The sequence below is a fragment of the Equus caballus genome, chromosome 13, assembly GCF_041296265.1.
Source record: "Equus caballus isolate H_3958 breed thoroughbred chromosome 13, TB-T2T, whole genome shotgun sequence".
Classification (NCBI taxonomy): domain Eukaryota; kingdom Metazoa; phylum Chordata; class Mammalia; order Perissodactyla; family Equidae; genus Equus; species Equus caballus.
In genome coordinates this window covers 9199509-9271597 of record NC_091696.1, presented here as the reverse complement: position 1 = coordinate 9271597, position 72089 = coordinate 9199509, and the positions used below count along the sequence as shown (strand labels likewise).

The 72089-nt window shown below is 43.0% G+C and overlaps 1 protein-coding gene and 2 pseudogenes across 12 annotated transcripts; 2 read left to right on the top strand and 1 right to left on the bottom strand.

Annotated features, from left to right (window-relative positions):
- The first annotated feature begins 11899 nt into the window (after positions 1-11899).
- Positions 11900-59598, top strand: LOC111776188 (paired immunoglobulin-like type 2 receptor beta). 12 transcript variants are annotated; one of them, XR_011424266.1, is made up of 10 exons: positions 11900-12174; positions 12475-12864; positions 29884-30096; positions 33480-33510; positions 34605-34676; positions 52031-52992; positions 58037-58128; positions 58411-58686; positions 59210-59377; positions 59464-59598. XR_011424266.1 is itself a non-coding variant. In XM_023655324.2 (6 exons), the coding sequence occupies exons 1-6, from the start codon at positions 12039-12041 to the stop codon at positions 35106-35108; spliced, it is 825 nt and encodes a 274-aa protein (XP_023511092.1). In that variant the 5' UTR covers positions 11900-12038; the 3' UTR covers positions 35109-35442. The 12 variants fall into 12 exon arrangements, 2 of the variants coding, with proteins under 2 accessions (XP_023511092.1, XP_023511090.1); XR_011424261.1 differs by lacking the exon at positions 34605-34676; XR_011424265.1 differs by lacking the exon at positions 59464-59598 and having other exon boundaries at positions 58411-59450.
- On the top strand, positions 56925-60043 carry LOC102147501 (NXPE family member 3-like; annotated as a pseudogene).
- A 938-nt stretch (positions 60044-60981) lies between these two features.
- On the bottom strand, positions 60982-62444 carry LOC100068805 (cytochrome P450 2G1 pseudogene; annotated as a pseudogene).
- Positions 62445-72089: the final 9645 nt, after the last annotated feature.

Genomic DNA, 72089 nt, shown 5'->3' with positions numbered 1-72089 from the left:
GGCTGGTTCTGGTCGGAAGCAGATGGCTCTCTCAGATGAAGGCAATTGGAAGAGAGCTTAAGAAGGGGAGTACTTCTAGAGGAAGGAGTGGCCAGGGGGCAGGAACACTGTAAGGAAGAGAGTGGTGGCCCAAGGACAGTCCAGCAAGTCTGCAGTTACATCTCCAGGTCACAGTGCACAGAGAAAGAGGGGGAGGGGCAGCAGGGAGGGAGCACACTCTATGCAGAGAGGGCTGCTTGACAGGGGCTGCGACCAGCACTGCCCTTAGAGTCAAGCAAGAAGGACCCCACTCTGACCCCAGGCTCTAGAAGATCTTGGACATAAACACACAAGTGGATTTATAGAAGACACATGAACATCTGGGTCACCTGGTGTACAGCACCCAGTGCTGGCCCAGGGAAACCTGTCACCTATAAGGAAGGATCTCATGACTGACACCCTGCAATACCCAGAGAAGTGCTTCTCCCCACAGTAGCCACATGTCCTGACACAAAGGGGACTGAACAAAAATCCCATAAGGGTCTGGGAGTTGTGACCTTGCTGACATAAAAGACTGTCTTTGCATGGGCCTGTGTGAAGGAAACAAGCAGAGGAGGTACATACGTAACAGAAAAGACAAATTAATTAACTTGTGAAATCTTTTTGTCAGACAACTTGAATGCAGTAGATTTTTTACAACAAATAATTGTCTCCTAGTTGAGTCAAACATTCACTTCTTTCTTCTCTTCATGTTCCAATTCAGGGTTCCAGAATCACTCACAAATTAGCATCCTGTGCATAACAGTTGCAAATGGCAACTGCAGAACATTAAAAAGTCCTTATTACGTATCTACATATATGCATATGTGTGTGTATATATATATATACATCTTATAAGCATATATAATACATACGGGTTTGACATATGCATGAAGCAAGCTACCAATGTTGCTTTAAAAAGTGGTTAAAATCATGATAGAAGTGATAACAATTTAGATCATGAAATTAAAACACTGTGTAATATTTTCTGCAATAATAATATCTTATGATATATGACCCCACTGTGACACATCAATATGTTGTGTAAAATGCGTGACGTTTCCAAATCTAAGGATTCCTTTAAGAATAGAATTGACGGTTCGAGTTGTTGCTGCCTCAACAGAGAGAAGTTTCTCCAAATGAAAATTAATAAAACACAGCTACCTCAGAACTACAATGATTCAAGAAAGCTTGTCTAATTTGACATTACCATCAATAGCAAACAAATTATGTGAAAACATAGATTATAACAATTTAATGATATTTAATGATTACTGATACTGAGATAAGGTAAAAAAATAATTTTTAACAAATAAATATATAATAATTTAAGAATTCATATGTCTTAAAAATCCTCCAAATATCACCAGCCCATTAACAGAATATCCAGTCTCCTGCAACAATATTTAGAAAGAGTTGTCTCTGTTTTGCTAACTTTCATTCGTATAAAAACACATATTTCTCAATTTTGTATTATAAAGGTGTACTTCTCGGGACAGACAGACAAGAGCATCTGATTAACCAGTTTGTGAAGTTGATTGGTAACTTTAAGATGTTTTGGAATAAGGCATGTATACCCCTAGCTGTGTTCTGGCAGGGTCCCACGGGTAGGGCAAGCCTACTGTCCGAAAGGAGGGTGGCCAGCCTGCAGTGACCCCAAGCACAATTCTGCTGTGCACACCCAGGGAAGGAGCCAGGAGACATCCCCTCGGCCACCTCCCCCCTCAACCTTCCTCTGATCAGCAGCCTGCTGGTTCCCATTGTCTGAGCACAATGTGGGGTGCGTCAATCCATCAGCCCCAGTAAGAGCAGGAGGGACAGGCATGCAGGGTGGAGGTGGGAGGGAAGATGGGCTACGTCCAGCACTTCAGGGCCAGCAATGTCATCCTGGGTCCAACAGGGGGACTTGCATCTTGTTTTGCTACAGGAGGCACAACGCTGAGTCATACCCAGTGATTTTGGCATCTTCTCCACCTTTAGAAACAAATCAGTACTGAGGAACATTGTTTTTCGTTTGTACCCAATACTTAATTTTCTACAGAGACCACAGTTTAATAAAGTCCTGTGACAGTTTATGTACAGGGGACAAGGATGGCAGCGGTGCTAACTTACAGTTTGCAGCGATCAGCCCTGGACTTTGGAGAAGACTTTGTCCTCACTCACTCGTCTCAGCAGACACAACCTCCCTCCCTCCGTCCTCTCCTGGTCTCAGTCACCGTCACCTGCATGGTGTTGTCTGCATTTCGGTGTTAACTATTTTCATCATTACTTTTTTTTATTTTTTATTTTTTCCTTTTGCTCCCCAAAGCTCCCCGGTACATAGTTGTTTATTCTTAGTTGTGGGTCCTTCTAGTTGTGGCATGTGGGTGGCTTGATGAGTGGTGCCATGTCTGCGCCCAGGATTCGAACTGACGAAACACTGGGCCGCCTGCAACAGAGCATGCAAACTTAACCACTCGGCCACGGGGCTGGACCCTCATCACGATTTCTATGTACCCTTCAGTGTACCGCCCTAGAGCCCTTGGTCCACTTTTGTGAACTGGGAATATAGTGAAGCCCAGTCGTAACACTAAGAAGTAGACGTGGGAGTGAGTGATGCATCTACAAGCCAAGGGACACCGAGGAGAGCTGCAGCCACCAGAAGCCAGAATAGGCAGGAAGGATCCTCCCCGAGAGCCTTCAGAGGGAGCATGGCCCTGCTGACACTTGACACCTTGATTTTGGACTTCTGAGCTCCAGAATTATGAGAGAATAACTTCTGTTATTTTAAACAAAACATAAATAAATACTGTGGGCCGGTGACAGGCAATGACATGAAGTTCTGTGGCCTGAGATGAGCTCACCTTCACCTCAGGTGAGATCGATTTGCCGGTTCAGGCCCCGTAAGCACATGCTCAGCCTTTCAGAGTGAAAGTTGACTAAAAACATATTACAAAAAAGAAAAGAAAAAGAAGGATTTATGCGTGAAATAATTCATCTTAAATTTGAATTCTGTGAAATGCACATAAACAAAATCATTTCACGGCTTTTCCTTCATAAAGTTGTCAAGCCACCTGAGGAACACTTAGGGGAACCCTAGGGAGAGGGGTGTGCTGGAGCCAATTGTTAAATTTTGTGTAATGTTGTGAACCAATTATTAAACAAAGCCGTTATTAAAAATCTAATAATATGTGCACAACAGTCTGAATATACTAATGCCAATGAACTGTACACTTAAAAATGGTTAAAATGGTAAATTTTATGGTATGTATATTGTACTATAATGAAAAATTTTTTTGATCACAAAGAATTTAAATAATATGTGGTTACAATTAAATAAATCATACAAAAAATGAAGGAAACATCATTTCCTACTTATTTTTCCATGTCTTACTATCATCTGTGACTTGAGGTTGTCATGCTCTTGTGTCTGTGCAGTGGGAACACTAGACAATGGCGTGTGCTGCGCATTTCCGCCAACTCCACATTCAGTGACTTCACACTGGTAGTTACATTAGTCTGCTCGGCTGCCATGACAGAATACCACAGACTGGGTGAGTTAAACAGCAGAAATTTCTTTCTCACAGTTCTAGAGGATGGGAATCCAAGATCAAGGTGCTGCCAGGGTAGATTTCATTCTGAGGTCTCTTCCCTCAACTTATAGGCGGCTGCCATCTTGCTCTGTGTTCACATGGCCTTTCTTCAGCGCCTGTGGGTGAAGAAAGAGAGAGCAGCGCTCTGTGAGATTTCTTATAAGGACATTAATCCTATTGGATCAGCACCACCTCCATGGCCTCATTTAACCTTAATTGTTTCTTTAGAGGCCCCATCTCCAAATGCAGCCACATTGGGGGTCTGGGCTTCAACATATGAATTTGGGGGGGACACAACATTCAGTCTGAACACGAGTCCTATCACTATTGTGGGAGTATTTACACCATGGAAACTGGCAGATCCTACAAATCAGGCCTTCTTTCTGGAGAGCTGTTTGTTGGACATTTGCCAGCACACCACTGCTCTGAGCAGAAGGGAGACAGAGATCTCCTGTTTCCATTCTTTGTGAGTATCCTTTCTCTTCTTTCAGCTGGGGGCTCAGCAAGGTCAGGGATAAGCCTTCCTTCCCAGTTCCCAGGCCTCTGCTCTCATCCCCTAGAAGCTCAGTTGGCATTTGTCAGATAGATCAGGAGCTGAAAGGCAGCCTGGTGGCATGAGAAGGAGGCTGACAGGTGAGGAGGTCTCACTTACATGAGAAATGAAACTTGTGAAGATGACAGAGGCAGAAACCACAGATGGCAGGCACTGGAGTCAGACTGCTGGGGAAATGACTTCCTTTCCCAGAGCCTCAGTTCTCTCATCTATAAACGCGGGATAATGACAGTACTTCCCTGAGAGGTTCTGAGTGAGGATAGAGTGAGGTGACAGAGAAAACACTGCCCACAGCCTGGAAAGCTACATGCATTGCCTTTGCCTGATACGCATCCTTTAAGGGCCTCTCCATTCTTTCTTTCCACACATATTCAGTCAGCACTGACTGCCCCACGCACTATGCCAGGTGACGAGGACACAAAGCTCCATGAGCCAGTGCCCCAGTCAGTCCTCAAGCATCTCCCTGTGTAGCAGCAAGACAACACAGAAAAGGGACACTTCATTGTTAAAGTGGCCCAGAGGGTTGCTGACTATTGTCACTGCACAGGGAAGTGGTCAGGAGCACATGCTCTGGTCTCAGGCCCCAAACCACAGCAAACATTTACTGGCAATGTGAATTCAGTCAAGCTTCATAATCTCACTTTCGACCTCAGTTTCCTCTTGCGTAAATGAGGACCATAACTGACCCTGCTTAACTCCTGGGCTTGTTGTTATTTTAAAACACACCCTGGATTTTTAAAATCAAGTATGGTATGACTCAGAGACACAGAAATGACTGTCATGAAGGAAGGAGTTTATACTCACAAATCCCTGGAAACAGGAGTCACGGGACTCCATGCAGGGCCATGTGGGGAGGTACCAGGATCAGGCAGAGGACAGAGGAAGCAAGGGGAAATGTGTGGAGGAGACTTTGCTGTAGTTTCTGGGGAAATCAAGGTGAGGATGAGTAGCAGGTTTAGGGTTAACTAGTTAGAATAGTTTATGTGTGTTCTGGGGCTGAGTGGCTCTCCCTGGTTTTTGGTACCTGGCCCTGGGGTGAACAGGGCAGAGGAATATTGCCCTCCTGTGGCATAAGAGCCCAATAGAGAAGGTGTTTCTCATGTGGGCTCTGGATGGATTGGTCTGCATAGGAAAGGCATGCTCCTGGGCAAGTAGCTTGCTATCTCTAAGAATTCACTAGCACTGGGAGGGGTGGTCTCTGCCTGGTCACTGAGGCCCCAGATGTCAGAGCATCAAGAATCAGCAAGTAAGAGGACACAGTTAATAGAATTGCAATGCACCCAGTGCACAGAAGTGGGAGATGTTATCTCTGCCTGTTTCAACATTAATTTTGTGAGGCCCGAGCCTCCCTCTACTTGTTTCACACGAGGGTCCTCCCTTCCCAGCTGGACTCTGATTCCTGGAGGGCCCGCTGCCTGCCTGCGCCCAACCAGGGGCAGGAGAAATTCTCTCTGGGCCCCTCCTCCAGGTGGAAAACAGGAGGAAGTAAACAGAGTGCTGATGTCAGCAGAGGCACCCAGACGGCCCACTTGTCTTCTTTCTGTGCCTCAGGTGGACTGCCTCATCTCAGGGGCCACACTCACATCCCTCCTGCCATTGTTTCCCTAGGCCTTGATAAGTGGCCTTCTGAATGAAGCACCGATGGACCACTCTCTCTAGGAAGGGCTGTGTGAGAAGAGGGGAAGGGAGAGAGGTTAAACTGTCAAGGGTGGGAGCAGTCATTTGGATAAGCACCAACCTCACAAAGCAGACAGACCTGAGTGTAACCCAAACTCTAGACTAGCCCAGTGGAGGGAACCAGAGTGAGTGAAGTGGCCTCTCTGAGCCTCAGTCTCTTCTTCTCTCAGGTGGGAATAAACTTCCTTCATCTCACAGGGTTGCTGTGAAAAGTAAAGGTAACACACAAGGCAGGTGTCCTCAGTCAATGTCAGTGTCCTTGACCCAGGACAGTGGTCCTCAAACTTCACCAGGTTGAGGTCAGGCCTGAGAATTTGCGTTTCTAACAAGCTCCCAGGTGATGTTGACTGCTGGTCAACACTGTGATACCTGTGTGTAGTATGACTAGGTCATATACTAGGTGTGGGTTTAACTTTGGAAGGAATGGCCGAAGTAGTTGTACTGTTTCACATTCCCACTAGTGGCATATGAGAGTTCCAGTTGCACCACATCCTTGCCAACAGTTAGTATTGTTGGTCTTTTAATTTTAGCCATTTAATAGATGTGTAATGATATCTCATCGTGGTTTTCATTTGCATTTCCCAAATGATTAGTGATGTTACATATCTTTTCATGTGTTTATTTATTACCTGTATATATTCTTTGATGAAGCATCTATTCAAATGTTTGCTCATTTTTTTTACATTGAGATTTTTTTTTTTCACTTGAGGAAGATTTTCCCTGAGCTAACATCTGTGCCAATCTTTCCCTGTTTTGCATGTGGGTCACTGCTACACCATGGCTGACAACGTTTGGCATATGTCCACCCCTGGGAACCGAACCCAGGCCACCAAAGCAGAGCAGGCTGAACTTAACCACTAGGCAACCAGGCTGGCCCCTTGAGTTGAGATTTTGTTTTATCAAATATTGAGAGTTCTTTATATATTCTGAATACAACTCCTTTGCTAGGACTTGAATACAAGTCTGAATACAAGTCCTTTGCTATATTTGCAAATCTTTTTTCCCAGTTTCCCCATGATTCATTTTGAGTTAATTTTGTATATCATGCAAAGTATGGATTGAAGTTCATTTTCTGTGTATAAATATCCAGTTGTTTCAGTACCATTTGTTTAGAAGACTATGCTTTTTCCATTGCATCTTTGTTGGAAATTAATTGACAAATATGTATAGGTCTGTTTCCGAATTCTCTGTTCTGTTCCATTGATGTATTTATCTATCTTGATGCCAATACATCTTTATTACAATACCTTTATAATAAGTTTTGAAGTCAGGGAGTATAAATCCTCCAACTTTATTCTCCATTTTCAGAGTTGTTTTGATTGTTGTAGGTCCTTGGAATTGCTATTGGAATTTTAGAATTTGCTTGTCAATTTCTAGAAAAAAGCCTACTAGAATTTTGATTGCGCTTGTGTTAAATCCACAGATTAGTTTGGGGAGTATTGACATCTTCATAGTATTCAGTCCACTCATAAGAATTTATGGTCTTTTTAAATTTGTCTCAGCAATGTTTTGCAGTTTTCAGTGTACACATCTTCACTTATTTGTTCCTAAACATTTCATATTTTTGATACTATCATAAACATTATTGTTTTCATTTCAATCTCCAATTCCTTGCTGTTAGTATTTGGGAACACAACAAGATTTTTGTATATTGATCTTGTATCCTGCAACCTTGCTTAAATTACTCATAATTCTAGTAGAGTTTTTGGACATTCCATTGGGTCTTCTACATAAACCATCTAGTCATCTGTGAATAAAGACAGTTTTCACTTCATCCTTTCTGATCTGGATGTCCTTTGTCTCAATTGTTGTACATGCAGGATTTTAATATATAGAGGCGACTGAGTGATGACACAGAGAGTCTAATGCCATTGAAAGAAGGCTTTTTTTTTATTTTATTTTTTTTTAATTGAGTTAATGATAGGTTACAATCTTGTGAAATTTCAGTTGTACATTAATGTTTGTCATTTGTGTTGTAGGTGCACCACTTCACCCTTTGTGCCCACCTCCCACCCCACCTTTCCCCTGGTAGCCACTAAACTGTTCTTAGTCCACATTTTTAAATTCCTCATATGAGTGGAGTCACACACAGATTATCCTTCTCTAGCTGGCTTATTTCACTTAACATAGTTCCCTCAAGGTCCATCCATGTTATTGCAAATGGAATGATTTTGTTCAGTTTCGCAGCTGAGTAGTATTCCATTGTATATATGTACCACATCTTCTTTATCCATTCATCTGTTGATGAGCACTTAGGTTGCTTCCATGTCTTGGCTATTGTAAATAATGCTGCAATGAACATTGGGGTACATAGGGCTTTTGGGATTGCTGACTTCAAGCTCTTTGGATAAATACCCAGAAGTGGGATGGCTGGATCGTATGGTAGTTCTATTTTTAATTTTTTCAGGAGTCTCCATACTGTTTTCCATAGTCGCTGCACCAGTTTGCATTCCCACCAGCAGTATATGAGTGTTCCTTTTTCTCCACAACCTCTCCAACATTTGTTACTATTAGATTTAGATATTTTTGTCATTCTAATGGGTGTAAGGTGATATCTTAGTGTAGTTTTGATTTGCAATTCCCTGATGATCAGTGATGATGATCATCTTTTCATGTGCCTATTGGCCATCCGTATATCTTCTGTGGAGAAATGTCTGTTCATGTCTCCAGCTCATTTTTTGATCGGGTTGTTTGATTTTTTGTTGTTGAGTTGTAAGAGTTCTTCATGTATTATGGATATTAAGCCTTTCTCAGATGTATGACTTGCAAATATTTTTTCCCAGTTAGTGGCTTGTTTTTTTGTTTCAATCCTGTTTTCATTTGCCTTGAAGAAGCTCTTTAGTCTGATGAAGTCCCATTTGTTTATTCTTTCTATTGTTTCCCTTCTCTGAGAAGGCATGGTGTCCAAAAAGATCCTTTCAATACTGATGTCAAAGAGTGTACTGCCTACGTTTTCTTCCAGAAGCCTTATGGTTTCAGGTCTCACCTTTAGGTCTTTGATCCATTTTGAGTTTATTTTGGTGAATGGTGAAAAGAATGGTCAATTTTCATTCTTTTACACGTGGCTTTCCAGTTTTCCCAGCACCATTTGTTGAAAAGACTTTCTTTTCTCCATTGTATGCCCTCAGCTCCTTTGTCAAAAATAAGCTGTCCATAGATGTGTGGTTTTATTTCTGGGCTTTCAATTGAAAGAAGGCTTTTATTAGTTACATTTCCTGAGGGCAAGGAGCACACCACACCATACAGGGTCCTCTGGGGAAGCAGTAGAGTCAGTCAGGAGACAGAAGCAAGAAGGAGAGGGAAGAGTACACTACAGCCTTTATTGTATTTTCCACTAGAAAGACAAGGCAGGACAGGGGAAACAGCTTAGGATTGGCCAATTTGACAAATTCTGGTGGGCTTTGGGCTATAGGTGCTGTCTCTAGTTGTCTGGTACCTGGCCCAGGGTTGATTTAGGGCAGAGGAAATATTGCCTTGGTGTGTGAGTTAGATAAAGGAGGTGGTTTAGAGTGTGGGCCCTGGATTGGTTAGTTTGCATATGAAAGGCATGCTCCCAGGAGAGCCCTATGCTGTCTCTAAGAATTGGCTAGCCCTTGGAGGGGCAGTCTCTCCCGTCAGTGAGGCCACAAATGCCAGAGTATGAGCAATACAAAACATAAGAAAAAATAGTTAATACAATTGGCCCTGCTTTGAATGGATGCCAAATACATGTGCACAGAATTTTTTTTTTTCTTCCCTTATGGCATGGGCCACATCCTTCAACACAGTGAATGAAGGTAGTGAGAAGAGATGTCTTTGACTTATTCCTGATCTTGGGGGAAATACAGGAGCAGGTGAGGTACCACTGAGAGGCAAGGAGTTGGGGCAGTGATGGATGTGGCCAGTGAGGAAGGGAGAATGGTAGCTTGGGAGAACTTGGAGAAGATCTAAGACAGTGTTCTCAAAACGTAGTCCACAGCTCCTGCCCTCACTCTGTCCTGCTCCTGATCACACTGCTTCTGACTCCTTCCCCATGACCACCCACTGGGCTAAAGGGTTACTTTTAGGCTCTGCCCATCTTTGAATCACAAAACTCCAGGCCCTCCTCTTCCCAGAAGCCCCTCTGTGAGTAGAGCCACAGCTCAAGGCTCATTCCCAGACCCTCTCATTTCTGCTGGCAAAAGGAGGATGAACAAACCAGGAGACCACACACCATCCCTGAGCAGAAATCACACCTCACAACTTCTAGACTTATGGGCATCCAAATGGGTCCAAGGGCTTAAACGTGACATGAAATGTGCAACTTGCCTCTAAGGAGACCATATGGGGAAGGAGCAGAGCCCGAGGCACCTGAAAAGCTGTTACTATATGAAAGTTATCCAGAACCTCTTTTGTAAAAGTTTTCCGGTACTCAACAGAATGGGCAGTGACACCCCTGATGGGGTCCTGCACCCTTCTAGGACAGCCTGGCAAGGAGGAGACCAGCCAGCCAGGCTCCATGGCCAGTGAGATAAGGCAAGATTGGAACCCAGATGTCATGCCTCAGACAGAGCAGGCCACCCTCCAGAGGCCCTACCAAGGAGTCACTGGGTCCCTTGTCCTCTCTTCTGCCTACCATTCCAATTGTTTCCAATTCACCCAAGCACCTTTCATAGCCCAGAAGACACCATGCCATTAAGTTTCTGTGACTCTGTTTCCTCATGAGTAAAATGAAGATAATGATACGTCCACCACAGAATGTAAAGCTGAAAATGAGGCAATGGATATTTAAGACCTGACTCAGATAAGGGGACTCCATGAAAATGCAGAACCTCTCTTCTCAGGCCTGGGAGGAGGGATAAGAAAAGCAGACACAGAAAGAGAGCTGGGGCTGCTGGGCTGGCCATGGGAGAAGCAAGGAAGAAAACTATTAAGACGGAGGAGGAAACTGAGAAAAGGAGAAAGGAAGTCCGTCTGCTTGCTTCCACCTCCAGAAGACTCAGGCCAATTCCTCTGATGAAATCAAGTCCCCTCACTCCCACTGACTTCTCAGTAAGCAGATTCCAACCTCATCCTGGGACGGGGGTGAGGCAGAGCCTCCTACAAAGCCAGCCCTGTGGGCCACGAAAGGTCCCAGGCCCCAATCTTTCACTCCAGTCCTCCACCAGTCACAGGCTGGCAGTGTCCTCTATTCCAGATGGTCCCAGGGACTATCACCAGGATGACATTACTGCCGTGAGTCTTCATTTCCTGCTCTGTCCAAGGCAGGCCCTGGATTAGCCAGGGATCTCACAGCTGTGAGTGGAATCGCCTAAGCAGCATTGTAAAACTACAGCCTCCTGGGGCTCACCCCCGGAACACTCCGTTTAGAAGTTGAGGCCCAGAGATTCTGTGGTGCAACCATGTAGAAGTATCTAGAAGGAGCAGAAGGCTCTGTGGACTCAGCAAGACTGGAATGTGAGTCCTGGACCAGCAACTTGAGACCCATGGACCTGGGCAAGGCTTCTGTGAGCCTGGTCTCCTCATCTGTGGAGTGGCAAGGAAAGAGTGTCCTGCAGGTCCAGTCTTGCCTTCTGTGGGTCAAGGTGTGGCCTCCAGAAGGTCCACTCCCTGGGGAGGTGAGAATGTCAGCCCACCCTCACCTCTTAACCTCAGGGAGGGTGTGAGACTGCACGTAGGGAGCAGACCAGGGGCAGGAAGGGGTTTGGCCAGCTTTGGTTCTGCCTGGAACTGCAAGGGAGCCCCTGGTGGCACTGGGGCTGGGGCTGAGGGTGTCTGACCACCATCGGCGCCCTCCTCCTTCTCTCTATGGGGCTGCAGCTGGGTAGAGACTCATGGCCGCTTTCCTCTCACTGAAGACCCTGAGCTGTGCTGCTGCCGACCCCTCCCCTGGGATGAGAGAGAGAGACAGAGACTGGGAGACACTGAGGGAACCAGAGCAAAGGAAGAGAGTGAGAGACAGAGAGAGACAGAGACTGATGCCTAAGGAGATGCCAAGGGGGCTGGCAGAGGCAGGGAGTTGAGGTGGGAGAGGAGAGGCTCCAGCCAAGGTCAGGACCACGCCCTTCAGCATGAAGATGGGGGCTGGGGATCTATATCAGGCTCTCTTTGCACTGACAACAAGGAAGCCTCTTTTGAAACACAGGAAAAGGAGAAGCCAGACTGATGAAGGAAGTGCTGGTCACTTGGGGGTGGGCACGTTTGAGGAAGCCTCCCACCCTCCCTCTGTCCTGTAGAGAAGGCTGATCCTTGCTCTCCAGATGCCAAGATTTCCCTCAGGTGACCCCTCCATAGGGCCTCCCTACAGTGCTGCTTGTCTTCTCATCTCCCTGGAGGAGAGCAGGGCGGTGGGGCTGCCCCTGCTGCTGCTGCTGCTGCTGGCATCTTTGCAGGCTGGTGAGTAGCTGGGACCACCCTGGCTCTGCCTGAGGCCATGGGAGGAGTCCCTGGAAGGGGCTGTCTGGGGTTGCCAGCCAGGCCTCCCACCCCTAACTAAGGGCTGTTCCCGCAGTGCTGGGTCCCCTCCAGCCCCTCACCTCCTCCCTATCCCAAGCCTGGAGAGGGGTCATCCAGGCCAGAGGGCCTGTCCTACCATCTGTCACCCTAATGCCCGTGGGCGAAGGTGCCAGACCCCCTGGGGTTATCTTTGTCTCTCCCAATGGCTTCAAACTCTCTCCTCCTCCCTCTCTCCTCTAGGTAGCTTGCCAGGATCCAATCCAAAGACTGGCTATGGGGTCGACCAACCAGAGCACCTCTCAGCCCCCCAGGGTGGCTCCATCCACATCCCCTTCTCCTTCAATCGCCCCTGGGAGTTAACCGAGGTTCACAACTTGAGTATATCCTGGAGACGGAAGCACTTCCATGGGGAGTTCATCTACAACATGACCCCTCGTTTCATCCATAAGGATTATGAGAACCGGCTCTTCCTGAACTGGAGGGAGGGTTCAAAGACCGGCTTCCTCCAGATCTCGAACCTGCGGAGGGAGGACGAGAGTATCTACTTCTGCCGTGTCCAGTTGAACACACTGATTGGCCGCAGGGAGGTGTGGCAGTCCATCCTGGGGACCAACCTCACGATCACCCGCGGTGAGTCCAGCTGCCCTGGCAGCTGCCACGCCCACCCCACTGAGGCTCCTGCAGGCCACAGACACCCTCATCCCCCAGGCCTGACCCAGGCCCTCTCTCCCTGACCCTTCTCTCAAACTCCTCTCCCTCTCTCCTCCAACACTCTTCCCCAGGCCTCTGACAACTTTACCCTTTTCACCTAAATCTTCTCCAAACCTGGGCTGCCTTCCTTTCCACTTCTCCTCATTGCCCCCTCCAGGTCCAGCCCCCATCCTCACTCCCCAGGCCTCAGCATCTCCCAGGCTCCCCAGTTATCCTCCTTTCTTGCTCTAAGCTGGGGCTCTAGCCCTGCCCCTTCCCTCCCCCTACAATGGGGAACATGAGTTCTCCAGATGTGCCGTGCCTCCCCTTGTCTCTGTGTGGAACTCCAGTTTGCCCCTTATCGTCTCCCCACAGCCAGGAGCTCAGCCCAGCACACACAGTTGGTCCCTAGTTATGGCCCAAGCAGCCTCTGTCCCCTGGCAATGCCCATCACCTGTTTTCCCGACCTCCCAGCTTCCTCCACTCACCCGGCCCCACAGAACATGGCCCTCAACTCTCCTGCCTCAGTCCTTCCTCTTTTTTCTACTTTCCCATCTCCCTCTTCCCCTGTGTCCATCCTGTTTACCCTCCTTGCCTCCTGCCACCACCTCTCCTTGTGTTGTTCTACTCACATTGTCCCCATTGTCCACTGTGATCCTGTTCCTCTGTGCTGGTCACTAAGAGGCATGTCTGCAGCAGCAATAATGTTCTCAGATAAGAGGACTCAATGCTTGATGCACATAAAAAGCCAACGTATTATGCCACTGGCTTTTGAGAAAAGAAAAAGCTTTACTGGGAAGTCAATCAGCAAGGAGACAGGAAGCAAGGCTCTCACATCTGTCTCACCAGTCCAGGTTTGGGGTGAAGCTTAAGGGATTAAGGAGGGCTGGCTGGTATGTGGAAGCGCTGGCAGGATGAGTTTCAATGGGCGGGTCACAGTTTTCTCTTCTGCTCATGCTCCTGGCTGGCTTGCTGCCCCCGAAAATCAGCTTTAACACTCTGTTGTTGAGATGTAGTCAGTTATAGGAGGTTACCAGGAAAAGCACAATAAATGAGTGAAAAGTTGTTATACAGATTTCAGTCCTTGCCTTCTCCATGGGCAAGAGTTTCTAGAGATTTACCTCATCCTTCTCTTCCTGGCACAGGGAAGGAGACACCCTTACAAATGGAGATTTCTTTTATAAATGTAAATTTTCCTTACAAAAGGGTAACTTCTACTAGGTTTTCAGAGCTTTTTCTGTGTCTGCTATTTCTTAACAATCATCAGCTCAAAATAATCCTTATACCAAAGAGGCATATTTTGGGGTGGCAAATTCTGTTTCTGGTCCTGTGTTTACAAAAACGTCCCCTCCCGCTCACAGTGCACTGTGTCTGGCTGAATGCCTGGGTGTGCATCGCCCCAGTTAACCTGCACTGTGGCCCCACAGTAACAGCAGGTACTACTCTCCTCTTCCCTTTACAGATAGGGAAACCAAGGCTCCCAGAGCCTAAACACCTGCTCAAAGTTACCCTCAGGGTACAGGCGGGATCTGACCCCGGTTTAACCCCAGACCCTCCTCTCTTAACCAATTGCTTGGCCTTACCCACTGACTTGATCATCTTGTTGTCCTGACCTGTTTTAAACCTAATAATCCATGAGTTACATAATACATCTTCCTCTGTTTCTGGGTGGGGCGTGGGAACTTGAACCTGGGTTAACTGTCTCCAGAACAGTTGGGGAGGGATCTCTCCCAGGCGCTGGCAATAGGGGTGCATTGTCTGTAGAAAATCTTTTGGAAAACTAAAGATCCTCTAAGTCGGTTTGCTGTTTATAATGACTTGGGCTGGCAATTCTAAACAATGTCAGTGCTGCATATCTGTTCCCTTGGGAAGGATGCTCTCCATGCCTCCGCTTGTAAACTCCTGCCCCGTCTGCACCACTGGGCTGGTTTTAGGGCAAACAGAAAGTGGCTCATCCTGATTAAGCCTTGGATTTATACTGCCTGTCCCTCCCTGTGTTCCCTTAAGTGGCTTCTGAGAGATGTGGCCTCTCCTTAGGTCCCTCTGCCTCCTTCCTGAATCTTCCTCACTTTTCTCATTTCTCCTCTCAGTCACATTCACTATGAGATTTTTCATCAATAAATTCATTCTTTCAATTAATGCAATTCATTGCATATTTATGATCATTATTTTTAAAGAAATACAAGAAAGTAACAAAAAGACACGTTTTTAATCCAAGTGAAGTACCACCATGCAAGGACATCACACTAAAGGGATATTTGTACTGAATATAAATGATAAGTTTGTGGTTGGCTGATTGATTTTTTTTACATACAGATATTTTATTTTTGTGGCCGAATCAGTTGTTCCCCTTTGTAATTGTTCTCTTTTATTTCTAAGGCCCAAATTCCATACTCCACTGGGGGTTGAAGATATTTTAATTTCTTCTAATTTTTGTATGATTTGATTACATTTCACAATAAAATTCTTTCATATAGTGAGAATTTCTATTCGTGTTATCGCACAAAATTGGGGTTCTCTGCCCAATGCACATAAACAAGCCAATTAATTAGGCAGCAGCCTTGGGAAAAGAGATCAGCTTTATTCTGCAAGATTGATCCGAATGGAGACAGGGGGCATGTGCCCTCAGATCTGTCTCCCCAGTTCAGGATTTGGGGAAAAATTTAAGGTGTTAGAGAGAACAGGCTGGCACATGGAAATGCTGGTGGGACAGGTTTTGATTGGTGGGCTTCAAGCATTTATGCTAAGATTTGAAACATTCATGACAGGGTTATAGACATTATGATGGGGCTCCAAACATTTCTGATGAGATGGGGAAGGAATTTTAACACCAGATCTTCCTGAATGAGGGACCCCTCGCTTTTGATAAGAGTCCGACTTCCGAGTTCTGGTCGTGTCCTGGTCCTTGGGTCCCATAGGGAGGAGAATCTTTGGTTCCAAGGGCGTTTCAGCTCAGGACTTCTTCTTTTGCACATGGCCTGGCTACAGGACTTTGCGTATTTTCTGAATCTTAACCACTCTGTTGATAAGAGATGGGGTCAGCTGAACTGGTCCTGACGGGCCTGCTATTACATAGGTACATGGTGTGAGGTAAAATTAAATTGATCTTTATATCAAGAAACAAATCAATTGTCCCCACCCCATTTATTGAATATTTTTTCTCTCCTCCATTGATTCATAGGCCTGGCTTTTAAGTTCTTTTGTTGACCATTATCCATTTCTGGTCTGTCTGTCCTATTTCACTGGTCTGTCTTCTCTTAAATCACTCCCTCACTGTTATAGTTATTGTGACCTTATCATATTTCAATGGCTGATAAGACTATTTCCAACTTAACCGCATTACTTCTTCCTCAAAAGCTTTATTATTGTTGCCTGCCTGTTCTTTCACGTGGATGTTAGAATAAGTTTCCCCAGTCCTGAGAAAAACATTCGTGGGGGTTTTTTATATCACAATTACATTAAATCTATAAAGCAATTGACAAAAAATGGAAATCAGTGTAATATACAATCTTCCCACCCAGGAATGGGTCCCATTTTATTTCACTCAGGAGACCTTGGGGGTGTTCTTCCAAAGATTATGTAAATATCTCACAAGACTTTTCCTCCATATTCTTTCTTTGTATTAATAATATGCAACATTATTTTTGAATGTTTATTTTTTATAATTTTTATTATAAAGATAAGGCATAAATTCTGGCCAAGCTAGTGGGTTATGTGCACATGTTTACCTCCCTGCCTCCCCAAATTGACTAAAATGACAGCAAAGGCAATTTTTTAAGACAAATATCCACATGGACAGAACTATGTGACCTGGGTGGACAAAAACAAAATTTGGGAAGCTGGAAGCAGATAGACTAGTGTAACTGGCTTAGGAGACCAAAGGAGCTAAACCCTAAGCCATCAGTTGGGAAACCCTGAAGAAAGACGATTTATACTGCAAAACCCCCCAAAGGTCTAGGAATGGCGGCCACAAAGACTCCCAGAAGTGGGACAGAAAAGGGGTCTGAAAACTAGAGGACTAGTTGAAAATCACTTTAAGAAGCAGGAAACCTCCATCCCCCCATCTCCCACCCAGCGGAAGACTGGAGATGGGCTTTCCAGAAAGGATGAACTAGACAGACACTGGGGGGAGTACCCTGGGGATAGTGGGGGCAAGGGTTCAGTATTTAAAACTGGAGATTTGGTGAACTGATGAGATGCTACAGACTTCAACCCCCTCAGATGCCGCCCAGGACTCAGGCAGCCAGGCTGGTGTCCCCCCACCACGGGCAGAAGATCAGGGGATTCTTCTCTGGGAAATCTATCTGATGGGCCAAAAAAGACCTAGAAATCTAACCGATCACCCTACAGCCCACTAACTGACAAGCACTTTCTCCCACCCACACACACAGCTTCCAGTCAGCCGGCTCTCTGCATGCTGGGAGCCAAGGGCACAGGGAGAGTGGGGTCTTGGCCTCACACCAAATCCCCCAGCACTGTGGATGCACCAACGCCTCAGCTGTGTCTGGGATGCCGAGGTTAAACATCCCATTTTAAAATATGCTTAGACTAAACATTTAGGGAAAGCTTCTCCCATGAAAGGCAGAGAGCAAAAGAAACCAAAACAATGGAGGGAAAATAAAACTTTCAAATAACCATCATTGTCAGGAAGTTAAGAGGTCGCATACGTGTCACAAGAAAGAGTGCTTCACAAAGGAGCTTTCCAAACAGTAAAAGAGCACTTGGAAATTAGAGACGTAATAACACGGATGGAAAACTCAATAAAAGGATGGAAAGACAAATTTTTTAGAAATCTCGGAGAAAGTAGAATAAAAGCTCAAAGATTTAGAAACTGTAGCACGTTGAATTGAGGCCCCCAAAGATACGTCCACATCCGAATTTCCAGAACCTGTGAATATTACCTTACATGGTGACAAATGTGACTCAGTTAAGGATTTTGAGATAGGATTTTATCTGGGATGATCTGGGTGGGACCCAAATGCAAACGCCAGTGTCCTTAGAAGAGATGTGCAGAGGGATCTTGACACAGACGGAAGAGCAGGCAGTGTGGCCACGGAGACGGAGACGGGAGTGAGGCGGCCGCCAGGAGCTGGAAGAACAGGGAACAGACCCTCCTCAGAGCCTCCTGAGGGCGTGCAGCCCACTGGCACTCGATCCCCGGCTGCTGTCCTAGGCTGTGGGAGATTGAACTCTGTTGTTGTAAGTCACCCAGACTGTGATGGTCCGTTACAGCAGCCACTGGAAAGTAATACAGAAACTAAAAGGTAAGATAAGGAAAATTGAGGATTGGTCCAGGAGGTCTCACCTCTGACTTAACAAACACTGACTGAGTGCCTGCCATGTGTCAGGTGCTAAGCTGGGCACTGGGCAAACAGCAGTTAAAAACAAAACAAAACAAAAAAGGGCTCAATGATGGAACGTACACTTGAGTGTAGGAAGAAGACTAAAAAAAGCAAAGAAATTAATTCTGCCTGTATGTCAGCTGGTGGTAAAAGGAGAAAAGGAGGAAAAAGAAGCAGAATCAGTGGGATGGAGGTGGCTAGGGTGTTACTCCATTCAGATGGGACAGGGTAGGCCTCTGGGACATTAGTCAGAGTCCTGGCAGGAAAAACCACTCAAACTGGGTAACTGAGGAGAGTTTTGAGTTGGACACAGGGTAGGGAAACCAGTGGGGGATGGTGAGACTCCCGGGAGCAGCCACAGGCCTAAGGAGCAGGGGAGGGAGAAAGTACTGGTACCCAGAGAGGACTGGAGTACATGAGAGGGCCCCAGAGAGGAGCTGTAGCCTCTAGGAAGATGGAGTCAACATGATGGTTAGTTCTAAGTGCCAACTTGACTGGACTAAGGGATGCCCAGATAGCTGGTAAGATATCATTTCTGGTTGTGTCCTAGAGTGAGAGTGTTTTCAGTACAGATGAGCAGTGGATGGGCATCATCTAATCTCTTGAGGGCCCAAACAGAACAAAAGGGTGGAGGAAGGGCAAACTTGCTCTCTGCTTGAGCTGGGACATCCATCTTCTCCTGCCTTCGGACATTGAAGCTCCTGGTCCTCTGGCCTTCAGAATGAGACTAAGACTTAGAACATTGGCCTCTCTGGTTCTCAGGCCTTCAGTTTTGCACTGGAACTACACCATGGGGTTTCCTGGGCCTCCAGCTTACAGATGGCAGATTGTGGGACTTCTCAGCCATCATAATTGTGTGAGCCAATCCCTCATAACAAAACTCTTTCTATATGTCTGTGTATCCTATTGGTTTTATTTCTCTGGAGAACCCTGACTAATACAGTGCCTGTCAGGAAGGGGGACAAGAGCTATGCCCTGAACTACCCTCCTCTCTCTTCTGTCTCCCACTGGTGACTACTACTGGCCACTGAATAGGAACAAGAAAGCAGGAGAGCCAATGAGTGGAGTCCACCAAGACCAGCCTCCAAAGGCACAAAGCAGGGTAGAGAGGGGTTGGGGGCTGGATCTAGAGAAGCCAGCAGAAAATTCCAGCCTAGGCACAGATCTGTAGGAAGTGAGGGAGAGATCTGGAGAAGAATATCTGGTCAAAAGGGAACAGCAAGGGCAAGGCCATGAGGTGGGACAAGTGTGGCTAAAGCAAGATGAAGACACTGAGGGTGGCAGGAGTTGAGATCAGAACAGGCAGTGGGGGCAGGTCCTGTGGTGGCTTTGAAAGTCAGGGGACGAGCTTTCACTCTGAGTGTCACGGGAGCCTGTGAGGGTTTCCTGCAGAGGAGTGCCGTGATCTGATCTACATTGATCTGATCTACATTGTAAAAGTGTCCCTCTGGCTGTCTATGGAGAGTAAGACTACAATGATGAGCAAGATCAAGTGAAGGGAGACCAGTAAGAGATGATGTGGCTTCAACAGGGTGACAGCAAGGGCAGGTGAAAAGTAGCCAGATGCTGGTGATATTGTGAAGACAGAGCAGACAGGATTTGCAGATGATTGGATGTAGGGGGTGAGAAAGAAAGAAGAACCAATGATGATTCTAAGGCTTTTGGCCTGAGCATCTTGAAGAATGGAGTTGCCATTTATTGACAGGGAGAATGGGGGAGGAACAGGTCTGGGAGGGAATCCAGAGTTCTGTTCAGGACATTTTAAATTTGAGATGCTACTGGAGAAAGTAATGGAGGCCATGAGGCAGTGAGATGCAAGCAGTGAGATCTGAGTCTGGAGCACAGAGGGAGATATGGCTGGATGTGTAAATTTGAGGGTCATCAGCATATCGCTGGTAGTTAATGCCCTGGGACTGGAGGAGCTTGTCTGGGAAGTGAGTGTAGACAGAGAGGAGGTCCTAGGACTGAACCGTGACTGGTCCAGGTGGGAAGACAAGGAGGAGCCAACAAAGAAGACTCAGAAGGAGCTGCTAGGGGGGCAGGAGAAAAACCAAGAGAGAAAATATTGTCCCAGAAGCCAAATGAAGACCTGCTTCATGAAAGGGATAAAATTAAATGCTGAGAAGTTGAGTAAGATGGAGAAAATGTGGATGTAAGAGATCTAAATCCTCAGTTTCAATATTGGAAGTGAATAGATACCACCCAAAACAACAAAATCAAGCAACAGCAGTGTGTGCATGTCATTTAGAAATACGAGGTTAATGCCAAAGGAAATAGCTAAAGGTGCTGAAAATAGTTGCCTCTGGGGAGTGGAAAGGAGTGAGGAGGCTTATGCAGGGTCGCTGTTTTTATAAGCTGCGTGGAATTTGCTGACTCTGTAAATTATGTGCCTATACAACTTTGATAAAGATAAATATTGCATTTTGAAAATAATAAAGGTACTGGTAATACTTGCACATAATAAAAAAAAATGCTCAAACGAGACAGACAGGAGTCAAATGAAAAGTAAAATCCTCCTTCTCAACTTTATCTCCCCGGCCACCACCTCCTTCCGTGGAAATGTTCACCTTACAGACATAGATACAGATGTAGATTTAGATGTAGATATAGACATATGACACAGTAGAATCAAACTGCACACTATTCTGCTCTAAACTTGCTGTTTCTACTTCCTGTACCTCAGGTATCCTTCCATTTCAGTACATAGGCATCTGTGCCTGTTTAAAAAATGGCTGCCGGTCTCCCATGTACAGTGTATCACATTTACCTAATCAGTCTCCTATTTAAGGACATTCAGGTTGTTGTCACATCACAAACAAAGCTGCAAAGAGCACCCTTGAACACAGACCTTTGAACACGTGCACAGCATTTCCACGGGATAAATTCCTAGCACTGAAATCACCGGGTCAAAGGGCATGCACGGATCTTTCACATTTTGATAGATAGTCCCACACACATTCCCAAAGGCTGTGCCAACTTATATTCCAGCTGTGTGAAGGTCCTCTTTCCCCAAATCCTCACCAATACTGGGGATTTTCCTCCTCTCAGATCAGTTAAAAAAACACCTATCCTTTGTTGTTTTAATCTGCATCTTTAAAAATTATGAATGGATATTAGCATCAGGGTTATGTTACCATTTTATGAAGTGAACTAGAATTACATAGTTTTCCATATTTCTCTCTGTTCTAGAATCTTCTATGTGGGAATAATCTGTTCCTTAAATTTTTACAAGAATTTACCCATAAAACCTCCTGAACTTAAAATCTTTATGAAAGATAGTTCTTTCATAGCGTTCTTAACATCTTCTTTGTCTACCTGTCAGTTATAGTTTACTATTGCTTAAATCAACTTTTTCAACTTTCTTATTTTTTTAATTGCAGTAACATTGGATTATAACATTATATAGCTTTCAGATGTTCATCGTAATATATTTCAAATTCTGTGTAGATTACATCATGTTCACCACCCAAAAACTAATTATAGTCCATTCCCTCACATGTGAACCTAATCATCCCTTTTGCCCTCCCCCTCTTCCTCTGTGGTAACCACCAATCCAATCTCCATTGTTATGTGTTTGCTTGTCGTTGTTTTCATCTTCTATTTATGAGTGAGATCATACGGTGTTTGATTTTCTCCCTCTGCCTATATTCATTCAGCATAATGCCCTCAAGTTCCACCTATGTTGTCACAAATGGCCAGATTTCATCATTTCTTATTGCTGAGTAGTATTCCATTGTGTATAAATACGACATCTTCTTTATCCATTCATCCCTTGATGGGCCCCTAGGTTGCTTCCAAGTCTTGGCTATTGTGTATAATGCTGCAATGAACATAGGGGTGCATGTATCTTTATGCCTTTGTGTTTTCAAGTTCTTTGGATAAATACCCAGCAGTGGGATAGCTGGATCATATGGTAGATCTATTCTTCATTTTCTGAGGATACTCCATACTGCTTTCCACAGTGGCTGCACCAGTTTGCACTCCCATCAGCAGTGTACAAGCGTTCCCTTCTCTCCACATCCTCTCCAACATTTGTTGTGTCCTGTGTTGTTATTATAGCCATTCTGACCGGAGTGAGGTGATACCTCATTGTAATTTTGATTTGCATTTCCCTGATAGCTAATGATGTTGAACATCTTTTCATATGCCTGTTGGCCATCCGTATATCTTCTTTGGAGAAATCTCTGTTCATATCTTTTGCCCATTTTTTAATTGGTTTGTTGGGTTTTTTGTTGTTGAGATGTGTGAGTTCTTTGTATATTTTGGATACTAACCCCTTATCTGATATATCGTTTGCAAATATCTTCTCCCAATTGTTAGGTTGTCTTTTCATTTTGTTGATGGTTTTCTTTGCTGTGCAGAAGCTTTTTAGTTCAATGTAGTCCCACTGATTCATTTTTATCTTTTGTTTCCATTGTCCGGTCAGACATGGTACTTGAAAATATGCTGCTAAGACCGATGTCAAAGAGCATACTGCTTATATTTTCTTCTAAAAGTTTCATGGTTTTGGGTCTTACATTCAAGTCTTTAATCCATTTTGAGTTGATTTTAGTGCATAGTGTAAGGGAATGGTCTACTTTTATTCTTTTGCATGTGGCTGTCCAGTTTTCCCAACACCATTTATTGAAGAGACTCTCCTTTCTCCATCGTATGCTCTTGGCTCTCTTGTGGAATATTAGCTGTCCATAAATGTGTGGGATTATTTCTGGACTCTCGATTCTGTTCCACTGATCTGTGTGTCTGTTTTTGTGCCAGTACCATGCTGTTTTGGTTGCTATGGCTTTGTAGTATATTTTGAAATCAGGGTGTGTGATACCTCCAGCTTTGTTCTTTTTTCTCAGGAATCCTTTGGCGTCCCAAACTGGCGCTCGGGGTCTTTTGTTGTTCTATATAAATTTTAGGATTCTTTGTTCTATTTCTGTGAAAAATGTTGTTGGAACTTTGATAGGGATTGTGTTGAATCTATAGATTGCCTTAGGAAGTATGGACATTTTAACAATGTTAATTCTGCCAATCTAAGAACATGGAATATCTTTCCATTTCTGTGTGTCTTCTTCAATTTCTTTCAAGAATATTTTATAGTTTTCAGGTTTTGGTTAAGTTTATTCCTAGATATTTTATTCTTTTTGTTGCAGTTGTAAATGGGATTGTATTCTTAATTTCTTTTTCTGCTAGTTCATTGTTAGTATATAGAAATGCAACCAATTTTTGCATGTTTATTTTGCATCCCACAATTTGATTGTATTCATTTATTGTTTCTAAAAGTCTTTTAGTGGATTCTTTAGGGTTTCCTATATATAAAATAATGTCATCTCCAAAGAGTGACAGTTTTGCTTCTTCTTTTTCAATGTGGATCCCTTTTATTGCTTTTTCTTGCCTGATTTCTCTGGCTAGGACTTCCAATACTATGTTAAATAAGAGTAGTGACAGTGGGTGTCCTTGTCTGGTTCCTCTTCTTAGAAGAATAGCTTTCAGTTTTTCTCCATTGAGAATGATGTTTGCTGTGGGTTTGTCATATATGGGCTTTATTATGTTGAGGTATTTTCCTTCTATACCCATTTTATTTAGAGTTTTTATCATAAATGGACGCTATATCTTCTCAAATGCTTTCTCTGCACCTATTGAGATGATCATGTGATTTTTATTCTTCATTTTCTTAATGTAGTGTATCACATTGATAGATTTGCAGATATTGAACCATCCCTGCATCTCTGGAATGAAACCCACTTCATCATGATGTATGATGTTTTTAATGTATCGTTGTATTTGATTTGCTAGTATTTTGTTCAGGATTTTTGCATCAATGTTCATCAGTGATATTGGCCTGTAATTTTCTTTTTTTGTGTTGCCCTTGTCTGGTTTTGACATCAGGATAATGTTGGCTTCGTAGAATGAGTTAGGAAGCCTCCCCTCCTTTTCAATGTTTTGGAAGAGTTTGAGAAGGATAGGTATTAAGTCGTCTTTGAATGTTTGGTGGAATTCACCAGGGAAGCCATCTGGTCCTGGACTTCTAATTTTTGGGAGGTTTTTGATTGCTGTTTTGATCTCCTTACTGGTGATTTGTCTATTCAAATTCTCTACTTCTTCTTGGTCCAGTTTTGGAAGGTTGTGTGTTTCTAAGAATTTATCCATTTCTCCTAGATTATCCAATTTGTTGGTATATAGCTTTTCATAGTATTCTCTTATTATATTTTGTATTTCTGAGGTGTCCACTGTAATCTCTCCTCTTTCATTTCTGATTTTATTGATTTGAGCCTTCTCTCTTTTTTTCTTGGTGAGTCTAGCTAAGGGTTTGTCAATTTTGTTTATCTTTTCAAACTCTTGGTTTCATTAATTTTTTCTGTTGTTTTTTAGTCTCTATTTCATTTATTTCTGCTCTGATTTTTATTATTTCCTTCCTTCTGCTGATTTGGCCTTTGTTTGTTCTTCTTTTTTCCAGTACGTTTAGATGCACTTGTAGATTGTTTATTTGGGATTTTTCTTCTTTGTTGAGGTAGGCCTGAATTGCTATAAACTTCCCTGTTAGAACTGCTTTTGCTGTATCCCACAGATTTTGGCATGTCGTATTCTCATTTTCATTTGTCTCCAGGAATTTTTTGATTTCTCCCTTGATTTCTTCATTGACCCAATCATTGTTCAGTAGCATTTTGTTTAGTCTCCAAATTTTTGTGGCTTTTCTGGTTTTCTTCCTGTAGTTGATTTCTAGTTTCATACCCTTGTGGTCAGAAAAGATGCGTGGTTTTATTTCAATCTTCTTATATTTATTGAGATTTGTTTTGTGACCTAATATGTGATCAATCCTGGAGAATGTTCCATGTGTGTTTGAAAAATAATATGTATTCCGTGGTTTGGGGATGGAATGTTCTGTATATGTCTATTAAGTCCATCTAGTCTAATGTGTCCTTTAAGGCCAGTGTTTCCTTACTGATCTTCTGTTTGGATGATCTACCCATTGGTGTAAGTGGAGTGTTAAAGTCTCCTGCTATTATTGTGTTACTGTCTATTTCTCCTTTTACGTCTGTTAATAATTGATTTATATCTTTAAGTGTTCCTATGTTGGGTGCATAGATATTTACAAATGTCATATCTTCTTGCTGGATTGTTCCCTTTATCACCATGTAGTGCCAGTCTTTGTCTCTTGTTACAGTTTTTGTTTTAAGTCTATTTTGTCTGATATAAGTATTGCTACCCTTGCTTTCTTTTCTTTGCCATTTGTATGGAATATATTTTCCCATCCTTTCACTTTCAGTTTGAGAATGTCTTTAGGTCTGAAGTGTGTCTCTTGTATGCAGCGTATACATGGATCTTGTTTTTTATCCAATTGGCCACCCTATGGTATTTGGTTGGAGCATTTAGTCCATTGACGTTTATAGCAGCTATTGATAAATATGTATTTATTGCCATTTTGTTACTTTTTTTCTGAGTGTTTTAGTAGTTCTCCTCTGTTCCTTTCTTTTTCTCTTGCTCTCTTCCCTTGCAGTTTGATGGCTTTCTTTAGTAATATGTTTGATTTCTTTTGTCTTACTTTTTTGCTTACTTATTATAGGTTTCTCATTTGTGATTACCATGAGGATCCTATTTAATATTTTATGTATATAACAGTCTATATTGAGTTGATAGACTCTTTACCTTGACCTCTAAGAGCGCTACTTTTTCACTCTCCTCCTGCCACACTTTATGTTTTTCAAATTATATATAGTCTCTTGTTTAGTGTGTGTCTATCCATTACCCTCTTATCATTGAAATAGGTGATTTTAGTACATTTGTCTTTTAACCTTCATATTGTCTTCACAGGTAGTTGACCTGCTACCTTTACTATATTTTTACCTTTACAAGTGATTTTATTGCCTGGTTTTTGTGTTTTTTTTAAATAATTTTTTAATCTCTATTTGTGGTCATTGCTTTCCCACTTAAATAAGTCCCTTCAGCATTTCTTGTAGAACTGGTTTCTTGGTGATAAACTCCTTTAGTTTTTTGCTTGTCTGGGATGCTCTTTATCTCTCCTTCAATTCTGAATGACAACCTTGATGGATAGAGTATTCTTGGCTGTAGGATAGAGTATTCTTGGCTGTAGGTTTTTTTGCTTTTAGCACTTTAAATATGTTGTGCCATTCTCTTCTCGCCTGTAGGGTTTTGGCTGAGAAGTCCGCTGATAGCCTTATGGGCTTTCCTTTGTATGTCACTTGTGGCCTTTCTCTTGCTACTTTTAGGATTATCTCTTTATCTTTAATTTTGGACATTTTAATTATAATATGTCTTGGTGTGGGCCTCTTCGGGCTTCTCTTGTTTGGAGCTCTCTGTGCTTCCTGTTCTTGGATGTATGTTTCCTTCCTTAGGTTAGGAAAATTTTCATCTATTATTTCTTCAAATAAATTTTCTGCTCGTTTGTCTCTCTCTTCTCCTTCTGGAACACCTATAATCCAAATGCTAGCGTGCTTGATATTGTCCCGGAGTTCCCTTAGACTGTTCTCATTCTGTCTAATTCTTTTTTCTTTTTTCTGTTCAGCTTGTGTGATTTCTTCCAGTCTTTTATCTGGCTCACTGATCCATTCTTCTGCATCCTCTACTCTCCTATTGAGTCCCTTTAGTGAATTTTTCATTTCCAGTATTGTATGCTTCATTTCTGATCGGTTCTTTTTTATATTTTCTAGTTCTTTGCTGATGAGCTCACTGTGTTCATCCCGAATTCTCGCAATATCTGTGACCCTCCTTATGATATTTTGTTTGAACTCTTTGTCTAGTAGGTCGCTTGTTTCTGTTTCATTTAGTCCTTTTTCTGGGGTTTTGTCCTGTTCCCTTGCTTGGAAAGTATTCCTTTGTCTCCTCATTATGCTTCTTTCTCTATGCTTATTTCTATGTATTAGGTGAGTCGGCTACATCTCCTGATCTTGGAGAAGTGGCCTTATGTATGAGATGCCTTATGAGGCCCAGAAGTGTGCTTGCCTCTCATCACCAGTCAAAATGATCTAGGAGTGACTCCTTTGTGGGCTACTTGCATCTTTCTGCTGTGGCAGGGTTGCTCTTACTTCAGGTGCCCAGGGAATCTAGTCTTTCCTTCCCTGGCCAACTGTTTGTAAATCCAGTTTGGGGAGCCTCAGCACCATTAGCTACAAAGTCTGTGAGCACATTCCTCTTTCAGTTTTCCTCTTAATTGGTTGCTAGGCTCAGGGGCTTACAGTTGTGATAGGCTTCAGGCCTACAAGGCTGTTGTCAGTTCTCTTAGGAGTGCAGCTGAGTGGGGCTGGCCTCAGGCATGGGAGCACTCAGTTGTTTCAGGCTTTGGAAGGTGGGGCTTATCCTTTTTATGGCTATTTGTGAAGCACAGGTCTGCTGCTGCTGCTAAGCCTCACCCCCCACAGGACCACACACACCTGTCAACACAGTCTGGTCTGTGTACACTTGCCAACTCCCTGGATTGTACCCTGATGCTGCACAGCAGAGGTCCCTGCCTCTCTACCAATGCCCCCCACAGTTCACCTGGTCCTCACACAGGCCCTGCCCCACAGAGGCAGACACATTCACCTGTCTGTAGAGGATCAAGGCACCCAGTCATTGCAGGCCAAAAAGTACCCTGAGGACTTGCTGTTGGGTGGGGCCGGTCCCTAGGGTGGGCTGCCTGCCCTGGATTAAATCTGTGCTCTACTGGGTGTGGCAGATCCCTGGGCTAACAGGCAAAGGGAAGAACCTCAATGGCGCCCACCTGGGGTCTGTGTCAGCACACCTGGACCAGCTCAGAACAATGGCCCCACCAATGTGTCAGTCTCTGGAGAGGTCCCTCCTCTCATCAAGATACCCCCAGAGCCCACCAGGTGAGTCTCATTTCACCAAAGGACTGTCAGCCTTCTCTCTGGTGATTTTAGTTTCCTGCAATGAGTGAGTTTGTGTGTGGGCCCTTTAAGACCCAGGTCTTTTCGGCTTTTGGCCGACAGCCTTTCTGAGGGTATCCTCGCTGCAGTTAATAGCCAGTGAAGCCAGACAGTAAGACCCTTGTCTCAGTTGGGCTGAGTCTGAAGGATGCTTATAGCAGTATCGGCCACAGCTCCGGACCTCACTCCTCCAGGGAGGGCTACGTACCTTAGGGTGGCTCCCGCCTGGCCAGCTGAGATGCTCCACTGCTCCCAAAGGTGGCTTTTTTCCTCTCCAGCAGGAATTTCTGCCTCTTCTAGCTTAGTCAGGGCTGTCACTTGTTCTGGGTGTTCTTTTTTCCAGTTTTCAGTTTTCTCTCCAGAGTAATTTTTCCAAAAATAGTTGTAACCTGGTTGTGTTCATGGGAGGAGGTGAGTTCAGAGTCTGCTTATGCTGCCATCTTAACGAGATCTCCTGTCAAATTTTTTATTGTTTCAGAAAATAATCCACTTCACAGAGGTCCTTAGACTTATCAACCTGTAACTGAGCACATGCTCAATCATGATTTCAATGGCCTCTTTCTTTCTCGTTAGGTTTGCAAGAGTCTTGTCAGTTTTTTTGTGTTTTTTCCCCTAAATAACCACTTTTTGCATTTATTATTCCTACCACTGTTCTACTTCCTAATAAATTTATTCCAACATAGGTTTTCATCACTTTCTAACTCTGAGTTTCCTTAGGGCTGGCTCCTCTCTGTTTTTGGTACATTTTCTCTGGAAATTGAAAATTTCACTTTTAATATTCTTTGCACCTAAAATAATGAGAGTGTTTACTACTGTGAAGTTAACTTTGAGTGTAGCTTTAGTTTTGTTTTGCTTTTAATATGCATTACTATCAGTTTTATTTTATCTGACATGTTACTATATTTTTTCTTTGATTATATTTTAATTTTTCAATTGAGGAATGGTATTGATATTTTTATTATTAATTTCTAGTAAGAGTGGACAGTGAATTCCATCCACACTGACCTGAAGGTAATATTGGAATTGGATCTTTTTTCTTTGGCTGAATATTTGGTCAATTTTTTATGGTCCATTAAAAGAAGGTACAATCTTTTTCTTGGACTTAAATGTGCATTTAACCTTAAAAGCACATTCTATATACACCAGGTGCTTTGTAGATGTTTTTTCACATATTAAAACAACCATGTTTAAAGGACAAATACTGTTTGTTTCCACTTATACGTCATCTCTAGAGTAATCAAATTCAAAGACACAGAAGGTAGAATGGTGGTTTCCAGGGGCTGGAGGAAGAGGGAATGGTGAGTTAGTGTTTAATGGGGACAGAGTTTTCAGTTTGGGAAGATGAAAACACTCTGGAGATGGATGGTGGTAAGGGTTGCACAACAATGTAAATGTACATAATGCCACTGAACTGTACACTTAAATATGGTTAAAATGGTACATTTTATGTTCTGTGTCTTTTACCACAATTTAAAAATTTTTTTTAATCCTGAGATTTAGCCATTTCATCCCGTGATGAAATGAGGTTCTGTGGTCACAACAGTGATTGGTGGGAGAGTCAGGATTTAAACTGCATGATCTGGACTCTAAGCCTTCAGCATTTCCCCTGTTACTCCCCTCCCTTGTGAGAGCTCCAGAGAGTTGCTCCCCACCCCCAACATTCCCCAAACTAGGGAACAAGATGTGACAGTTTCACCCAGATACTGCCACACCCCCAAGGGAGAATTTGCTTATATCTCATGTCTTTTCAGCCGTCAAGACAACCACCCTGGGCCCTACCACCACTGCTGCCACCACCACTGCCACCACGACCACAGTCGACTGCAGGGACTCAGGGGGCAAGAGGAACTCAGAGTCTCAGTCCCCGAGTCTGGAACCTGTGGTTGGGGTGGCACTGGCCAGTGCTGTGCTGAAAATCACAATTTTGGGACTGATGGTCTACCTCAGGTGGAAGAGAAGGAAAGGTAAGTGGTCCGGAGCCCCGCCCTCTCCCCTAGCTTCCCAGTTGGTGTTTCTCAGAACCCACCTGCATCAGAATGACCCCAGGTGCCCTTAAAAATGCAGATCCCTGCTGGGCTCGAGGTCAGGGGTCATGGGGGAGGATCTGAATCTGCATTTGTAACGGTCTCCTCAAGGGGAGTCTGTGCATGATCAAGTTTGGAGAACCACTGATCAAGACCAGCCCCTCTCCACAATCTGATCATTTTATGCTTCTTGTCTCTTGACTTAATCATTTCTCATCAGTCCTTACTCTTGGTTCACGGGGAGGGGAGGGTCTGCCCTGGAAAGGTAAGGAGAGAGCTGAAGGCACAGGAAGTTGGCTCTGCTCAACAAGTATTGGTTGAGTGCCCATTTTCCAGGGCCTGGCTTATAACTGGAGATAGAAAAATAAATAAATCATAGGCCCTTCTTTCAAGGAACTCAGAAGGAGAAGAAGAAGGAGGTGGAAGCTGGTTCAAGGGCTAATTGCCTCAATTGGAAAGACCTATGCTAGATTGGGACAAAGGAGAGGTGATCAGGGAGGACTTCCCAGAGGAAGTGACACCTTCAAAAAGTCTCAAAGACTAAAAAGGCATTAGCCAGGCAAGTGGTGAGGGTTGGATAGAGGTCACTGTCCATCCAGGGGGAGGAAGCCATTCTGGGACCTATAAGTAGCTCAGTGCTGTGGAGCAGGCAGCAGCTGGAGGAGAGGACCTTGTAAATCATACCAAGAGCCTGTGGTCCAGAGGCAACGTGAAGCAGCAAAGTGGCAACCTCAGCTTCACCTTACAGATACATCAGTCTGTGGTGGAGGGGCCAGAGGTGGGCCAGGCTGGGGTCAGTCTAATGCCCTGGCCGTGCGGATGGAGGGAATGGCCAGATCCTGGAAAAGTTTAAGAGGGGAACCAGTAAGACTTGGTGATGGGCTTGATGTGGGGCAAGGAAGTGGAAATAAGTCCCTTGTTTTCAACGTGGGTGAATGAGGCTATGATGGAACCATCAAGTAAATTAGGAAACAAAAGAGGTCAAGACCATGTTTGGAGAGAACGAAGATTCTCTAGTTTGGGTACTTTGTGTTTGAGATACCTGTGTGGCATCTGAGTAGAGATGTCCATCAGAAATTTGGATGTATGCACTCACAGCCCACAGAGAGGACAGGGCTGGAGGCATTGATTATTTATACCCCAACATCCTCCAAAATGGATTTGAAATTACTTTAAAGAGAATTTGCAACAAGACTAGATTAGCCTTATCAGATACTAAAGCACAGAGGTGATGAGCATAGAATGTGGATATAATTATATATATATATATATATTACTAAACATATATGACTGCCTGCCGTCAATCCTGTCTGACACCCGGGGTGGGCACACCCTGGCACATGGTACTATTATCTTTGCCTCAACTTACTCATCAATAAAATGGGAATAATAATAGTACTTCACTGGAGGTTGTTATGATGATTGAACGTAACGCACTTGGAATAGATTCTGGCACAGAGTAAGCACTAGATGAGCATTAGCACTTATAATTACTAAGCTACAATAATTAAAATGACTTGACACTGTCATATTAATACACAGAAAAGCCAATGGAAGGGAAGAGGAAAACCCAAATACAGGCAGGATGTAAACAGGCCCAAATACATGCAGAATTTAGTAGGTTAAAAGGCAGCGTTTCCAATCAGTGCAGAAATATGGTTAATGTAATAAATGGTGTAGAGGTGGAACAATTGAGTAGCCATCTAAGAAAAAATGATCTCCCTACCTCATAATTTGCACCAAAACAAATTCCATTTATTTTGGAAATCAAAGAATCAGATGAGGAGAAAACTAACCCTAGTGCTAGAAGAAAGCATGTGAGACTATTTTATAACTGTGGAGTGGCGAAGACCATCGTAATTATGAGATAAAACCCACTAGCACCAGAGACCAGAAGTGATAGTGGCTTAAATGACCTTGAGTTAATTTTTTCCCTCATATAAAAGCATCTGGAGGCAGACAGCAGAGGCCACTGTCCCTAGGCACTCAGGCTCCTATGTTTCTGCTCACTGTCCTGGATACTGGCTTCTATCCTGAAGGTTGCCTCATGGTCCAAGACGGCTGCGAGGACTCCAGCCCATTATTTCTGAATCCAGGCAGGAAACAGGAGAAAGGATGAAAGGATAAAAAGCGTATGCCCCAGCTGTCTGTCCTCCTTTTAAAGAGCCTTCCTGAAAGTCCTAGCCACGACTTCCCCTGACATTTTATTGGCTAAAATTTAGTCACACATCCCACATCTATCTGTAGGGGAGCACACTGCCACTACAAATAAAATCCAGATTCTGTAATTGAGTAAGAAGTGAATGGATATTGGGGAAGCAAATAGCATTCTCTGCCATGGGACACATCCAGGATGGGAGATTTGTCAGCTGGGTGTGGCCCAAGGACAGGGAACACAGGAGGCCAAGGAGCTAGTGAGAGCAGGATGGAGAGTGGAGGGCTCAGCAGGGAGCTTGGATAACCTGGAAGAGAGTGGATTATCAAGGGACAAGAGCTCAGTGAGGTCAAAGCACAGGTATAGCAGAGAGAGAGAGAAAGCTGGAAGGAAAGAAAGTTGTAGCATGAAAATGATACCAGCACTTAATATTTAGAGTTCTCAGTGCCAATAAATGAAAAATAAAAGTGCAGGGAATGGCTGAGTGGAGTGGAATTCACTGGAGTGTGTTCAGAGGGTTGTCACCATGCATGATGAGACCTCCAAGATGGTGATGGGTGGTGGAGAGGAGGTCTGTGGACCAGGGGCCCATTCCCTGGGAAATACTGCAGACAGACTTGAGGAGGATGTGGGGGGAGAGGGCACGGGGAGACAGCAGAGGGTCAGTGGAAGATGATGGAGAGGAACGGGCTGCAGTGCAAACACGGATTCCAGTCATGAGGTTCACAAGGTGGCAGAGAAAAACAGCCACAACCCAGAAGGAAAGCACAAGAAGCTGGTTTGTCAGGGCAGGAGTGAGGGGTGCCTGTGACAAGAGGAGGGAAGGAGCGGCCTGGGGGGGCCAGGGTTCGGCAGTGGAAGGAGCAGACTGGGGAATGCAGGGGAGTCCAAGGAAGGGAGAAAGAAACAGAGGGAACGGTTGGGAGAGAGGGCAAGGCAAAGGGGGCGCATGGTGCAGAGAAGAGCTGCTCTCCTCATGTGGTGCTGGGGACAATGGTAGAACAGATGTGGGCGCGGAGTCCCAGGCCCTTCCCAGAGGGGTTTCAGCAGAGCTGCTCGCTGCTCTGGTCTCTCCAAGGATGGTCTCAGAGTAGGATGGAGCAGAGGAGGCAGGAGGAGAGATGCCGTCCGTGGATGGCACACTGACACCCTGTTTGTCCCCCTACAGGTCTGCGGACTAAAGCCAGAACCCCAGACAGGTGAGTGCTTGTCCTCCAAGGTGGGGCGGGGTGGGCAGGGGGCGCTGGTTTGTGAAACAGGGAGTTTCCTATGAGAACAGCAGGAGTAAGCCTTTCACAGCTGCTCCCATCCTGACTCTCCAGTCTGCATCCTCAGGTGTCCGCAACAGGCCAGGCCCTTCACTTCCTGCGGCTCTGTCTCCTAAAGAAAACAAAAAACAAAAACGAAACCCTGAGAACAGTGGACCGAAGGGTCCAGCACTTTCTCTGATTCTTTCCCAGTAATGGCAGAATGCTTCCCCCTCATCCTTCTCTGGTGCCCGCTTTCCTCCGCCTTTAGTCCCCATTTCTGTTTGTCCTTCTGTGCCTCCTGGTTTCTCTCCACGTTGAACACCATGCTTCCCAAACACCTCCACCTCTTCCACGTTCTTCCTCTTTCTGCTTGTCGTCCAGTCTGTCCTTTCCCTGTGACCTGGGTGAAGGGCCACAGATCCTCTGCCTCCAGCTCCTCCGCTGCTGTCTTTTCTCAGAGCAGCTTCCCTCCTCAGCTCCCAGCCTCGCCTCCTCTCCTCTCGCCGGGCTCCCCTTCCATTCTCAGCCCTGGTCCTTCACACCCTCCAACCTCCTTCTCTTCTCCAGCCTCTGTTCCCATTCCCACATTCTCCCTTCACACAGACCTCTCCCTCCTTCCTCTCCCTCCCCTAATCTTGCCACTTGCCTTCCTTGGGTCCCCCCCACCCCCCACTCCATGGCATCTCCTCCCAGGACTAGGGCCTGAGCACCCACCCAGAGGACCTGAGATTAGCTTTGCTGCTTTTCATGCTGTAGATTTTAGGGAGGCAGTGCCAGCAGAGAGGACAGGAGCTCAGCCTGATGATTTCTCCTCTCTGCCCCTTCAATAAAAGCCACGTCACTAGAACAATCCGCCTTCAGTGCGCACTCAGCGACCTCTGCTGGGCTACACTGCAAATTGCTTCTCAGTCCTCTTCCTGGCAGCCTCCTTCTGACCCTACACCACTGCATTCATCTTCTGAGCCTCTCCAGGCAGGTCGCAGAGCCCCCCACAAAGAGAACCACCAGATGCGGGTTTTAACTCCTTCCTGCCCTGCCTCTAGGCACCCTCCTGTTCCCATATAGGGGATCCTTCCAGAACACTGAGGAGAAGTATGAGAATATTGGGAATACAGGTAAGTCCTACCACCATCACTCCCCACTGTCCACCACAGTCTTCCTTCTTCCCCACACACTCCCTACCCACACAGGTGCCCCAGTATTTTCCTCTTTCCTCACCCACCATCCCACACGACTCTGATCCTGACGTAGCAGATAACCTCAGCACTGGAGCCCCCTGCCCATTTCTCTACCCTGGATGCCTTGCCACCTGACCCCAGCAGATCTTAGTTTGTTCCCAGCACAATATACAGGCCCCAAGCTAGACCAGAGATAAGCGGCTCAGACTAGGGCCAGAAAGAATTAAAGGGAAGCTTGGAGAAGGTGGGGTGGAAGGAATAGAGGGATGTGGTATCAGCAGGGCACTCAGGTGTGGGATCGCTGCTCTAAGATGGGGACAGCTCCCCACTTCACTGACCAACCCCCTTCTCTTTCACTGCCCAGGATGACATCATCCTCTACGTCTCCCTTGCCCTCTCCAGCTAGACCTCACCAGCAGCACCTCCCTGCCCCTCTCCCCATGGGAGCCCCCAGGAAGAGACCCTATACTCTACCTTGAAGGTCTAAGGAGTGGACTGAGTGACAAGCTCCTTAGAGTAAGCTCTGCAGAGGGTCTCAGCTTCCAAAAATAACCCTGGCCATACACACGACTCAGAAGCCAGCAGGTGTTGAAGGCCACCAGGGACCTGAGACAGAGCCATCTGCTCCAGTTCCCTCTTCAACTTCCTAGCCTTACCCACCAAAATAAAAGTACCCAGAGAATTTGCCTGAATGCATCTAAGGAGAAAACTGACATCCCCTTCACCTTCTGTCCTTCTCGCCAACAATGAATTCTAATCGATAGCTCACAGCCAAGATCCCTCCTCCAGTACTTTTGTTCAGTGACCGCCTCAGGCCAGGGAACAATAACCCCCAAAATCCCCTGTAGCCAGCCTGGAACTCAAAGACTGCCCCCAGTCGAACCATTCTCCTTCCCTAAGGAAAATAAGTAGCAGGTATCGTGTAAGTGCTTCACAAGCGTCACTTCATTTAAACATCATCAACGACCCTATCTGGTATTAGATGTTCTCACTTGAGGCATGAAAACAAGAACCAGAATGGCCACAGTGCTTTTCCTAAGGCCACATAGCTAGGAGGTGACTGAGCCAAGATTTGAACCCAGTCTCGATGTCCTTCTCCCAGGACTCAGGGGTCACTGCCTTCCCAGCTTCCTATACTGAGCAGGCCTCCCCCAAGAAACAATGATGTGACATGGTGACATGGAGGAGGAGGGAGCAAAGCCAAAAGGAAGCACCTGGTTAGAGATGAACCAAACCAATTAAAACAATAACCCGTTTTATTAACACATAAACTGTGCAACTCCAAATTTAGCCAATTAACCTTGGGGCCAATGAACAGCCCCAGCACTTATCAGCTTCTCAGGGAGCATCTGAGAGGCTGTCCCTCCTGCTCCCAGGGAAGGAGGGTGAGACAGCAGGAAGGAGAAAAGAGCGCACAACTATTCCTCAAAGAAGGCCATGATGAGCTCCTCTGCGTTGTCTCTATGTGGCAGCTCCTCCCGCTGCTCCCGCTCTTTTCCAACATCTTCCGTGAGTTGGTCCAGGTCCAGATCACTGGAGGCTTCATCGTCAGGGAGGAAATTTCCAGCCTCCTGACGTGGTGGCTCCTGAGATCCAGGCCCTCTGTCCACACCGCAGGACAGGCCCTGCGATGAGCTGGTGGGGTCAGGCCCTTTGGCACCATTCTAGCTTCTTTTTCCTCCAAGAAGCTGGTTACCAAGGCCTTGCGTTCAGGAGTTCTGATTTTTTTCTTTCTTAATGAAAAAGTGATGAAACTGAGATTCCTGATAGATCATCTGTTCTTACCTTTTAGAAGGCAAACTCCTTAATTTCTACTCCCAAAAAAGTTTCTGGAAAAGATGACCTTTCTCGGTAGAAAGAATATGGCCTTTGGAGGGAGAAAGATTTGGATTCAAGCTATGGGTCGGCCATATGCTAGACATGGGTCTTAAGCCAATTTTACACCGTTTGAGCTTCAGTCTCCTTATCTTTAAAATGGCTCTAGTTATAGAGATTTTGAAAGAATTAAAGGGAACAAGCATGGAAGTCTTTGTCTACCAGCCCACAGCAACACTCCATAAATGTTAGCTCCTACCTCCTTAACATTCTCCTGTCTCTAGATCAAATCAAATCAGTAACCATTATGTTTCCATTGTGTGTACTGTGTTTATATAAAATGTTCAATGAAAACCCCAAAAAGCAGAAAAGGAGTAGAAGACAAAAACAGGAACAAAGAACAAGGGCAACAAATAGAAAATAATAACGAATATTATAGATATTAATCCAACTATATGAATAATTACTTTGACTGTCGGTCTAAATGCATCAATTAAAACACAGAGATTTCAGATCAGATCAAAAACCATAGCCCAACTACATATTGTCTGCAAGAAACCGAGTTTAAACATAAAGACACATATAGATTAAAAGTAAACGGATGGAGGAAAATATACCGTACCAACACTGATCAAAAGAAGGCAGGAATAGGTATATTAACTTCAGACAAAGAAGACCTCAAAGTAAGAAAGTTATCAGGGGTCAAGAAGGCCATTACATAATGCTAAAGGAGTCAATTCTCCAAGAAGACACAGCAGTTCTTAACGTGTATGCACCTAACAACAGAGTGTCAAACTACATGAGGCAAAAGCTGATAGATCTGCAAGAAGAAATAGCTGAATCCACTATCACAGTTGGAGACTTCAACACCCCTCTCTCAGAAATAGATCCAGCTGGCAGAAAATCAGTAAGGACATAGTTGAACTCAACAACACCATCAATCAACTGGATATAATAGACATCTATAGACTACTTCATCCAACAACAATGGAATACACATTTTTCTTAAGCTCACATGGAACATTCACCAAGACAAACCATATTATAGGCTTCTAAACATACTTCAACAAATTTAAAAGTACAGAAATCATACAATGTCTGCTCTCAGACCACAATGGAATTAAACTGGAAGTCAATAATAGAAAGATAACTGGAAAATTCCAAAATATGTGATGATTAAATAGTATACTTCTAAAATGACACATAGGTCAAAGAAGAAATCACAAGAGAAGTTTGGAAATATTTTGAACTAAATGAAAATAAAAACACAACATATCAAAATTGTGAGATGCAGCAGAAGCAGTGCTGAGAGGAAAGTTTATAGCATGGAGTGCACTTTTTAGAAAGGAAGAAAGAGGGGCTGGCCCCACGGCCGAGTGGCTAAGTTTGTGTGCTCCGCTGCAGGCGGCCCAGTGTTTCGTTGGTTCGAATACTGGGCACGGACATGGCACTGCTCATCAAACCACACTGAGGCAGCATCCCACACGTCACTAGAAGGGCCCCCAACGAAGAATATACAACTATGTACTGGGGGGCTTTGTGGAGAAAAAGGAAAAAATGAAATCTTTAAAAAAAAAAAAGAAAGGAAGAAAGATATAATATCAATAATCCTAGTTTCAATCTTAGGAAACTAGAAAAAGAAGAGCAAATTAAATTCAAAGCAAGCAGAAGAAAAGAACTAATAAGAATTAGAGCAGAAATCGATGAAACTAAAAACAGGAAATCAATAGAGCAAATTAACAAAACAAAAAGATAATTCTTTGAAAAGATCAATAAAATCAACAAACCTCTAGCCAGGCTAACTAAGAAAAGAAGAGAGGGGAGACAGATTACAAACATCAGGAATAAAAGAGGGGATATCACTACAGATCACATGGACATTAAAAGGATAATAAAGGAATATTAGGAAAAACTCTATGCCCACAAATTTGATAACCTAGACAAAATGAACCAACTCCTTGAAAGGCACAATCTGCTAAAACTCACACAACAAGAAAGAGACAATCTGAGTAGGCCTATATCCATTAAAGATATTGAATCAATAATTAATAACCTTCCAAAACAGAAATTACCAAGCTCAGATGGGTTCACTGGTGAATTCTATCAAACATTTAAGGAAAAAATTATACCAATTCTTTACAATCTCTCTCAGAGGCTAGAAGCAGAGAAAATAATTCCTAACTCAAACTATGAGGCCAGCATTACCTTAATATCAAAATCTGACAAACACATTACAAGAAGGAAAAAAAAAACAGATTGTGGGGCTGGCCCGGTGACATGGTGGTTAAGTTCACACATTCCACTTTGGTGGCCTGGGGTTCACCAGTTCAGATCCTGGGTGCAGATATGGCACCACTTGGCAAGCCATGTTGTGGTAGGTGTCCCACATATAAAGTAGAGGAAGATGGGCACGGATGTCAGCTCAGGGCCAGTCTTCCTCAGCAAAAAAGAGGAGGATTGGCAGCAGATGTTAGCTCACGGCTAATCTTCCTGAAAAAAAAAAAACAGATTGTATCCCTCATGAACAGTGATGTACAAATCCTCAAAAAATATTAGAAAATTAAATCCAACAATGTACAAAAAAAAAAATTGTACACCATGTACAAGAAGAAGTTATCTAAGGCATGCAAGTCTGGTTTGCTTTTGAAAATCAATTAATATAACACATAATATCAACAGACTAAAAATGAAAAATCACATGATCATATCAATAGATGCAGAAAAAGCATTTGACCAAGCCTACACCCATTCATGATAAAAAAAAAAAAAAAAAAAACTCCCAGTAAACTAGGAATATAATGGAACTTTCTCAACTTGATGAAGACTATCTACAAAAAACCTACAGCTAACATCATACTTAATGGAGAGAAACTCAAACCTTTCCCACTAAGACCAGGTACAAGGCAAGGATGTCACCTCTCACCACTCTTTTTCAACATTGTACTGGAAGTCCTTGATAATGCAATAAAACAAGAAAAGGAAATAAAATGTCTACAGATTGGGGTAGGATTTCATAAAACTGTCTGTTTGAAGATGATGTGATTGTCCATGTAGAAAAATTGAAAGACTTGACAAAAAAGAATCTCCTGGAACTAATAAATGATTATACCAAGGTTGCAAGAGACAAAGTTATTACATAAAAGTTAATTTCTTTCCTATATACCAACAAGGAACAAGTGGAATTTGAAATTAAAAACACAATACCATTGACACTAGCACCCCCAAAAATGAAATACTTAAGTATAAAACCAACAAAAGGTATACAACATCTATCTGAGGAAGATTACAAAACTCTGATGATTGAAATCAAATAAGAACTAAAGAAATGGAGAGGTAATTCATGTTCCTGGATAAGAAGACTCAAGATCACCAAGATGTCAGTTCTTACCAACTTGATCTATAGGTTCAATGCAATCCCAATAAAAATTCCAGCAAGTTATTTTATGAACATTGACAAACTTAATCTAAAGTTTACACAGAGAAGCAAAAGACCCAGAGTAGCCAACACAATATTGAAGTACAAAGTTGGAGGACTGACCCTAGCCAACGTCAAGACTTACAACAAAGCTACAGTAATCAAGATGGTGTGGTATTGATGAAAGAATAGACAAGTAGATCATTGGAACAGAATGGAGAGCCCAGAAATAGATCCCCATAAATATAGTCAACTGATCTTTGACAAAGGAACAAAGGGAGTATAATGGAGCAAAGATAGTCTCTTCAACAAATGGTCCTAGCAAGGACAACAGGATGGTCACATGCAAAAAAAAAAAAAAATGAATCTAGAACACAGATCTTACATTCTTCACAAAAATTAACTCAAAATGGATCATAGATCTAAATGTAAAATTCCTAGAAGATAACATAGCAGAAAACCTAAATTACCTTGTATGGGATGACTTTTTAGTTCTTTTTCTTTCTCCCCAAGGCCCAGTACATAGTTGTATATCCTAGTTGTAAGTTCTTCTAGTTCTTCTATGTAGGACACCACCACAGCATGGCTTGATGAACAGTGTGTACATTTGCACCCAGGATCCGAACCGGCGAACCACAGGCTGTCAAAGTGGAGTGCATGAACTTAACCACTGTGCAACCAGGCCAGCCCCTGGTGATATCTTTATAGATAAAACACCAATGAAATACATGCAACACTAATGATCCATGAAGTAAATAATTAATAAGCTGGACTTCATTAAAACTAAAAACTTCTACTCTGCAAAAGACAACATCAAAAGAATTAGAAGACAAGTCACAGACTAGGAGAAAGTATTTGCAAAAGACACAACTGGTAAAGCACCTGTTATCCAAAATACACAAACAACTCTTAAAACTCAACAATAAGAAAACAATCCAATTTAAAAATGGGCCAAATTCTTTAACAGACACCTCACCAAAAAATATATAAAGATGGCAAATAAGCATGTGAAATGATGCTCCACATCCTATATCATTAGAGAAATGCAAATTAAAACAACAATGAGAGGCACTACACATCTATTAGAATGGCCCAAATCCAGAATACTGACCACACCAAATGCTGGCCAGGATGTGGAGCAACAGGAACTCTCATTCATTGCTGATGGGAATGAAAAATGGTACAGCCACTTTGGAAGACAGTTTGATGGTTCTTATAAAACTAAACATACTCTTACCATAAGATCCAGCTATCACACTCATTGGTATTTACCCAAAGGAGTTTAAAACTTATATCCACACAAAAACCTGTGCACTGATATTTATAGCAGTTTTGTTCACAATTTGCAAAACTTGGAAGCAAACAAGATGTCCTTCAGGAGGTGAATGGGTAAATAAACTGTTTACATTCAGACAATGGAATATTATTTGGCACTGGAAAGAAATGAGGTAGCAAGCTATGATAAGACATGGAGGAATCGTAAATGTATATTACTAAGTGAAAGAAGCCAATCTGAGAAGGCTATATACTGTTTGATTCCAACTATATGACATTCTGGAAAAGGAAAAACCATGGAGACAATAAAAATATCACTGATTGCTGGGGACAGGGGTTGCCAGTGGGGTGGAAATGAATAGACAGAGCACTGAGGATTTTTAGAGCAATGCCAATACTCTATATGATATTATAATGATGGATATATATCATTATACATTTGTCCAAACCAATGGAATACACAACACCAAGAGTGAACCTCAGGTAAACTACGGTCTTTAGGTGATTATGACGTGTCACTGTTAAAGAATATACCATCCTAGTGAGTGACATTGATAATAATGGGGGCGGGGGGTGCTATGTATGTGTAGAGGCAGGGGATATATGAGAAATATCTGTACTTCTCTCCCAATTTTCTTGTAAACCTAAAACTGCTCAAAAAGATACAATCTTTTAAAAAAACTATCAGAAATTTAAACAGTCAGTAGTTATTTGATATATGAAGGAATTACTGGTATTTTCTTGAAGTCTCATGATGGTATTGTAGTTATTTTTTTTAAAGGTTTTTTAGTATACACTGCGTATAACAAGCACACTAAATACACAAAATACAATGTACATCTAAGTATACATGGTGTATGCGTACTGAAATGTTCCAGATAAAATAATATGATTTCTGGAATTTGCTTTAAAATGATATGTGCTTCCACACCTAACTGAACTAGAGAAAAAAGAACAAATGAAGCCCAAAGTCAGCAGAAGGAGAGAAATAATAAAAATCAGAGCAGAAATAAATACTATTGAAATGAAAAAGGCAGTAGAAAGGATCAATGAGACAAAGAGCTGGTTTTTTGAGAAGATAAATAAAATTGACAAACCACTAGCCAGACTTACAAAGAAAAAAAGGGAGAAAGCTCAAATAAACAAAATCAGAAATGAGCGAGGAGAAATAACAATAGACTCTGCAGAAATACAACAGAGTATAAGAGAATACTACAAAAAACTATATGCCAACAGAATGGATAACCTAGAGGAAATGGATAAATTCTTGGACTCCTACAATCTCCCAAAGCTCACTCAAGAAGAGGCAGACAATTTGAACAGACCAATCACAAGGAAAGAGATTGAAACAGCAATCAAAAACATCCCAAAGAATAAAACCCCAGGACCAGATGGCTTTCCTGGGGAATTCTACCAAACTTTCAGAGAGGATTTAATACCTATCCTTTTCAAGCTATTCCAAAAAATTAGGGAAGATGGAACACTTCCTAACACATTCTATGAGGCCAACAGCACGCTGATACCAAAACCTGACAAGGACACCACGAAAAAAAAGAACTATAGGCCAATATCACGATGAACATAGATGCAAAAATTCTAAACAAAATTTTGGCAATCAGAATTCAGCAATTCATCAAAAGAATCATACATCAGGATCAGGTGGGATTCATACCAGGGACACAGGGATGGTTCAACATCCGCAAATCAGTCAACGTGATACACCACATCAACAAACTGAGGAATAAAAACCACATGATCATCTCAATAGATGCAGAGAAGGCATTTGACAAGATCCAACAGCCATTTATGATAAAAACTCTGAACAAAATGGGCATAGAAGGAAACTACCTCAACATAATAAAGGCCATATATGACAAACCCATAGACAACATCATACTCAATGGGCAAAAACTGAACCCCATCCCCATGAAAACAGGAACGAGACAAGGATGCCCTCTATCACCACTCTTATTTAACATAGTACTGGAGGTCCTGGCCAGAGCAGTCAGGCAAGAAAAAGGAATAAAAGGAATCCAAATAGGGAGGGAAGAAGTGAAACTCTCGCTGTTTGCAGACGACATGATCTTATATACAGAAAACCCCAAAGAATCCATTGGAAAACTCTTAGAAGTAATCAACAACTACAGCAAAGTTGCAGGGTATAAAATCAATTTGCATAAATCAGTAGCAGTTCTATACTCCAGTAATGAACCAACAGAAAAAGAACTCAAGAATACAATACCATTCACAATCGCAACAAAAAGAATAAAATACCTCGGGGTAAATTTAACTAAGGAAGTGAAGGACCTATATAATGAAAATTACAAGCCCTTTCTGAGAGAATTGGATGACGACATAAGGAGATGGAAAGACATTCCATGTACATGGATTGGAAGAATAAACATAGTTAAAACGTCCATTCTAACTAAAGCAATCTACAGATTCAACGTCATCCCAATCAGAATCCCAATGACATTCTTTACAGAATTAGAACAAAGAATCCTAAAATTCATATGGGGCAACAAAAGACCCCGAATTGCTAAAGCAATCCTGAGAAAAAAGAACAAAACGGGAGGCATCACAATCCCTGACTTCAAAACATACTACAAAGCTACAGTAATCAAAACAGCACGGTACTGGTACAAAAACAGGTGCACAGATCAATGGAACAGAATTGAAAGCCCAGAAATAAAACCACACATCTATGGACAGCTTATCTTTCACAAAGGAGCTGAGGACATACAATGGAGAAAAGAAAGTCTTTTCAACAAATGGTGCTGGGAAAACTGGAAAGCCACATGTAAAAGAATGAAAATTGACCATTCTTTTTCACCATTCACCAAAATAAACTCAAAATGGATCAAAGACCTAAAGGTGAGACCTGAAACCATAAGGCTTCTGGAAGAAAACGTAGGCAGTACACTCTTTGACATAAGTATTAAAAGGATCTTTTTGGACACCATGCCTTCTCAGTGAAGGGAAACAATAGAAAGAATAAACAAATGGGACTTCATCAGACTAAAGAGCTTCTTCAAGGCAAATGAAAACAGAAAAGCAACCCACTAACTGGGAAAAAATATTTGCAAGTCATATATCTGGCAAAGGCTTAATATCCATAATATATAAAGAACTCTCGCAACTCAACAACAAAACATCAAACAACCCGATCAAAAAATGGACTGGAGACGTGAACAGACATTTCTCCAAAGAAGATATACTCATGGCCAATAGGCACATGAAAAGATGCTCATCATCGCTGACCATCAGGGAAATGCAAATCAAAACTACACTAAGATATCACCTTACACCCGTTAGAATGACAAAAATATCTAAAACTAATAGCAACAAATGTTGGAGAGGTTATGGAGAAAAAGGAACCCTCCTACACTGCTGGTGGGAATGCAAACTGGTGCAGCCACTATGGAAAACAGTATGGAGATTCCTCAAAAAACTAAAAATAGAACTACCATACGATCCAGCCATCCCACTACTGGGTATTTATCCAAAGAGCCTGAAGTCAGCAATCCCAAAAGTCCTGTGCACCCCAATGTTTATTGCAGCACTGTTTACAATAGCCAAGACGTGGAAGGAACCTAAGTGTCCAGCAACAGACGAATGGATAAAGAAGATGTGGTACATATATACAATGGAATACTACTCAGCTGCAAAGCAGAACAAAATCATTCCATTTGCAATAACATGGATGGACCTTGAGAGAATTATGTTAAGTGAAATAAGCCAGCGAGAGAAAGATAATCTGTGTATGACTCCACTCATATGAGAAATTTAAAACTATGGACCAAGAACAGTTTAGTGGATACCAGGGGAAAGGTGGGGTGGGGGGTGGGCACAAAGGGTGAAGTGGGGCACCTACAACATGACTGACAAACATTAATGTACAATTGAAATTTCACAAGATTGTAACCTATCAATAACTCAATAAAAAAATGGTAAAAAAAAAAAAAAAAAGAATGGTTGATTTTCATTCTTTTACAAGTGGCTGTCCAGTTTTCCCAGCACCATTTGTTGAAGAGACTTTCTTTCCTCCATTGTAGGCCCTCAGCTCCTTTGTCAAAGATTAGCTGTCCATAGATGTGTGGTTTTATTTCTGGGCTTTCAATTCTGTTCCATTGATCTGTGCACCTGTTTTTGTACCAGTACCGCGCTGTTTTGATTACTGTGGCTTTGTAGTATGTTTTGAAGTCAGGGATTGTGATGCCTCCAGCTTTGTTCTTCTTTCTCAGGATTGCTTTAGCAATTCGGGGTCTTTTGTTGCCCCATATGTATTTTTGGATTCTTTGTTCGATTTCTGTAAAGAATGACATTGGAATTCTAATTGGGATAGCATTGAATCTGTAGATTGCTTCAGGTAGTATGGACATTTTAACTATGTTTATTCTTCCAATCCATGAACATGGAATGTCTTTCCATCTCTTTATGTCGTCGTCGATTTCTTTCAAGAAGGTCTTGTAGTTTTCGTTGTATAGATCTTTCACTTCCTTGGTTAAATTTATCCCAAGGTATTTTATTCTTTTTGTTGTGGTCGTGAATGGGATTGAGTTCTTGAGATCTTTTTCTGTTAGTTCGTTGTTAGCATATAGAAATGCTACTGATTTATGTATGTTGATTTTATACCCTGCAACTTTCCTGTAGTTGTTGATTGTTTCTAATAGTTTTTGTATGGATTCTTTGGGGTTTTCTATATATAAGATCATGTCATCTGCAAACAGCGAGAGTTTTACTTCTTCGTTGCCTATTTGGATTCCTTTTATTTCTTTTTCCTGCCGAATAGCTCTGGCCAAAACCTCCAGTACTATGTTGAATAAGAGTGGTGAAAGTGGGCACCCTTGTCTTGTTCCTGTTCTGAGAGGGATGGGTTTCAGTTTTTGTCCGTTGAGTATGATGTTGGCTGTGGGTTTGTCATATATGGCCTTTATTATGTTGAGGTACTTTCCTTCCATACCTATTTTATTGAGGGTTTTTATCATAAATGGATGTTGAATTTTCTCGAATGCTTTCTCTGGATCTATTGAGATGATCATGTGGTTTTTGTTTCTCATATTGTTAATGTAGTGAATCACGTTGATTGACTTGCGGATGTTGAACCATCCCTGTGTCCCTGGTATAAATCCCACTTGATCATGGTGTATAATCTTTTTGATATATTGCTGTATTCGGTTTGCCAAAATTTTGTTGAGGATTTTTGCATCTATATTCATCAGTGATATTGGCCTGTAGTTTTCCTTCTTTGTGTTGATCTTGTCAGGTTTGGGGATCAGGGTGATGTTGGCTTCATAGAATGTATTATAGAGTACTCCATCTTCCTCTATTTTCTGGAACAGTTTGAGAAGGATAGGTATTAAATCTTCTTTGAATGTTTGGCAGAATTCTCCAGAGAAGCCGTCTGGTCCTGGACTCTTATTTTTGGGGAGGTTTTTGATTACTGTTTCTATTTCTTTACTTGTGATTGGTCTATTTGGATTCTCTATTTCTTCCTGATTCAGTTTGGGTAGGTTGTATGAGTCTAGGAATTTATCCATTTCTTCTAGGTTGTTCAGTTTGTTGGCATATAGTTTTTCATAGTATTCTCTTATGATCCTTTGTGTTTCTTCGGTATCTGTTGTGATTTCTCCTCTCTCGTTTCTAGTTTTGTTTATTTGAGACTTCTCTCTTTTTTTTTTAAGTAAGTCTGGCTAAGGTTTTCTCGATTTTGTTAATTTTCTTGAAGAACCAACTCTTTGTTTCATTGATCCTTTCTACTGTCGTTTTTGTTTCAATATCATTTATTTCTGCTCTAATTCTTATTATTTCCCTCCTTTTACTGACTTTGGGCTTTGTTTGTTCTTCTTTTTCTAATTCCGTTAGGTGTCATTTGAGATTGTTTATGTAAGGTTTTTCTTGCTTATTGAGTTGAACCTGTATTGCAATGAATTTCCCTCTTAGGACTGCCTTTGCTGCGTCGCAAATAATTTGGTACTGTGTGTTTTCAATTTCATTTGTCTCCTGATAGTATTTGATTTCTTCTTTAATTTCTTCAATAATCCATTGTTTGTTCAGTAGCATGTTGTTTAGTCTCCACATTTTTGGCCCTTTCCCAGCTTTATTCTTGTAGTTGATTTCTAGTTTCATAGCATTGTGATCAGAAAAGATGCTTGATATTATTTCAACCCTCTTGAACTTATTGATGCTTGCTTTGTTTCCCAAGATATGGTCTATCCTTGAGAATGTTCCATGTGTGCTTGAGAAGAACGTGTAACCTGCTGTTTTTGGATGAAGTGTCCTATATATATCAATTAGGTCCATCTGATCTAATTTTTCATTTAATTCTATAATTTCCTTGTTGATTTTCTGTCTGGATGATCTGTCCATTGGTGTTAATGGGGTGTTGAGGTCCCCTACTATTATTGTATTGCTGTTGATGGCTCCTTTTAGTTTTGTTAATAGCTTCCTTATGAATTTTGGTGCTCCTGTGTTAGGTGCGTATATATTTATAACTGTTATGTCATCTTGGTGGAGCGTCCCTTTTATCATTATATACTGCCCCTCTTTGTCTTTCTTTATCTGTTTTGCTTTGAAGTCTACTTTGTCTGATATAAGTATGGCGACACCTGCTTTCTTTTGTTCATTATTAGCTTGGAGTATTGTCTTCCACCCCTTCACTCTGAGTCTGTGTTCGTCTTTGGGGCTGAGGTGTGTTTCCTGGAGGCAGCATGTTGTTGGGTCTTGTTCTTTGATCCATCCTGCCACTCTGTGCCTTTTGATTGGAGAGTTCAATCCATTCACGTTTAGTGTGATTATTGAAACGTGGGGGCCTACTGTTGCCATTTTATCACTTGTTTTCTGGTTCTTTTGCATTTTGTCCTGATGGAGAGCTGTTACTTTGTGTTATTGACCTTCTGCTTATCTCCTTTGTTTTGGATTTTGTAACCCCTTTCCTTTTTTTGATTTTTCAGGAATGAGTTTCTTCCTGAGCAATTCTTGAAGGGGAGGTTTTGTGGTGATGAACTCCCTTAACTTTTGTTTATCTGGGAAAGTTTTTATTTCTCTATCGTATTTGAAGGATATTTTTGCTGGGTAGAGTATTCTTGGCTGCAGGTTTTTGTCCTTCAGAGTTTTGAATATTTCATTCCAATCTCTTCTAGCCTGTAAGGTCTCTCCTGAGAAATCTGCTGATAGCCTTATGGGGTTTCCTTTGTAAGTTATTTTCGTCTGCCTGGCTGCCCTTAGTATTTTCTCTTTGTAGTTGACTTTTGCTAGTTTCACTGCTATATGTCTTGGGGTTGGTCTTCTTGCATTAATAAAGTTTGGAGATCTATTGGCTTCTGTCACGTGAAGTTCCATCTCTCTTCCCACGTATGGAAAGTTCTCAGCTATTATTTCTTTGAACAGGCCTTCTGCCCCCTTCTCCTTCTCTTCTCCCTCTGGTATACCTATAATCCTTGTGTTGCATCTCTTAATTGAGTCAGATAATTCTCGGAGAGTTTCTTCATTTCTTTTTAGTCTTAATTCTCTCTCCTCCTCTGCCTGCAGCATTTCTATATTCCTATCCTCCAGATTGCTAATTCTGTCCTCCATATTATCGACCCTACTGTTCAGAGAGTCTGGATTTTTCTTAATCTCCTCCATTGTGTTCTTCATCTCCAATATTTCTAATTGGTTCTGCTTTATAGTGTCAAGCTCTTTTGTGACATAGCTCCTGAACTCATTGAGTTGTCTACCTGAATTCTCTTTTAGGTCGTTGAGTTTTTTCATAATGACAGTTTTGAAATCATCGTCATTTAGGTTATAGATTTCATTATCTTTGGGATTGTTTTCTGCATGCTTATCATTTTCCTTCTGTCCTGGAGATTTAATATATTTTTTCATACTGCTTGATGGCATGGATTTGTGCCTCCACATAGGGATAGAGTTTAGTCGCTGCTTCCACTTGTTGCGACTGGTGTGGGGGAGGGACAGCTTTTTAGACTGCCCCAACTAGGAAACCTGTCAGCTGTTACTGACTGGGCCTGGACCCCTCCTCATAGTCACAGTGGCCCTGTGGGGTCCCTCGTCAGTTGTGGGGGCAATTGCAAGGGGGCCTCAGGCTGCTGGTACCTACTGCTACAGCCCACCTAGACGCACACCCTCCTTGTGGTCTGCAGCAGTGTTGTGGGCTTTCCCATCAGCCAGGAGCAGGATCACCTATAATCTCTGATTTGTCCCTAACAGAGCCCACCAGATCACACTTGTCCACTATAGGTCCCAGCAGAGCTATGGGTATCTTCTGCAGTCTGTCGTTAGCTCACCTAGCTGTGCTACTTTTGCCCCAGGGCCTTCCCACCTTGTGATTGCCAGTCGGGACCTCTCCACTAGTGCTGTGCAGAGGCTTTCACTGAGGCTGCTGTAAGAACCTGGAGTTCCCCCCGGGCTACGTAGCCATTTCACTGGAGCTCTACTCTGCCCCACTTCACTCTCATGGGATCTCTGGGAGCCCCTTGCCTCGTCTGGGACACGGCCAGAGTCTGTGGGCCTGGCAGTGGCTTGTAAGCTGCTGCCTTGTGGGGAATTCTGCCCTAGGGAGCTTCCCTGTGTTCCGAATGCTGGGCGGAGCCTCCCTGCCAATGGTGTGCAGCGGCCCTCCCTGCTGGGGGGATGTGGGACCCTGGAGTGAACCCCTGGGCTGCAGAGCCGGGTGTTGGAGCTCCACCCAGTCCCCAAGTGTGTCCATGGGATGTCCAGGCACCCCCTGCAGCGACCCATGCACTGGAGACCGTGAGCCCAGTGGCAGCTTGTAGTCTGGACATGCCCCAGGGGATCCGCCCACCAGGAGCTCCCCTTTGTCCTGGATTCTGGGTGTGGCCTCCCTGCTAATGGCGAGCAGAGGCTTTCCCTGCTAGGGAGATGCGGGACCCTGGAGCCTTCCCCCATGCTGCAGAGCTAGGCACTGGAGCTCCAGCCGTGTCCCTAAGCAGGTCTACAGGAAGTCCAGGTGCCCCTGCACTGCACCGTGCACCTGAGACCGTGAGCCCAGTGGCAGCTTGTGGTCTGGAGCTGACCCGGGGGATCGGCCCACCGGGAGCTTCCCTTTGTCCTGGATTCTGGGCGTGGCCTCCCTGCTAATGGTGAGCAGAGGCTTTCCCTGCCAGGGAGGTGCAGGATCCCCGAAGCCTTCCTCTGCGCTGCAGAGCCAGGCGCTGGAGCTCCAAACGTGTCCTCAAGCATGTCTACGGGAAGTCCGGGCGCCTCCTGCACTGAGCCGTGTGCCAGAGACCGTGAGCGGTCTGGTGCTGTGCCAGGCCTGCCAGGAGCTTCTCTTTGTTCTGGCTTCTGGGTGGGGCCTCCCTGCTAATGGCAAGCAGACGCCTTCCCTGCTGGTGGGTGTGGGACCCTGGGGAATTCCCTCTGGGCTTAGGTGTGATCGCGGGGGGCTTGGGTAGGAGTGTTGTCACCTGTTTCCACCGTCGCTCTGCTGGTGAGTGCACACTCCTGCCCTTGGTGTGTGGCGATGCTATGGGGGAGTCTGCTGGAAGAGAGCCTCCTGCAGGAACTAGGCTGTCCGGAGGTTGGGGGTCAGGGTTCGGAGAGTTTTCACTTATTTCCACCTCCTCCCAGGGGGAAGTCCGTCCGCCTTCTGATGTGTACTAGCATGAGACTTTTAGGTGTCTTGAGATGCTATCTGGATATCCTTTGTTAATCGGTGAATGTCCAATTAGTTGTAGATTCAATGGGGGAGAGACAAAGAAGACCTCTCACTCCGCTATCTTGGTCCCGCCCCCTTGATCAATAATCTTTTGATAGAAAGCACTGCTGATCAAAATATTGTCTCTCGGTGCCAGAGTGGTTGTTGCCTGCCCTGGGTCCATCATGTCCCTTAGTGTTAAGCTTTTACTTTGTAGTAATGAAGTTTTCTATCTCCTTGTGAGTCGGTTTGTGCACAGTTATCTAGAAATGTGTCTATTCTGCTTAAATATTGAAATTTGTTGCCACAGACATATTATCATTTTTGTATCTGCATCAGCTATAGTTATGTCTCCTTTTCCATTTCTGAAATTGGCCCACTCCCGATTTCTCTCTTGTTATTTGAGAATTCTTGTCAGAAGTTTGTTAATTGTGTGAGTCTTTTCAAAGAGCCACATTTTGGCTTTATCTATACTTTCTATTTTATGTTTGTTTTCTATGAATCTGCTCATTTTGTCTTTATTATTTACTTCTTTCCACTTTCTGTGGGTTACTTGCTCTCCTTTTTCTAACTTTTTGAAATAGATATATAGCTCAGACCATTTCAACCTTTTTTCTTTTCAAATAGAAGCATTAAGGCTATAAAGCTTCCTCTAAGCACTGCTTTAACTGCATTCCCCAAGTTACCATGTGGTCACAATGTTACCTGATACCCATTTGGATTTCTGCTTTGATTCATGCATTTTTAGAATTCTGTTTCTTAATTTCTCCAAATGACTTTGTCTTGTTATCTTTTTGTTATTGCTTTCTGCAGGGGAGATGGAGATGTTGGAAAGCAAGAAGGCCATTCTTACAAGAAGGCAGAGATGATACCATTATTTTTTTTAACTTGGAAAAAAACCTATAGACATAAAGTTTTCCTTAAGGAAGAACAGTTTTTACCTTCAAATAGATGAGATAGTGACTCAGACACCAGGCTGATGAGTGACAGACAGCCTGGTGCTGGCAGGACAGAAATTCTGGGTCCTACCTGGCAGAGGGGACTAGCTTTGATGAATGGAAATCTCCTTCTGAGAACAAAGTGAGGGAAACACAAACCACTGATAGATTCTTCCTTCTCTACCCACAGATCTTCTGTATCAAGATGTCCTGACCTGACAGCACCATGCCTCGGCCCCCAGGGCCTCACCCTGCCTCTACATCTGCCTCCAAGTCCACAGAACCTTCCTCCCTCTTGGACCTTCTCCCCCAAGAGCTCTTGGATCTGACCCATCTTCTCTACTGGCCTCCAACCCCAGGGGATGAAGGGGACCTTTTGGCCTCCACCAGCCCCCAGACCTCCACCTACCACCTGAGAGGTCCTGCCCAAGCCAGCTGTGCCCTGGGAGGATTCCTGGAGGTTATCCTTGTGGCCAGAGACCACCAGGGCAGACCCAAGACCCACAGTGAGGATCTATTTTGGGCACAGCAGCTGACTCCTGATGTGAAGGTTGGATCCCTGGGGATGTCCAGGTTCTGGAGAATGGCACATACCTGTTGTCCTTCCCTCTGCTCTGGCCTGGAAATGCTCAGGTGCAAGTCAAGCTGTTCCACTCCAACAAGGCAGTTGGAATTTTTTGGAGAATCTGAAGAAAGCAAAGGGCCACAATAGATTTCATGAGGTATTTCCAGGGAATATGAAGATAGGTCAATAGAAAGTACCAAAACTGAAATACAAGGGCAGAGAGAGAGAGAACAGAACGTGAAAGAACTTTTGGTAAATACTCAAAGGTCTAGGATATGGGTAATTGGAATCCCAGGAGGAGAAGAGAGAGAAGAGTTGTGCAGAAGAAATATTTGAAAAGACAATGGGTAAAAAATTTCTAAAAATATAAACTATTAACCCACAGATCCAAGATATTGAGTAAACTCCAAGAAGAACACACACACACACACACACACACACACACACACATCCCCTTAAACAAATCACTTTTAAACCAATGTAAACCAAAGAGAAAGAGAAAAATCTTCAAGGTAGCCAGAGGAAAAATATGGCAACTTACATCAAGAGGAAGAAAGATATGAGTTACAACAGAATTACATCTTCAGGTAAGAGGCTAAAAGAAAATGGAATGACATCTTTCAAGTGCTAAAGGAAAAAGCTACCAACCCAAAATTCTATACTCAGTAAAAATGCCTTTTTCTGACAAACCAATGCTGGGGAGGATATGGGGTAACTGGAATTCTCAAACACTGCTGATGGGAATGCAAAATGGTACCGCCATTCTGGAAACAGTTTGGCAGTTTCTTATAAAGTTAAATATTACACTTACTATACAACCCAGAAATCATACTCCTGGGTACTTGCACCAAAGAAATGAAACCTATGCTCATACACAAAAGCCTGTGCATGAGTGTTTATAGTGACTTTATTCATAATCACTCAAAACTGGGAACGACCCAAATATCCTTCAAATACAACACCAATATAAACAAATTGATACATCCTTACTGTGGAATACTACTCAGTAATAAAAAGGAACAGACTACTGTTAGATTTAACAACATGGATGAATCTTTAACATATTGTGCTAAGTGAAAAGAAGCCAAACTCAAAAGGCCACGTATTCTATGATTCTATTTATATGACATTCTGGAAAAGGTAAAACTCTTTGAAAAGGAAACAGATTAGTGGTTGCTGGAGTCTGGAGATGGAGGGGGAGAAACTGACTACAAACGATCATGAGGGAAGTTTTTAGGGTCATGGAATTGTTTTATGTCTTAATTGTACTTGCAATTACACGACCATATATAAGTGTCAAAAGGTATAGTTATGACACTACAAAGAGTAAATTTTACTCTATGCAATTATACCTCAATAACACCAAAATTTTTTTAACGACAAAGATATTTTTAATATGTTTAAATCCATTGATAATCTGTCAACTTTTAAGGAATTATCAGAGGGAAAAATCTTAGTGAGCCTGGGAACCCAGAGACGAGGGTGGTAATAGACCACTGAAGCTTACTTTCCCCTTGGGGGCATTTGCCAAACTCAGCAAACTTGAGATGGGTGTTCAGGAAGCCAAGAGCAGGAGACAATGTGGGGAGCCTTGGACAATGTGGGTAGTCTTACAAGAGATTGCACACCGGCGTAAAGCCAGGGTCTCCAAGTTCTACACCTTCAAACTGTGTGAACTAGAAACCACCACCCTACATCTAACCAGAAGACAGCAAAGAACCTGACTGTCGTGGACAGACCATGGTCCAGAGTGGTCAGAAAAATGTCTTCCTAGAGAATTGATACCCACAAGCCAGCCCTCAGGTGGATGTGCAGCCCAAATTCACAAACCAGAGTGGTCTGGAAAATCTCAGGCTGTGTTAGCTTAACAGGGTCTGGGAACTTATTGGCCTAGATTTTTGGCAGAAGCAAATACTAATTTCTTTACAGAATCCCATTATTGCCTGGGATTCTTTCATGCCAGTTTCGTAACCTCTGAATCCAGTACCAAATTAATAAACAAGGGATCTTGTTTGTGTCACATTTAGATTAACCATAAGGTGTTAATACTAATAGAGGTAACTTACCAAGAACAAAACACATTTATGACTTAGATCCATTATCTGTTTTTTCACATTCTTTGTGGGCTTAAAACCATCTTTCCCATTGGTTACTTTTTGATCTTCCTCTTTCCAATTTCTTCTTTTATTTTTTTTGCTCTTGTTAGCAGCTTCAGCTTAACTTGTCATTCCAATGTCTAATATTAAATTAACTCTGACTCGTGCTTCTGTTTTTATTCTTTTTCCACCCAGCTTTATTGAGGTATGATTGACAAATAAAAATTGCATACATTTAGGTTGTACAACATGATTTCTTAATGTGTACAATATGATGACTTAATATATGTATACATTGTGAAATGATTACCACAGTCAAGCTAATTAACCCATTTATCACCCTCACAGTTACCATACTCTCATGTGTGGCAAGAACAAAGATCTCCTCTCTTAGCAAATTTCAAGCATGCAACATGGTGTTATTAACTTTAATCACCAGGCTGTACATTAGATCCCCGGAAATCATTCATCTTATAACTGGAAGTTCGTACCCTTTGACCAACATCTCATTTCCCCTACTCCTCAGCCCCTGGAAGTCACCATTTCATTCTCTGGTTCTATGAAGTTTTTTAGATTCCATGTATAAGTTAGACCATACAGTATTTGTCTTTCTGTGTCTGGCTTATTTCACTTAGCATAATGTCCTCCAGGTTCATCCACATTGTCACAAATGGCAGGATTTTCTTCTTTTTTAAGGCTGAATAATATTCCTCTGTGTGTTTCTACATACACACACATATATCTCACATTTTCTTTATCCATTCATCTGTTAATAAACACTTAGGTTGTTTCCATATCTTGGGTGTTATGAATAATGCTGCAATGAACATGGGAGTGCAGATATCTGTTTGAGATACTGATTTCATTTCCTTTGAATATATACAAGGAAGTGGGATTGCTGCATCCTATTGTAGTTCTATTTTTAATTTTTTGAAGAAAGTTCACATGATTTTCCATAATGGCTATACCAATTTACACTCTCACAAGCAGTGTACAAGGGTTCACTTTCCTCCGCGTCCTCTCCAATACTCACTGAATCTTGTCTTTTTTATAATAACCATCCTAACAGGTATCAAGTGATATCTCATTGTGGCCTTGATTGCATTCCTCTGAAGATAAGTGACACTGAGCACCTTTTCATGAACCTGTTGGCCGTTTGTATGTTTTCTTTGGAAAACTGTCTTTTCATGTCCTTTACCAATTTTTAAATTGAAGTATTTTTATTATTTGGCTATTGAGTTCTTTATATATTTTGGATATTAGCTTCTTATGAGATATATGGTTTGCAAGTGTTTTCACCCATTCCATAGGTTACCTTTTCATTTTGTTGATCGCTTCCTTTGCTGTACAGAAGCTTTTTAGTTTGATGTAGTCCTGTTTGTTTATTTTTGCTTTTGTTGCCTTTGCTTTTGGCGTCATATCCAAAAAATCATGACCAAAACAGATGTCAAAAAACTTTTTCCCTATGTTTATTTCTAGGAGTTTTACAGTTTCAGGTCTTACATTTAAGTCTTTAATCCATTTCGAGTTAATTTTTGCATATGGTGTAAGATAAGGGTACAATTTCACTCTTTTGCATGTGGATACCCAGTTTTCCCAACACTATGTCATTATTCATAAGACTGAGTACTATATGTGAAAATGAATTACAGCTATCCACAATAAATGAATAAACCTCAGGATCATAATTTTAAGTGATAAAAAGAAAGTTGTAGAAGAATATTTACAATATGATTTCATTTATTTTAAGTTCGAAAACATACAAAAATAATCCTTGTGTAGAAATGCAAACACATTTGGTAAGACTACCAAAAAATTCAAGGAAATAAAGAACCCCATTCAAGATAGTGGTTGCCTCTGAGGGGCCAGGAAAGTAATAGGATTGGAGAAAAACATAATGGAGACTTCAAAGTAATGATAATATATTTTTCTTAAATTGGGTGGTGAGTATGTTGCATTATGGTTCTTCATACCTTTTAGTCTAGAGATGTTCTCGTGACCAATCAACAACAAAAAAATTTATTTAAGGTGCGTGAAGAGAAAGAAGAGCCCTCAGTATGGACTGAGAGGGAAGTGGGCAGTAAGTGCAGAATGGAGCAGTGTATGGTCAAGGAAGCCAAGGGGGCATGTAAGTTTCAAGAAGGAATGTCAAGTGCTACTAGGCAGTCAGGTAAAATGAGCACTAAGTGTCCCATGGAGTTGGCAATTATGACGTTCATGAGCAACTTCGTCCAGAGCCCTTTCAGTGGAGTGGTCAGAGTGGGAGCCAGACTGAGCAAGACAGAGAATGGAAAATGCTGAAAAGGAATCAGCAAGGATATAAAGAAAATGTCTAGTAGGAGAGTGGGGGACTGCTTCTCTTCTGGAGGTGAGCCTGGGTGCAGATGCTGACAAGATTTCTGGTAAGGTGTCTTGAAGCAGAGATGGCTGGAACAACGGTCTTTGCTTTCTCTGTGAGGTTAGAAGTGCTTCCTCCTTCTGGGGCTGAGGAGGGAATGGTGTGGTGTGATTGACAGGACTGCCTTGGGGAATGGGAGAAGGCATAAAAAATGTGCATTTAAGACCTATCTACAACTGGAGATGGTGAACATTTAGCATCACCAATTCATGCACACACCCATTGTGGTAGATCGCAACCACGAAAATCTCCACAGATCCTTTACAGCTCCTTCCATCTAGAGCTGGAAGCTATCTCCTTATTCCTGAATCTGGACTGTCATTATGACTTGCTTTGACCAACGGAATGTGGTGTAAGAGATATTGTGTATTTCTGAGCCTAGACATCAACTGGCTTTACAGCTCCTGCTCGAGCACTGGGAACGCTTCTGCCACCATGTGAAAAAGCCTGAGCTGGCTTATTGGAGGTTGAGAAACCATACAGAAAGGGCCCTCAGCCATCCCACCAATTCCAGCTGAGGCCCCTGATGCATGAGTGAGGCCATGATAGACCACTCACCTCCAACCGAGACAGTCAGATATAAAGTCCAGAATTGTAAAAAATAATAAACGTTTGTGGTTTTAAGTCACTAGGTTTTGGGGTGATTTGTTATGCAATAAAAGCTAATTGGTATACCATCAGTTCACTCAACAATTTTTAAAGCACACTCATAACTGCCTGGTTATTTCTAGTCATTTTCCTTTTGTCTGAGTTTTCATCCACTCCTTGATCCTTTTAGAATGCAAACTCAAGAAAAAATTTCTCCAAACAAGCTCATATGTCTCCTATTACTAGAAAAGGAAAACTATGAAACATTATTTGTGAGTGTGTATTGCTAGGAGGTTTAGGGCCAAATATAGTTTTCAGTTTCAGGAAGTGTCCTGATAAAGCTCCCAAGTTCCTGATAAAATTATCTTTGCCTTCTACCTAGTTTCTAATCTCTCTTTTAATCTTTAATTATACCATATAGTATGCATATATCTATGGTGGCCACTTGGAATCCTTTTTGGAAAAAGGAGTAGTTAAAATTACGAATAATATTCTCGTACCTGAACTCAGGCTTTCAGCCCCTCACCATCACCTTCATTCTTGTCACAGACACTTGCCTCTTCAGGAATGTGACAAAGCTCTCCTTCGGATTCTTTCTCTGATCCACAGCCAGATGGCAGCCAAGAGAGGCAGCAGCTTGGGTGAGTGCATCTGGGATAGTTAGGGGTAGAGGTTAGCCCACCTGGAGGGTTCTGTCCATAACTGAGATTAGCCTCTCCCTGCAGTGGTTAAGGGATGGGCAGTGGAGTCTGGAAGCCTGCATTCACATGCATGCTCTGACATTTACCAACTCACTTCACTTAATTTTCCCATCTAATGTTAAGAGGATGGTTAAAGTATATGCATCTGGAACAGAGTAAACACTCAAAAATTGTTAGCTCTTTTGACTAATTTAGCCTGTTCCATTTTTCCCATTCCTATAGCCCTGTCCCTGTGGCGCCTGTGCAGCTCTGAGTTCCTGGTCCCAAAATTCTCTGGCTTCTATCACTGAGATGTGTAGTGCTCACTGTCCTGCTCTGGCCACTCCTCCTCCACTGTTGACAGCATCCTGGGCTGCCTGACTGACTGCTCATCCACATGGTGGGGGACTCCACACTTCGGCAGTGGTGGGAGTATCTGAAGGAGGGTGCAGGCGTGTCTGGAAGGCAGCAGGCAGTCCAGCCAAACTGGAGCGGAGAGTCTGCCTTGAGGAGGACTGGGTGAGAAAGTTTGGGTTATTCTGCAGGCCTTGTGGAGCCATTGAACATTGCGAGTAGAGGAATCTAATCATATGGGTCAAGTTTTCTTAAGAGGTTTCACAAAAAGAAGCTTGAAAGAAACTTCTAAGAGGACAATCGCTCTGAGCCCAGTCTCCTAATATCTTAAGCACTGCTTTCCCTGTCATCAACCCTTCTCCACACCGTCCTCACTGCCTCCCTGTAATGGATCATTTCCACCAGTGTTTGCATCCATTCAGGGCTATTCTTGTTGTAAGTAACTGAAGACACAGTTAAAGCAGCTCCGGGAGGAAACGAGTTAATTGGCCCAAGTGGCTAAAGAGTTAAGGAGTGAATCTGGCTTTCAGCAAAGACTGAAGCTGGTCATCAGGTCTGTTTCTCTTAACTGCTCACTTCTGCCCCCTTCTGTTTAGCTTCATTCCTGGTCTGCATTTGGTGGCCCAGCAGCAATGGGCTCTTCCAAGAAGGTGGCAAGATGACCCATCCTCCCATGTCTGTCTTGCAGGAAAGAACTTGACTTTCTTCCACTAGCTCCAGCAAAAACCCTCGGATTATCAAGACTGGACTAGTTTAAGTGACCCATCCATCCTGAGGACAATCAATGGGGCCAAAGCAATGTGTTGCTCTAGATGACGAGGCCTGAGTAATGGGCAGAATATCCATGTTCTGGAAAGTACGTCGAAACTGGAATTTTTGTTTGTACAGGTTGAGTGCATAGCTCTAAATAACCAGCTCCCTCCTCTGTCATCCTCCCCATAGCCCTGAAGCTGGTGGATCTACATGCCAGATATCAGATGGGGCCCCTGATGGCCGTGGAGATCACTCGGGGCATAGTGCTACACTGGCGAGCCCACAGCTGGCCCCTGTGCTGCCTCTGCACACCAGGGGCCTCTCTGCGCTCCATGGTCTGGGAGCCTGGTGACCAAGCTGGGGGCCCCTGCATGTGGTGGTGCTGGACCTGGGTGCCCACTTCACCACCTTCCCCACACCCATCTTTGTGCAACAAATGGCAGGGACTCAGGTTGCTGCAGCTGCACTGCTGGCCCAGGAACCCCGTACTCTTGTGATCATCAAACTGGCCAACACTGGCTACCAGTCTGTGTATAGCAGTGACTAGTTCACCTGCCAAATGAATTGGCTCCTCTCAGGTGCCTTTGCTGACCTCCATGTGGACTTTGTGGATACCTGGGAAATGACCTCCAGGCTGGCCCTGCCAGACAGCATCCACTCAAGGCCACTCATCATCCACAATGAGGTGGACTTCCTCCTGCCCTTCATCTGCACCCCCGCAGTGCTTCTGCAGGTACTGAGCTGGGTGGGTGGAGAGCTGGGGCAATGATCAAGCCTGGAAGCCCTTCCCCTCAGCTGACTGTACCTCTCCTCTTACCTCCACCTAATGCACAGGCAAAAAATCAACCAGCAAGAATTGGGATGTGGGTGGTGGCAGGAGAGGGAAGCCTGGAAGTGGTCCAATGCATCTTAAAAGGTTTAGTTCCCATGTGGAAAAGCAGTGCTGAGGGGATCAGAGGGTGGGAACAGAGTCAACAACATCTATCACATCAGTACATATGAGGACTGTGATATTCTGTGCCGGAGTCTCCATTGAGAGAGTTAACCAGCTTTGCAAAGATATAAGAGATGGATTCCATTCCAGTTGATCAGAGCCACCTTGGTGGAAAGCCTGCCTATATATATAAAGATTTTTATGGAATTATTTGTAAAATAAAATATTTCTCCTAGTTCTAAAATGTAATACATGTTTTTTGTAGAAAATTTGAAGTACCAAAAAATTAACAAACAAAATAAAAATCACCTAGAATCCCATGACTTGGAGATAATCACTTTTTTTTTCTGACAGTCTTAAGTTCTTTATTGCCTTTTTTGGGAGTGGTGAATAGACAATCAAGGAAAAAGAATTGTGACTCACATTTTGGTCGTTATCAAGGGAAAGACAAAGGAACAACATAAAGACATGGAATCTACAGCAAGCATTTGGTGGAGACAGAAAGCCTGGGTGGAGGTGATCAATGATCTAGAGGATGAGAAGAAATCCTCCAGATTGTTTCTGAAATCTTGGACAGGGCATTGTTTTTCCACTGGATGTAGAAGATACGCAGCTCTATATTTTCAGATGATCCCCCACTGACCTGTGGTCCCATGACAGTAGTAATTGTGTCTTCTCTTAGGGCTGTTGTGAGAATTTAGGGAGATGAGGTGGATGGGAACAGAACAGAGCTCTGTTCTCTGATTGTTCTTTCCACTCCCAGGAAGGGGCTCTTAGTGAACCATGAGGCAGAGCTCATAGATTGGTGGGATGTTGCCAAAGCCTGAGACCTTTGGTGTGATGTCGATGTCAGAAGGTGGCACCAGTGGGTGTAGGGAGAAGTTCTGTAAGATGGAGGTGAAGTAGAGAAAGAGTTCCATGTGGGCCATGGCCTCACCCCAGCAGATGTGCTTTCCAGGGGAAAAAGACACAAAGGCTTCACTCTTCTTGAAGTGGCCCTGGTCATCCAAGAAGTGTTGGGGATAGAAGGTGCCTGGGGTCTTTGAGGACTGAGCCAATCAGGGGAAACTTGTCACTACCCTTGGGCAGAAAGTAGTCTCAGAAATGAGTGTCCTGGATGACATTATGGGGAACACCCATGGGCATGATATCTGTCAGTCTCTGTATCTCGTAGATCATGGCATCTGTGTAGGGCATCTTGACCTAGTCATCCACACTTGGGATCTGGTGTGGTCCTATCACCTGGTCAATCTCTTCATGGATCTTGGCTTCCACCCCAGGATGCTTCATCATCAGTAGCAATCCATAGCATAATGTAGAGCTCACAGTCTCTGTGCCAGCAAAGAAGAGGTTGAAAGTGGTGAGGACCAAGTCCTTGAGGTTGAATTCCATGTGGGGTTTAATTATATCCTGGTACATCTTGATGAGGAAGCAATTAATGAAGTCCCGAGGATTTTGAGGGTCAAGGGATGCTTCTTTAATCTTGACCCTAGAGGCAACGAAGTCCTTGAGCTCCTCTACCAAGGTAGATGTGATTGTGTCTTCCTGGAAAATATTGCATAATTCTGGAATACATGTCATATAGCTGTGCCCACAATGTGCTCATCTCAGTGAAACTCTCACTGATCATCTGCAGCAGCTTTAGGAACTGCTTGTCCTCATAGTCAAAGCAGCTTCCAAAAATGACGGAACTGATGATGTTGGAGACAGTGTGGCTCAGGAAGAAAGTACGTTCAATGTAGGCACCCTTGGTCCTCCATAATTCCTCCACTAGGAAGCCAGCCTCTTCCTGGATTGGCTCCTCAATGTTCCGCTTTCTCACCCCAAGGTCCCGAAGGATGGTCAGGGAGAAGCATCAGAGAATCTTCCATCATTCTCCATTAGCCATAACTGCACCATGACCTTGGAAATTTCACTCTACCATAGCCAATTCTCCAGGGCCACTGAAATAATCTGCTTGGTCTACCAGCAGTAGACCACTTCATGTCCACATGAAACAACTACCGGCCCGGGGACCCAGGTACATGGTGAAGACTGGACCATATTTCTCCCTGAGCTTCATGAAAAACTGAAAGGTGGAAACAGTATGGACTTGCAACAGGTTCCCCAGGAAAGGTATTGCTGTGGGAACTGGGGGCAGCTTTCCTCCTTTGTTGATCTGTTTCCAAGCAATGAGGATGAGCAGACAAGACAAGCAGAATGCCAGAAAGATGGTGAAGGCTCCTCCCAGCTCCATGATGCCAGGTCAAAGGGCCGTGTTCGGGGCACCAGATCCTGTCTGGTAGGCTCTGGGTGCATCTTGGTGAGAGGTGAGACCTCTCTAGAGACTGAGACACTGGTGGCGGCCATTGTTGTAACACAGTACAGGCATGCTGACACAGATGCTGGCAGAGGTCACCAGAGCTCTTACCCTGGACTGGAGATAATCACTTTTTTTTTTTCTGAGGAAGATTAGCCCTGAGCTAACATCTGCCAGTCCTCCTCTTTTTGCTGAGGAAGCCTGGCCCTGAGCTAACATCAGTGCCCATCTTCCTCTACTTTATACGTGGGACGCCTACCACAGCGTGGCATGCCAAGCGGTGCCATGTCCGCACCCGGGATCCGAACTGGCGAACCCTGGGCCGCTGAGAAGCGGAATGTGCCCACTTAACTGCTGCGCCACCGGGCCAGCCCGATAATCACTTTTGAAGTACAGTTCTTTCCAAAAATTTTTCAATATGTGAAAAAAAATTTCTATCCTTCTTCCTTTTTTTTTTTTAACTTGAGGCATACATCATGGGGTTTTTCCAAGGTCGTAATGGACATTAAAGAGGATTTTGGTACGCCGGTTGGTCAGCCCAAGTCCTCCAAGAAGCAGGTACCAAAAGGATTAGAAGTGCAAATATGTTTGGAGGAAACGCCAGTGAGAGGTAATGCGGAGGTAGACAAGTAAGGCTGGGAGAGTTGTCAGACCATGATGCAAGGCCGACCTGGAATAAAGGAGAGAGGGAAGGAAGCTTGGGTAGAAGCATTCTAGGTCACTGTGCAGTCTAAGGAAAGATTGGCAAGATCATTGGGAAGTCCTTGAATCAAAGCTGAAAAGCATTTGAAATCAAAGCATCTCCCAGGAATGGCCAGCCTCAGTATCCCTGCCCCACTCGGTCACTGGATGGCAGCAGCCCATGGGAAGAGAGGCCTCACTAGGAGGGATTTCAGAGTATAGAAGCTGGGGCTCTTGGTCAAGTATGATCCCTGTAGTCAGATTGCAAAATGCATTCTCATGGCCACCAGGGCCCACCTCTTGCACTCGGCAAATCTACTTTTCCATACAGGGTCAGAAAGCACCTCCTCCGTGGTTCTCATGGGCTTTACTTCCTGAGAGAAGACTCAGAAGAGGAAAGTTAGTGAGATGACACACAGCCCTGATTGCTGCTGTGCATCTCAGAACTGCAACTGGTACTCATCTTCTCCTTCCTCCACTATTCATTCTACATCCCTTCACCCTTAACTGTCACACCTCAGCAGATCTTGGTGGCCTACCTGGTGGCGTGGCCCCAAGCTTCATTCCTGAGGGACGTGACTCATTGATAATCATGCCCTTCTCTGTCTGGGTTTGCTACACATGTTGGTTCCAAGTTACAATGGTGTGTGGGAGTACCAGGAGGTGGCCAAGAGGATCATTTGCATTTCACACAGATTCCTCTCTGCTCTCACACTGTGCAAGTAGATCTCTCTCCTCCTGCTAATCAGGATCAATTATCCCTGTCAAGTTGTTAACTCATCTTGTGCAAGGAGTCCAAAGGCACTGGTGGCAGTAGTCACTTAGTTCAAGGACATCCTTGCTGTATCCTCAAACAAGAGTGTGCCCCTTTGGGCATTAGAACCTCCAACCCTGGAGGAAGCACATATTCCCCCAGTGAGTCATTAGGTGTGATGCTTCCAACCCTTGATTCCTATTGGAGACACAGCATCATTTAGGGGTCTCTGATCTAACAAATAAATGAAGGAAGGCATGCCATCCTATTAGAGTGTTTCCACCAAGCTGGGGCTTCAGCTGCACCTTCCGAAGGCCATTCCAAGATGCTGTAAGGCTGGCTCCCTCTGACTGATGCAGTATGTGATAGGAATGGCAGGTTCCATGGTCAGGAATTTAGTCCCACTCCTCTGTGAGGTGAATCACCTGGTTGGATACTGACCTGCATGGGATTCCATGTCACTGGATCAAGCCATCAATAAGCCCCAAGATAGTAGTTCTGGCTTAGGCTCTGTGGCAGGAAAAGGAAACCCATACCTGGACTAGTATCCAAACCTGTGAGGATGAACGGCTGCCTCTTTCAGAGCATGGCCGTTGGGACCCTGGGTTAATTATGCTGTCTGTAGTTTGAGGTCTGTAGGCCATTTTCTCATGGCTGCCACAGTCCTCATGTAGCTGAATTATATTTCCTGATTTAAAAAGAAACACAAAGCAATGTTAAGCTTTTCCAAATGAACTTTTGAACCCTTTATTTTTTAAAGTTTGAATTAAAGGGATGATGTGGCAGATGTGAATACCTTCCCACTTTAGTCCATTCTTCCCTTCCTCCTTACTAAAAAAATCTTGATTTTTTTCCAGAGTAGCCAAGTTCTTGGTGAAAAAGCCACATTTCCCAGACTTTCTTGCAACTAGGGGTTGCCATGTGACATAGTTCTAGCCAATGACCTATAGAAGCTGACGTCTCTGAGTTGGGCTTCAGGAAAGTTCTTTAACAGGCAGAGAGACTTGGCTGGTACATGTCTTTTGCCCTTTTCTCTTTCTCTTCTTTCACCTACTAAGATGCAGATGTGGTGCTGGAGGGAAGCAGGCATCTTATGACCACAGGGAACAAAGCACGTTCTAAGGTTGGTTGAAAGGAAAAGATACAGGAAGCCAGGGTCCCTGCAGATCTGGTGTCACAAATCTACTGTGTCAGCCTTGGGCTGCCTACTTCCAGAATTTATAATGCTAATGAGTCAGGGTAGTTTTAGGATGTCTGGTGCTGAAGCAATCTGGGGAGGGGTGGTCTTCCTGCAAATGTGTGATTTCTCTGCAAGACAGCAACATCTGTAAAACAAGGACAGCAACTTCTGCAAAACAGAACACATAGTTCCTTTCTGTCTGAAAAACACTTGACAGATTATGTTAGTCATTAACCAGATCCTCAGTAACCCTTTCTTTGCCTGGTTCCTTGGTCACAATATGACCCAGCAATTTCACTTCTGGTTATTTATCTGAAGGAGAGGAAAACACTAACTCAAAAATGTATCTGCATCTCCATGTTCACAGCAGCATTATTTACAAGAGCCAAGACATGGAAACAACCTAAGTATCCATCAATGGATGAATTGATAATGAAAATGTGGTGTGTATACATGTGATGGAATATTACTCAGCCATAAAAATGAAATTTTGCCCTTTGCAACAACATGGGTGGACTTTGAAGGCATTTTGCTAAGTGAAATATATCAGACAGAGAAAGACAAATACTGTATGATCTCACTTATATGTCGAATGTAAACAAAAGAGAGATCATAGATACAGAGAACAGATTGGCAGTTGCCAGAGGCAGGGGTTGGGGGAAGGGTGGGCAAAATGGGTGAAGGTGGTCAAAAGTTGCAAACTTCAGTTATAAAATAAAGTCATGGGGATGTAATGTACAGCTTGGTGACTATAATTAGAACTACTGTATTGCACATTTGAAAGTTGCTAAGAGAGGAGATCTTAAAATTTCCCATTACAAGAAAAAAAATTTGTAACTATACCGGTGATGGATGTTAACTAGATTTATTATGGTGACCATTTCACAACATATAAAAATATTAAATCGTTCAAATCATTATGTTGTACACCTGAACCTAATATAATGCCATATGTAATTATGTCTCAATTTTTTTAAAAAAAGAGGGTCTTTCTTGGGTTAGTCATATGATAGACTTTCCCCAGTGATTTATTTCTATTCTTGCTACAACTTTTTAAAATAAATTCAAATTGATAGGAAAAAATACTGCCATGTAGCAATTTATGGATTCTCAGCCTCACTGATGAAGTAACGCTAAGGAATAAAAGTGAGCTGAATATGTAAAAGCTCGACATTCCACTCTTCCTCCTTCCTTATGAGAGACTTATTTTCCCATAACATGGTACAAAGTGTCACAGCCACACTCACCTCTTCACAGCTTGAGTCTTAAATGATGACTGTGTCAGCTTCAGATTCTTACAATTTCCTTCATAAGAACAAGGAATGTTTTAATTTATTCACAATTTTTGCCTGTCGACTTCAAAGGCAAGATTGCATATTTTTTTTGGAACTTGTAAAGGAAAGCTCCCAGTTCTCAACTACTCAGGACATAGAGAGCCCTGGGGCTTCCAATCTTCTGGCTGTCTCTGGCTTATACTCAACTACTCAAAAATATTTTCTGAGAATCTATTGTGTGCCAGGCTCTGTGCAAGGTGCAGGGAATGCCATAGAAAGCAAAAGCAAGCACAGTCTCTGCTCTCATGGAGGTTCAAGGCTAGTGAGGAGAGAGTGTTCAATCAAATAAACAGAAAGGGTAAACTGTGATGCCGTGATGACTGTTAGAAAGAAATAGCACCAAGTATCAAGAACGTGTGTCACAAGTTATGCTGATCTGGTTTTGGGGATCAGGAAAACTTCCCAGAAGAAGTGATGTTTGTGTTGAAGTCTGAAGGCGCTGTGGGAGTTAATGCAAAGGGAGAAGTAGGATTAGGGAGAAGCAGCATTTCAGGTAAGGCAAAGATCAGATAACTGCCTTGTGGTGGAAAGTTGTGCAGGAAGTTGGAGGAGCTGGAAGTAGAGCAGGATACCTGGACCCAGAGAGCAAGGCAAAGGATGGAGAGATGGAGAGAGAGGTCGGGGAAGGGGGAACAAGCATGACATGGAAGGCCATGTTTTTAAAGTTCTGCTCTCTCACATAATGGGACACCACTAAAGAGTTTTTAGCAGCAAAGTTGACTCTCATGCTCAGAACTCTCTGTCCTTTCTGATCAACTTTTTTGTAAACCTGAAACTGCTCTTTAAAAAATCTATTATTGGGCTAGCCCAGTGGCATAGTGGTTAAGTTTAGGTGCTCCACTTCAGTGGCCCAGAGTTTGCAGGTTCAGACCCCAGGAGCAGACCCAGCACTGCTCATCAAGCCATGCTATGGCAGCATCCCATATAAAATAGAGGAAGATTGGCACAGATGTTAGCTCAAAGCTAATCTTCCTCACACACACAAAAAAAGTGTATTTTTTTAAATGGGGGGGGAAACAATGGAATGGTGGATTTTATATTTGCTCCTCACCCCCTAAATCCAGTCTCCAACCTTCTCCACCCTGCATACCCCAGGAGGCTGATTCCTAGGACCCTATCACCCAGGTGCATTTGGCCTCTTGCTTCCTATTGGGACCTGCCAATGGGAGACCCCTGCTGACCAAGGGGAGGAGATCTCCTTGCTGAATCACTCTGGGTTGCTGTTTTCCTCTACTCCCTAAAACTATGGCTACTTATCCCAGATTCTGGTAATTGTTCCCTCTCTTTGCCTCTTCAGACCTATGGGTAACAAACACTCTACACCCTTGATAGCCTGATATGGTCCACCATCCCTGTTGGCATCCCATAATCCTTCCTGTTCCTTTGTAAATTGTCCCCTTATTAAACTCTCCTCCATTACCTTCACTTGAGAATGCCATCTGTCTCCTGCCCTGAGTGATACAAATAGAAACAAATCTCCCAGAATTGCCTGACATTATTTAATTATTTAATTTAAAAAGAGAAATGTCCCGACTGAGTGGGCCTGTTGAGTGCCAACTAGGAGAAATAAGGACAAAATTTACATGTGTTTTAATGAAAGGTAAGAATATCAGGCAAAGAAAAAACTCTTAAGAGTTTTCAGAGTAAGAGCAAGTCACATACAAAGGAGCAAGATTCAGATGGCTTTCACAGTCGTGACAATGAAGTAACACTGTTGAAGTATTGGGGGAAGAGAATTTTGAACCTAGAGTTTTGTATGTCACCAAATTGCTATTCAAATGTGAGAGTGTAATAAAAATACTCCCAGGCGCATCATGCATCAGAAGGTTTACTAGACAAAGATTCACTTTTAAAATCCTTCTTTATTATTCAAAAAGGATAGAACCAAATCCAGGAGATGCCACAAGAGATATGGGATGTAAGGTGTATTTTATTGTCCAAAATGTATTGTGAAACTGAAATCAATGTGAAGGAAAAAAGTGTGTCCATAACTAAAAACCCTATGTATTATCAACATGATTGGGCTCAAGAAGGGAAAATAAGGAACATGAACATGTGTTTAAGGTTTTGTATTATTGGGAAGAAGACATTAACCGGGAAGGAAGGGACGAAGGAATGAAGAAACAAAGGAAGAGAGGAAGGAAAGGGGAAAAAAAGGAGAAAAAAGAAAAAATAGCAGATCAAACTAAAATTTAAAAGTGAAAGAGTATAAACAATCCAAATATATAAATAATCACAAGAAATGCAAATTAGTTAAATTAATCACTAAATGGAAGACTGTCAGATTAGAGTTTTAGAAAAGCTGGTAAAATAGATGAGATTAAGTAAAAACCCTGTAATCTTTCACTTTAATTGGAAGTACCAGTATAAAGTCATGATGGCTTTTGAGTTAAAAGATAAAAGTATTTCATAGTTCTGTCCACTGAAACAGTGAAATGATAACCACATGGAATGGGCACTCATAGAACCAAGATTATGGTCTTGAATTATCATTTCCCACTAAAAGGAACTGAGGCTTGTTGGGGAAATGCCTGATTCCAAGTCTGGGATGGAAAATGAATAAAGTTTGCCTGGAACACCTTGCCATGCAGTTCCTCAAAAATTAAACGTGGAATTACCATGGGAACCAACAATTCCAATCCCAGATATATACCCCAAAGAATTAAAAACAGGTACTCAGAGAATGATGTCAGCATCATGGCAGAGTGAGCTTGCTTGGGACTCTCTCCCCTCCAACATACAACAAAAAGGAGCAACCATATTCCAACAGAAAATATCCTAATAGCACAGGAATCCTCGGAGAGTCACACAGCCACAAGATGGAGTGCGGAGAAGCTGGCACCCCCACCTCAGAGGAGCTGGAATGGGGTAAGAGAGAACTTCGCTCCCTCCCCTAAAGACTAGGTTTGCTGCCACGGGAGGCCCTGTGAGGAAAGGAGTCAGGGAGGGGTCGCACATCCACGGGATCACCAGGACTTCCACGGCCCTTGCAGCCTAGAGGGAAGCCCTCTAATGGGGTGAGACCTCACCAAGCTAAGACTCCGGGAGATCAGATAGTGAGAGCTGATTGGGAAACAGCGGGCTGCACGCAGGAGACAGTGCCCCTCCCCTGACCCAAACCACACCATCCTAGCTGATGGTGAAGGGCTCAGAATACATGGCTTTCGACCCCCATCCAGTGGCGATAGGCTGTAACTGCAGCCAAATATTATCACAATGGAAAAATTTCATTCTTCCAGCATCAGACAGTTCATCAAACCTCCAGAACAGAAAGAAAACAATAAATACCCTGAATTCAGTCCTGAGGACTCAGAAATACGTAAACTAAATGATGATGAATTCAAAATAGCTAGCATCAAAAAACTCAATGAGGTAAAAGAGAATGTAGAGAAACTATTCAACTAGTTCAGGGGCTACTTCACAAAAGAGATTGAAACTATAAAGAAGAATTAGTCAGAAATACTAGCGATGAAAGACACAATGGAAAAGATAAAACAAAATACGGATTCCCTGAATGCTTGTGTCAACACCATAGAGAAGCAAATCAGCATAATTGAAGATAGACATGTTGAATTGATAGACAGAGGAGGAGAGAGAACTGAGGCTAAAAAGAAATGAAGAAAGTCCCCAAGAAATATCCAACTCAGTTAGGAAGTGCAACATAAGAATTATAGGTATTCAAGAAGGTGAGGAGAAGGAGAATGGATCAGAAAGTGTGCTCAAAGAAATAATAGCAGAGAACTTCCTAAATCTAGGGAATGAGAGGGAAATGTGTGTGGAAGAACCTTTCAGATCTCCTAGATTTGTTGATGTAAAAAGACCTACTACAAGGCATATAGTAGAAAAACTGGCAAAAATGAATGACAAAGAAAGAATACTCAGGGCACCAAGGCAGAAGAAAATAATGTACAAAGGAACCCTTATCAGACTTTCAGCAGATTTCTCTGCAGAAATCCTACAAGCTAGGAGAGAATGGAATGACATATTCAAAACTTTAAAAGATAAAAATCTTCAGCCAAGAATACTCTATCCAGCTAAAATATCCTTCAGATATAAGGGAGAAATTAAATCTTTCCCAGACAAACAAAAGCTAAGGGACTTCGTAGCCACAAGACACCCCCCCCCCCCGCCAAGAAATCCTCAAGAAGGCCCTCACACCTGAAAAAAGAAAAAAGGGAGAAAGGGGTCACAAAACACAGAGTAAGGAGACAGATAGAATCAGAATAGGGTAGCAAATATTCAACTATCGCATTAGGCTAAAGGGAAGGAAAACACCAAAAAATAAAGACAATCTTGTCACTTTCACCACAAACTCACAACACAAGTTAGAATAAGATATGAGAGTAATAACTTAGAAGGAGAGGAGGAAAGGGACTGAATCAGTTTAGACTAAGGAAACAAGAGGCCATCAGAAAATGTACTATGTTATGCACAAGATTCTGAATACAAACTTCAGGGTAGCCACTAAACTAAAAAGCAGAACACAGAAACAAAAAATAAATAAGGAAAAACTAAGAAACACAGCATAAAGAATTGCATAATTCAATGGGTAGACCAAAACACACAGGATGAGAAACAAAGGAAATGCAGGAAAACTGGAAAATGAGTGATATAATGACAGCACTAAGCCCTCATACATCAATAATCACCCTCAATGTAAACAGATTGAACTCTCCAATAAAAAGACACAGAGTGGCAACATGCATTGAAGAACAAGATCCAACAATCTGTTGCCTCCAGGAAACACATCTCAGCTGCAATGACAAATACAGGCTCAGAGTGAAGGAGAGGAAGACGATAATCCAAGCTAATGGCAAACAAAAGAAAACAGGTGTCACAATACTTATATCAGACAAAGTAGACTTCAAGATAAGAGAGACAAAGAGGGGCAATACATAATGATCGAAGGGACATTCCATCAAGAAGAAATAATGCTTATAAGCATCTATGCAATCAACACAGGAGCACCAAAGTTCATAAAGCAACTATTAACAAACATAACAGAAGATACTAAAAATAACACAATAATAGTAGGGGACCTCAACACCCCATTCACATCATTGGACAGCTCATCCTGACAGAAAATCAACAAGGAAACAGTGGAATTAAATGAAAAGCTAAAACAGTTGGACTTAATAGACATATATAGAATACTTCACCCAAAAACACCAGAATACACATTCTTCTCAAGTGCACATGGAACATTCTCAAGAATAGACCATATGCTGGGAAACAAGGCAAGCCTCTATAAATTTTAAAACATTGAAATAATAACAAACATATTCTCCAATCATGACGCCTTAAAGCTAGAAATTAAGTACAAGGAAAAACCTGAGAAAGGGACAAAGATATGGAGACTAAACAATATGTTAATGAACAAGCAATGAATCATTGAAGAAATTAAAGGAGAAATCAAAAAATATCTAGAGACAAATGAAAATGATAACATGCCATACCAACTCATAAGGGATGCAGCAAAAGCTGCATTAAGAGGGAAATTCATTGCAATACAGGCACACCTCAACAAACAAGAAAAATCCCAAATAAGTAATCTCAAATTACACCTAACTGAATTAGAAGAAGAAGAACAAACAAAGCCCAAAGTCAGCAGAAGGAGAGAAATAATAAAAATC

Bases quoted from the DNA above. Each gene is read 5' to 3' on its own strand.
- LOC111776188 (XM_023655322.2), top strand. From the start codon at position 12,039: ATGCCAAGATTTCCCTCAGGTGACCCCTCCATAGGGCCTCCCTACAGT. The intron at 12,175-12,474 runs GTGAGTAGCTGG...TCTCTCCTCTAG, and splicing joins GCTGGCATCTTTGCAGGCTG to GTAGCTTGCCAGGATCCAAT. The intron at 12,865-29,883 runs GTGAGTCCAGCT...ATGTCTTTTCAG, and splicing joins CAACCTCACGATCACCCGCG to CCGTCAAGACAACCACCCTG.